This window comes from Alosa pseudoharengus, unplaced genomic scaffold, assembly GCF_046254945.1.
Source record: "Alosa pseudoharengus isolate Yale_2024_CS ecotype anadromous, Long Island Sound unplaced genomic scaffold, YU_APseudo_1.1 YU_APseudo_1.1_scf_3, whole genome shotgun sequence".
In the NCBI taxonomy this organism is placed as follows: domain Eukaryota; kingdom Metazoa; phylum Chordata; class Actinopteri; order Clupeiformes; family Clupeidae; genus Alosa; species Alosa pseudoharengus.
The window spans coordinates 26,538,816-26,610,904 of record NW_027468718.1 but is presented as its reverse complement, the minus strand read 5'-3'; the positions used below and the strand labels follow the sequence as shown (position 1 = coordinate 26,610,904).

Below are 72,089 nucleotides of genomic sequence, written 5' to 3'. Positions count from 1 at the left end.
TTTGGGGATGGGAATTGTCGTTGATTAGGTTCATGTCACATACAAATGGTAAGTTAAAAAAATGTAACGTTAGTTAAGTTACCTAACTTAATTGTATGTTAAATGAAGGCATTAGAAGAACACTTCGTTCATCTAATTGGTTGATTTGGTCCGTTGATAACCAACATTGGTGGGGATAGACAGATGATTTATCCAATCAGCTAACCAGTATTTCCGCCCCTTCCCAAAAGTTCTCCAACGGAAAGTTCCCAGATGGACATGCAGAGCAAATGCGAAGCATCCATCTGGCGGAGTCAGGTTATTGATATGGAATGGTGATTAAGAATTTTTCCGGATAGCTTGACTGCGGTGCTGATAGGGGGACAGTTGGTAAGTGTTCTTAACAGTCTTCTGCAATAAACTCCGGGTTCGCTAACTAAGCAAGCTACTGACGAGGTTTGGTGCTGTTTTGAACAATATTACTGGTTAAAAAATGCTATTTGGGAAATGTTTAGCTTACTGCCCTTAGCTAATCCGCTGTTTGCGATTTTGGGCTAACGTTATAGCATATACCAGGCCAAGCTCTGTAGTGGTTGGAAAATTACTGTCTCCACGGTTTGTTTGATTTGTAGTGCAGTTTGGCCATCTCGGTGTAGAGTAGAATTCCAGATATGGAATTTGCTCCAGTTTGGATATCTAGAAACAAATATGGTCTCTTAATTGATTCATCAAATGTAGCTGAAAAACTGCAGGGTACACAATTTTCAACTGTTTTCAACTTCTAGAAACAGGACATTGTTGTGACTCCCATGACTCTGATGAAGTGATTTTTCTAGAATACTTTTTTCATCCCAAATCTGAAAATACTTGACTACATCATCTTGTATGTCTTATACAACATGTATATTGCATGCACATAAAACTATTTCCAAAGGTCTCTGGTAGCAAATTAGAGGTGGTACCTATGTCCACATGCATATGTGTTCTTTTCCCTTTGGAGGGTTACATAGGGCTGCAAAACCAGACATGACATGACAGGGATGAGCTCATTTAAGGCAAACTGTCATTCACTGCCTTACCTCATTCATAATCTTTTAATGCATTGGCAGTTCTACCTCTCATGGTTGGCAACATCATCCCCGTTGTTCATTTCTTATACATGGTATTTCCAAGCATACTGCTCCCCTTGGGCAAGCGAACATGAAGCAGGCTGTTAAATCTGTGTTTATCGCAGACTGCATGGTGTCGTAGTCTCAAATAGAGAGGCTGAACACAATATGGAAATGAATAAAACATGGCTCTGGCTATACCCTGAATGCAGATATGGGGCTGTCGGTATCTGAAGAAGGAACAGGGCTGACATGTCAGGGATGGAGTCCTTCAAGACGCCAGTCTGCCAACCAAATCTCTGTCACAGGCCCAAAATAGTCTTTGATGTCAAGTTGTTCACATGCATGCTAAGTCGTCCACGTCTGAATGTGTTCTCTGGAGTTTTCATGCAAGCAAGGTAGGTCAGTGGGTTGGCGAAACTAAGAAAGGGGTATCATAGCCAAGCATGAAAAACTAATTTAAAAATGAGCACTACTGTATGTCATTCTCCTTTTTTGTGTGCAGCTCAGAATACTAATAGCTTATCCAATGGTTATACAAGGGCTTCGCCTGTGTAATCCTGTTGGGATATCATCAAAGGTGAGGTTCCAGCCTTGTTATGTCAGGCCAGCACACATACACGTTTTCCAGTCATCTGTTCGTGCATTGTTCTGTCCATAATGGCTCAATGTTGGCAAGATATCACCAACGTTGGTGAAAGGATCTTCATCACATTTTGCACAGTTAGTCATTAAAAATGCTTTATGGACTGGTTAGGTAATCAAGGTCACAGACTCAAAGGTCAAGGTCATAGACTCAAAGGTCAACATCAAATTTACATAATCTATCTAGTGGCTTGATAGATCTTCATCAAATATTGCATCGTTATTCACTACAAAGATGCACTGATTAGGTACTCTCTACATTGTGGGGTCAAAAGTCAAGATCACATGGCATCCTACATGTAATGCAGTGCTTATGTGATAACTCACAGTCCTCTCTACACATGGTACATAGGTCACAACATGTACATCAGAACATTTTGGAGTTGTTAGGAAGTCGATTTTGTTTCTTTTGGGAGCTATAGGCTAACAGGTCTAACCCACTTCCAGTGAATTGTGCTAAGCTAGACTAACGGTGTAAGTGTCCTCTTTTCTAAGGATAAAACAGAAAATAAGCTAATTTCCCAAAAGTTGTCGTGTTCCTCTAAAAGCAAGAGAATAATGAGATAATGATGCATGCTAATGTCAGCCTCAAGGGCAGAGAAAACAGACTGTAGAGGTTATATTTCTAGTGCTCGTTTTGGCTTATCAGAAAACTGCATGAGGTTAAGGAAATCCTCTATCTTGTCCAGTGGCCCTGCAAGAAAACAAACCATGTCCGTCCTCCCACCACAAGCTGGCACTCATTAATTAATGAATTTACGATCTTGTAAAAAAACGAGTGGATTTTTGTTAACAGAGTTATTCATCCATGTAGCATTAATACATGATACATTTAAACTGTTTTTTCAAATGTTTGCTTTCCCAATGACAGCTGCATATCTATGCAAAGACAGTATGATGGATTGCATTCATAACATGTGTCTGTTCCTCATGTATGTTTGGTTCATGAGGGGGCCAGAATCCTAACCGTCTAATACTGTGTCACTGCATTGTATGTTTTTCATTTGTGACTCCATAACTTGAAGGGAGTTGGGTAAGGAGAGGTCAAACAGCTGATCATGTGTGGGTGCAGCGAAATGAGTGAAATCTTCATATCCACATATATGCAACTCTGTTTTTGAGCTCCATCTTTTCACCAAAATGAGAAAGAAGCAGATGGTACAACTTAGGAATCAGGTCATTACCAATATCTTTATGTTCACAGAGAGGCCCAGGCACTACCATTTAGGGCCCCATCTCGGCGATTGTAAACGCATGGTCACTCGCAAACAGTGTTGGGAGTAATGCGTTACAAAAGTAATTACTGTAATATATTGCTGTTTGCGGTAACGCGGTAATGTAAGGCATTACAAAAAAAAATTGGTTAATATTTGACTCGGTACAAACTTCATTAACGCGCGTTACAATGCATTTTAACCAACACATTAAGCAGTGTTTTGTTTTGTTACATATTCGCAAACACCACCGCGAGAACAACAGAGAAAAAATCCGTGCAAAATAGTAGAACGTTATCTCCTGATACTGGTTGAAGATGACTGTGGCTGCAGCGGACTCTATTTGCGGGATGGACATAAGCCTAGGCTACGCTCAGAGACAAGGATATGAAGAACATAATAGTTAGTGCACTTTGTGCGAAACCGAAAGATCTCACTATGCCTCGCGAAATAGCACAAGTCATTTAATGAAACATCTAAAGTGGTGCCACACTAATCTTTTTGATTCTTGATTAAACACAAACTTCTAGTGCATGTCAGCTTTGAGCTGTGAACTTGAATTCACAATTGAACTTGAAGAGAATAAAGGGATAGAAATGCAGAAAAAAGATTGTGTAGCCTGGCAGTGCCACCGCTTCCACTATGCTGCACGCACTTTGCGTAGGGCACCAAAGGACAGAGGGGGCACCCACATGTAACCAATGAATAGTAGCTTTACTGCAAACTGCATTTCAGTCTTCATCAATAACGTTTACAATGTCAGAATGCATTTACACCATGGTACATGCAAGTTTGATACTTTTTGGGTTCTCTCAATCTCCACTACGTAGTGCTAGAATGGAATTGGTGGGTCTTCAATAATTCGTTTTCCAAGCATTTACATGAAGCACATGATGCCGAGTTGACAAAAAAATAATCCATTCAGATAGCTAGATAATTTTATATAAATCCTGTGCTAACAGTAATCCTCCTACCCCCGCTACCACAGCTGTGGATAGTGTGGCATGCTCACGCTTTATGTTTCCTTCTTGCAAACTAGACCTATAGCACTGTACGTCTTCAAAAAATAACAACTTGCCAGATATGCCTTCATATCTTTGGGCTTCATTCAGCATTTTGTTCTTCCACTGGAAATGACTCTTCTATATTTGCTGCCTGCTGCATTCTGTTTGTATTGTTTAGAAAAGGTTTGACGTCTTGAGTTAATGCATTAAACATTGTTTGCTGGTAACCAGCCACAAATAGCCTACAGATTCTTGCGTGCGTACATTCTCTATTCTCTCCAAAATGTGCCCGTTCTATAGGCTGGCCAAGTGCATAATTCTGCGGCATAAAGCAGATGTAGCTATGTGTTTATTGTACAGAAAAATAAAAAATAACCTGTCAAGCAGTCAATTGACTAGATTGCAGTCAATAAGTAGGGCAAATTACGAAACCAAAACGTGGGTCATAGTTGTCTAAGCCTCTGCTGTGAGGCCAAACCCATGAACAAAGACGCATTGATATCTGAAATAGAGTTTAATGTCGGGGCTGCGTATGGGAGGGTTCCCGCAAACTTCAGAATGCTGAGAGGACTTGGGCTATTTTATTTCTTTGTTCCAACTTCCAAGTGGCCTAGGGTACGTTAGTCATGAATAAATGATGTCAAATGTTACTCATTCTTGACAAAAGGCAAAAGAGTTGCGTGCGTGCGGACATTTTAATAATGTCAGTCTCGGGCTCGGTCAGGGCTCGGGCTGATTTCTGTGGGGCTCGGGTCTTGTCGGGCCTAAATTTAAAGGCCGATTATAGCTCTACTTCACTGAGCAACAGTGGGTGGAGACCTTTAGATTCACAAGTCAGGGTTTGAAGAATTATGACGAATGATAGACCTGGCTGTTGCCCCAAGTACTCGTTGTCGGATGCCTATCCCAACAAACAATCCATCGCATCTATCTATCCATAAATTGCAGGAATGTCTGTCTGTCTGTCTGCGTGTCGTTGGTCCGTTCGATTTCAAACTTGGCAGGTGTCTTGCTACTGGCATGAGTAGTGCTACTGGCATGAGTAAGTGCAGTGCATAGTTTGACATTGTTTGGATAAGAAAAGCTAAATATATCGTTATATATCGGTAAAAGAAACACACGTTGGCTTTCTCCGCTCTACCATAGCCACCCTCTCAGAATTGCGCGCAGGACCAGGATAAGCGGAGATTTGGCAGCACCAAATCACGGTTAAAATGCAAGATATTTGATTATCATCTCTGATCTCAACAATAAAGACTTCCTGTATGTTTACTTGCATAAAATGATTACGCGGATTTTGCAACAACAGGCCAACAAACACGGGTATGTAGTTCTATTCAAAATTACATGAAAAGTTTGTGCAATAAACTGATGCTTTGAATAGCCCAGGCTACATTGGACGTGAGACTTTGAATAAACAAACTACATTTCCGACTGCAAGGTCCCAAATTGATACAAGCGATGGGCTAATGGTCCCGAATTTAACGTTTCAGAAGACGTGCCACACAGCTAGACAACAAGTGGCAGACAGAGAAACGTCACTTATGCTACCAAACACTGCTTTTGAGTCACATCGTTGCAAATGTCAAACGATCACAAAATGGCTTGTCTTCACTATCAGGAAAGTTATGCAATAAGCTAGGCCTATAGCCTTAACTCAAAACATTTGTTATTCCATTCCGATCTGTAGAAATCACATGCAGTCATGCCTAAATTCTTCTTAGGCTACTGCACATTAATTATAGGCTAATATATTATGATATTCAGTATACATTATTGAATGCTTAGCTGGAATGATGTTTTTCCCTATCATCCTATTGTTAAAGCAGGCATACCTGCGGGCATGTATCGGGCAACAGGTTTTCTACAGGAACGGCATGTTTGAACGGGCACTGCACTAGTTGTATAAACTTGCGATGTGTGCCAATTGAGTTGTTGGCGAAAACGTTAGCGTCAGCAAAACAGCTGTGCGTGTATTCAGTTTTATTCTACGGAAACAAGCAAGAGAACACATCAAGTTGCCTAATGTTATAGGGAAGCGCCAGAGATTGCTGAGATTCTCTGAAGGTTACGTCACACGATGCGAATAAACCGTTTCCATCAACTTTATTCGCATTATACCTTATGCGCATCGAGAGTTAATCCACCCCCCTCTAGCGAATCAAATATCTCTACTGGCTCAATTATCACACCACTGTTTTGATTTGCGTAGTTGCGTTAACCCAACACTGACAATAATGTAGACAGCAAATTTCGATTTCGATTTTCGTTATCAGTGTAGTCAAGCTTTAAGACATACCCAAGTAGCCTAAATCGAAGTAATGTTTAATTATGCATGATTTATTTTGTTATTGAATTCGTAGGCTGGGATTACTCTCGGCAAGTCTCCTGCTTTTTCAGAAGGGGGGCGGCAGGCAGAGCGATGTACAGTGGCAGAGCGACGCACAGTGGCTGAAAGTGGTACTAAAGCTTCACGCAGCTTCACGGCCTCGTAATGCGCGAATGAAGTGGTCATTTGAAAGCGATGCCCACTGTAGATACCAGGCTCATAATTCACTTTTATTTGCAAAACAAAATGCAACATGTTATTGCATACTTTCCAAAGCAATGAAGGCTGCTGAAAACAACTTAACATTGTGCATATTATTGTTAATATTGTGCTATCAATGTAACTCAACAAACAGGCTTGTAAACAAGAGCTGGCAAAAAGGCATTATGAGAACGTAAAGATCAATGCTCTTAAAGTGACAGTGCACCATTTATAAGAAAACAGCATGAATGTTTAAAAACACACAGTAATGGTCTGTAAATAATAGGCCTTTTATTTTACTTTAGGTGTTTGAGCAATCATTTAAATGTCACTCACTCAAAACCACTCACTTAGGGCACCAAAATGGTCAGTAGGCCACCATCTTGACATGTCTTTATTAAAGGAACCGTATGTAAGAAATGTATTTCAATTAATCATAAATGGCCCTGATATGTAACTAGATATTAAGAAATCATGTTTTTTCAAATACTTATATCACTGACAACAGTAGTCTGGCCAGGATATTGTCATTTAAAAAGTGGAGTTGCAGCCCTCAACTGATGTTGATGTTGTCATGTTGTGTTTTGGCCTGATGCGCCACCCTCCACCTATCAACTAATCACAAAGTCACTAGTGTTTCGGCATCCGTGTTGCCAGCTCTGCCAGTCAGAGGGGAGGGGAAGGGGATACATCGCTCTAAAGTAGTTTGAAAGTGATTGCAGTACCAGTTTTGGCCACAATCTTACATACAGTTTCTTTAAGCTTTGATTTACAATATAGTAGGCTCTCTATTGATTTTAATGAGCAGGCCTAGGCCTTAGAGTTACAGTATTTATATCACAATTTACCAGACTTTGACCTTTTGTCGGGTTTTAACAAAATTCTGACTATGATTGAGCGTAATAAACTGCATTTAGAATGGCAAATCCACATTTCCAGATATTTGGTGAAAGTAACTTAAAAGTGATGCAATAGTAGTGTAATGCCTTACAATTCAGAGACAGTAATATTATAATGTAACAAATTACTTTGAAATGACAGTAATAAGTAATGCATAATTACATTTCGATTTTGAAGTAACTTGCCCAACACTGCTCGCAAATAGCTTAGGGGTTTGTCCAGTCCACATTGGGGGTTGTTTTGTTATCAAACGTCAGATGCCTGGCGCAACAAGGTGGTTCTTATGTTTCTTAATCAGTCATGGGTGTGTTTTGGGCATAACATCCTTTAAACCAATGAAAATTACATCTGTCATTCTCTTTAACAGCAAGCAGCGTAACTTCAAACAGCACATCAGTGTTTTGATAGTCAGCGGCACATTTGAAGGAATCTGCTTGCACACGATACTGTATGGAACAGGTATTCCACTAAACCATGTTTTACTAAAACCTAGCAGAGTATAGCCTACAAGCATCTGCACTCGTCTATTATTTGAACACATTGGCAAAGTGAAACTAACAACAACAAAACAATTATACACAGTTAATTACTTTCACTATTGACTGACAATGGATTACCATCGAAAACCACAACACTTACCCCAATAATATTCAAATGACTGAATAAAAAACCTAATGAGATTTAACCTGCAGAGGAGTTGCTGCTAACATCTTGTGACAGTGTGTCTTCAGCTGTGCTTCATATGTGTCTTTGACTATAGACCAGGTTTTTCTTGGTCAGTGGCGTAATGCTTGTTAGATAGAGTAAGATAGCGATTTTTAGATTATGCACCAAGACCACACCAGAGAATGTCTAATAAGGGGAGAACTGCCACTCTCGGAAAACTTCCGGTTTCTGAACTGGTTGCAGTTTCTTCTGTGGTTCCACATGAGGGCGCTCGTCCACGAGTGCAGAATGCATGGAGGTCTATGAAGCTGTACCCCTCAAAATCCACTTTTCTCGGGATATAATTTTTTTTCAATGTATTCGAAAGGGGAGGCAAAGAAAATACACTTGGTTGAGTATTATATTTTTTAAAGTCACTTAATTGTTCTAAAAAGCCTTTCAAACGTGTCAATGACGTCACTAATTAGCACAATGCTAGCGTGTTATGGGCAACAACGACCCAACCTGTAAGAAAACAAAAGGAAGTACTCGTTCATTCAACTTTTGAACTATAACCCATGTTGAAGTTATACAAACTACAATCAAATCTGAGATTTGTCAACGACAATCAGGTGAAAGAGACAAATTTAGCCGTCTAGCTCCATTGACTCCCATTCATTCTGCACTCATGGCAATCGCCCCCAGTGGAAATCTGGTGGAACTGCAACCAAAATTCAGTACAATGGGACTTAAAGGAACACGCCACCCAAAATCAGTAGTAATATATGTTCTTACCTTAACTTTCACGAGTTGAGTCATACCTCTCCCGCGCCGGTAGGTGCTCTCAAACGATCTGTCTCGCGGCGCGAATGTGTTAGCATGTTGCTATGCTAGCGGGCTCTGCCGTGGCCGTAGAGAGAGGAACATAGCAGTAACCAAACACCTCCACGGTTTCCCTATTTAAATACAGTTGCACGAGTAGTTGATAAAAATGTGTACGTCACACAACATGAAACGTGGCGATTTTCCAAGCGAATAAACAGGAGAACTACAATGTGTGGCGCAATAGCACTTGGGAGTACTTTGACCTAGCGTGGTAATATTATTAACACCTAATTGTAGATCCTATCCACCACAGAGTTTAGAATCCATGCTGGATCGATCCTCAGCCTCTCCCTCCCCTCTGAGCGAGAGAGAGGCACACACACTAGAGATGCGCTGATGGGCTATTATTTCAACCATAACTGCATAGCGAAACTTATCATCCATCAGCCATCCATCAGCACCAAAGTTTGTTGACCAATTTTCAAAACTGCACCCGCCCACCATCCGTTGGTTTTTTTAATGTAGGCTAGCCTATATGGGTGATGCAGCGCTGCTGACGTGAGGCTAGAAAGCCCTTGCCTGTTCTAGAAAGACTGATCTAATGCAGCAAATATATTAAAAGGCTAAAGTTGTACATTGGCTAGGCCTATCCCCAGAATATCAGCAGCAAACTCAGTCTCTGTCGCGCAAAACAGTCTCCAAATAAAACACACATCGGCCTGTTGCCTATTCTGCCATGCAGCTTGTGACAATATATCGTCCAAAATGCTTGATTGCATTGCATTCTCCACATTTTTAGCTAAATTTTCATGTACCACATCAGCATTTTTGTTCAGTGAATCTTTTGTAAATTGCTTTATAATTACCGTCGGGCCTAGGCCTATTGCCTGGCTTGCCTCAGCTTCGGTCACGTCCTTTTACAATTTTATCATTGTAATAAAAAACGCAATTTGCCACATAATTTCAGCATGCTCCTGGCCTACTAATTAATGCCTATTGTACTTTATTTTTTGCAAAAAAAAAAAAGAAATCCTTGATAAAATAACAAGTCATTCACATTATAGGCTACTTTACACACTGTTATGTCAGGTTGACTGACAAGCCTGTTCTGAAGACTCCCATTCATTTTGACTGCACGAGCGCGTCTTTTTCAGACAGACATCGCAATTCATTTTATAGCAGCCATCGGACAAATATGACGCCTCGATATTAAAGAAACTCCGACTCCATTCATTCTGAAAGTCCACCGCACAACAGTGCAACGTGCATGTTCACATTTTTAGTAACAACCGCCAAACTGGCTTGCTTGCCTTACACATCTAAGTTTTCCGACTATTTTTCTTACCTTCTTTTTCCGCTGTGGATGTTATTGAGTTTGTAGAAGTTTTAGCTCTTACGTTCTGAACATCTCGTACTGCCTTTGCCCGATGTCATTTCTGAGTCATATCACTCTCTGTCTCTCTTTTAAATGCCTATTCCCTGAATGGTAGGCTACAATTATGTGTTTTATATATAGGCTAATATCTAAACAAAATAACCCAGGCAGTCTCATCTAGGATATAACACAGGTTGAAGTCAACGTCAAGTTGGTTCTATTTAGGGAGGTGAATGTGTGTAAACATCTGTAGATGACTCAGAAATGACATCGGAAGACAAGGAGTGAATAGTGAGTGGCAAGAGGCAAGCCGAAGTCTGCTGACAAGGGCCCGACGGTAATTGTAAAGCAATTTACAAAAGATTCACTGAACAAAAATGCTGATGTGGTACATGAAAATTTAGCTAAAAATGTGGAGAATGCAATGCAATCAAGCATTTTGGACGATATATTGTCACAAGCTGCATGGCAGAATAGGCAACAGGCCGATGTGCGTTTTATTTGGAGACTGTTTTGCGCGACAGAGACTGAGTTTGCTGCTGATATTCTGGGGATAGGCCTAGCCAATGTACAACTTTAGCCTTTTAATATATTTGCTGCATTAGATCAGTCTTTCTAGAACAGGCAAGGGCTTTCTAGCCTCACGTCAGCAGCGCTGCATCACCCATATAGGCTAGCCTACATTAAAACAACCAACGGATGGTGGGCGGGTGCAGTTTTGAAAATTGGTCAACAAACTTTGGTGCTGATGGATGGCTGATGGATGGTAAGTTTTGCTATGCAGTTATGGTTGAAATAATAGCCCATCAGCGCATCTCTAGTGTGTGTGCCTCTCTCTCGCTCAGAGGGGAGGGAGAGGCTGAGGATCGATCCAGCATGGATTCTAAACTCTGTGGTGGATAGGATCTACAATTAGGTGTTAATAATATTACCACGCTAGGTCGAAGTACTCCCAAGTGCTATTACGCCACACATTGTAGTTCTCCTGTTTATTCGCTTGGAAAATGGCCACGTTTCATGTTGTGTGACGTACACATTTTTATCAACTACTCGTGCAACTGTATTTAAGTAGGGAAACCGTGGAGGTGTTTGGTTACTGCTATGTTCCTCTCTCTACGGCCACGGCAGAGCCCGCTAGCATAGCAACATGCTAACACATTCGCGCCGCGCGACAGAGCGTTTGAGAGCACCTACCGAGTATGATAAGGGATCAGATTCCAAAAAAAATTCAGTGGAAATGCATGGATTCCAGTTTCTTCCAGTAGCAGCAACTGGAATCCATGCATTTCCACGGAATTATTTTTGGAATCTGATCCCTTATCATACCTGTTCATTCTTACTCGTCACTCGACTTATCGTGACTAAATTCAAGATGGCTGCAAACGCTAAACTTCGTGAAGATACTGTCTGTATAAATCGTCTTGTAAGTAAACTACCAGTGCTTTTTAAAAGTTCTCAATGTCTCGTTTTAAATGTCAGGGCCTTCGGTAGTCTACCAATGAAGTGTGGAGATACATTGAGCCTCGTAAATGGTGTAAAACAGTGATTTATTTGCATGGCTAGCCCGATGCCGAAGCACCACAACTGAAAAAGCTGTTGGTAGCATCGGCTAACTAGCGCCAGATTTTGGAGTGCAGGGGACAAGCCGAGATGGGCTATGAGACATACGTTCACACTCGGTATCATGTTTCAACACACTTTAGGTCAATATCACACCGGAATTCTCCTTTACTACTGATTTTGGGTGGCGTGTTCCTTTAATGAGTGGCCAGGCTCTCCGTAGACGGGCTCTGACAACACCTTAGGTTGTTAATTGGCAAAAAAAACTCAAGTTATAGCTCGGCTAGGTGATTTGACTGGACTATTGTGATCCTTCTCCAAGTTTACATGCACAGAACAGCAATCACTTTATTGACCGAAGTATGCATGTTTTACTCTGCTTGGCTAGATGGCGATTTGTCCCCCGTCCTCATAAACAGCAAAACATTTCATCAGCTTCATTAGCTTGCTATATAGCAAACTTTGCATCATCAGTGTAACTAGTTAGATAAATAGTTCACATAACTTGTCAAACATTTTCGTATGGACATTTTGGGAAAAGTTCATTCATTTATGACAGAAGGTGCAACTTATGAGTATGTAGCATTGTGGCATAAGCTTAGATAGTAGCCACCATCCAATTTGAGACCGTTTGACCTTTTATGCAGGAGTTAGCCGAGCTTCGATTACATTATGGCCGGGTGTTTTAGTCCGGCTAAAAGAACTTTGATTCTGTCCGTTTTCAGTCGAACTAACACGTGTACATGCATAAATGTTGGTCGCACTAACGAAATAATTCATTTTTTTTCGAGTGTCATGTAAACGTACTGAGTGTAAACTCTCCTACCTCCTTAAGTCTTGACAGTCCTCCAACAGTGGATGCAGTGCAGGTAAGAGTGCCGGTGAGCTTGATTAAGCGGTTGTATCCTCTCTCCTCCTGCTTATTACTGAGTGGCAGCTGTCTCACCTTGCTTCCTCTCTGTGGGTGGTACAGCTGGTGAGTCCCACTCATTTCAAGGTCTCGACAACTTCAACAATCCAGAGATGTTCCCGGGGATATGCTTGTCCTGATAGTGCGGCCTTTAGGACTCAAATAGCTATAGAGATGCCCTTGGCCATGTAGGACACCCATGGCAACTCACAGTACTAACGACGCTAGTTTATTCACTTTGCTAACCTTTTGAGGGTTAAGCATACGTATCCCACCACTACTGTATGTTACAGACTGAATCGTTTCCATTTTTTGCTTGTTCTTAAAGACCATGTTGTATTTCTTCCCCCAGAAGGTCACAGAGTCATTGTCACCTCCACGGTCATCCTTTCCCCGTGGTGATCGCAATGCTGAGGACACGTCCTGTTGGTGTGACAATCATGGTCCTCAGAGAGCGTAGCCTATACACATCTCCCTAGAACCCGGCCGGCAACAACTGGGGTTGTTCAAATTAATTTAGCCCTTGAGCTAGTAAATATTTACTGTCAGGAGGTGAGAATTTTTCATGTGTGTCGCTCATGGCGTGTGTGTGATTCTGTCTATGGTGCAACGTGTTGCGAAAGTCAAGCAAGGTTGGCCCAGAATGGGAGGAAGATGAAGGGGACAAAGGTCACCATTAAACATTTACAGTGTTGTCTAAGTGGAGACAGTGGAGAATGGGAAATGACTCACACACACAGGTATTGGATAAAGACTGCTGAGGTTGAACTCTCCAACAGTGTGGCTCTGGAGAAACACTGACCTTAGTAACATTTTACAGTAGATAAATATTGCTTTAGAGAACTACTGCCATAGCCCTTTATGGTAAATATCACATGCATGTAGCTGGTATTTATATAATGTTAGCTGTTTAAAATTTACAAGGACTAAACAAAGACAATGTGAATTTTTTATTTGATTTGATATTGCTGACACATAGGCCACTTGTGCCACAACATGACACACATGAGTAAGCTTTGGACAATATAAAAAGAAGTGGCTTCCCAATAAAGGCAATCTGTCTCATTTTTACCTCTCAGGTCTAGTTCTTACTATAGACGGGCTCAGCCATGACCTCGGCTCATGATATCATACGCTCACTTGATTTAGAAAAAGAAACATTTAATCAATTCACACAGAGCATGACACTCTGAAGCATGGTCTAACAGGGGATTTTATGAAATGAACGTCTCCCCGCTGATTACACTGAGAACGCAACTAATCAAACTAGCCATGTTCCACCCTGTTGAAGCTGTCTGTAATTCAACAGAATGAGCCCTGATTGTTATACCTGAGTGGTTATTTTTGCCAGTTAATTTGCTACGAGCAGGCACCTGCTGAATTTCATTCTACACCAGACGCCACAGGTTGCATAGAGAGAAGGCAACAACTGTGAGCTTCAGGCAATAACGAATGGCTTTTTCTTGTCATGATAAGCCCTTGTATGGTATTAGAGGGGAGACACACACCCCGAGCACTCCTCGCTCCGTCAGGCATTTCAGATTCATCAGCAGCACAGCGGGAGGACAGGCATTGCGCAGCCATAATTACAAAAGGATTCAGACATTGCTGTCATAGCTCATGGATTGGAGTATATAAAAACAACTCAAAACAAACAAACAAATAGAAGAGAAAACAAAATAAACATGATATAACCAAGATTGCCTTCTCGGTGACACAGCTGTCAATACATGAGAGTAAGTGAGAGGTCCTAAAATAATAATGGTAACACTTTACTTTAGGTTTCTACATAAGAGTGACATGACACTGTCATAACCCTAATCCTAACTTGTCATTACAAAACCGAATGACACTTGACAGAAGTGAGTGACTTGTTTACAATGTTTATGATATGTTCATGACAGTGTCATGTCCAGTAATTTCACTCTTCTGTGTTCATTAATGATTAATACATTTGATTCAACTATGCTTAAAAATGAATAAATGCTATCCAGAATATGGGTGTTTTGACCATATTGCGCAAGTTATGCTTACTAAAACAAGAGGCAACGTAAAACAGATGTGTATCAAATGTGAACTATCATCAGATTTCTGGGGATTATCTAGGGATGAGAGAGCAATGTGGGACATATTAACATTTAACATAATGCTTCCAACTACAAGAGAGTAAAAACGTTTTGCATAAGCTTTCTCTTAGTCCTGATTTCAGAAACTTGACCATTTCTAATACCAATATAGCTGCAAGCAGCAATGTGGGGGCCTAGCAGAGCGCTAGAAGGAATGGCGTTGCCATGGCATGAGCAAGCAGTCACAGCAAGTTTGATGGCAATTGGATAAATAATGGCTGAGAAATAAGCTCATTTACTTTGTTACAGTGCCCCTAGAGGCCAAATTACACCAGTGTCCTTGTGCATTCTCACAATCAGCTACCATGTCCCTCTACCAAGTTTGGACTTCATACACCAAAGAGTTGCTGAGATGTGAGCTCTCTTTCTTTATTACAGCACCCCTACAGGCCAAATGAGACCACTTTCCTTGCATGTCCTCACAATCAGCTACTAAGTCCCTGTATCAAGTTTGGATATCATACATCAAAGCGTTGCTGAGATACAAGCTCACTTCCTGTATTGCAGCGCCCCCTATAGAGGCCGCATGATGCCAATTTCGTAGTGCGTCCTTACAATAAGATACCAAGTCCCTGTACCAAGTTTGGACTTCAAACGTTAAAGCATAGCCGAGATGTTAGCCCACTTCCTGTTAGGCGGCATCATAGCCATGTGTGATTGGCTGTCACGGGCAAATAAACGTAAAATTAAAAAATCTGACAAGTATCGTTTGTGCGGCTTGGTCTGAAGATCATCTCCGCCAAGTTCCATGAAAATCGGATGAAATTTGTAACCACTGAAACTTTTTTGTAGAGTTTGGACTAAATCCAATGTGGCGGAGGTCCAATATGGCGGAAAGTGACGGGATAGGGGTCGATGAACTCAGTATGGTCCAAGGATTAAGACGCTACCTAAATTTTGAAAATCAGACAAAAGAGTCAAGGATCACGCGCATGAACGCATGTCCAGCATTGAACTGGTGGTGGCGCTAGAGCGTTCAATGTAAATGCATAAAAATTGCTGTGAGTGATTGGGACAGTGTCCTGACTAATGGTATTGAGTTTTGTTATGTTAACTCAAAGCGTCACTGAGATGTTAATCCACTTCCTATTTGGCGGCTTGTCGCCATATTTGATTGGCTGTCACTGGCAAACAAAAATGAAATTAAAAAATCTGGCAAGTATTGTTTGTGCGGCTCGGGCAGAAGATCATCTCCGCCAAGTTCTGTGAAAATCGGATTAAATTTGTGACCGCTGAAACTTTTAGTAGAGTTTGGACTAAATCCAATATGACGGATGTCCAATATGGCGGAAAGTGACGTAATTGGAGTCATTGAACTCAGGTCGCTTCGCTGCTAGGAACCCAATAATAGGAAAAGCTAGTAACTCAATGGGTGCGTTCGCAGCTTCGCTGCTAGGCCCCCAATTATATTGCCAACTTCTAATGAAACAGATTTGACTAAATGCATAATATGATGTATGGAGAATAAGTGGTTGAGGCTTTAAAGGAGAATTCCAGTGTGATATTGATCTAAAGTGTGTTGAAAAATGATACCGAGTGTGAACGTATTTCTCATAGCCCACCTCGGCTTGTCCCCTGCACTCCAAAATCCGGCGCTAGTTAGCCGATGCTACCAACAGCTTTTTCAATGGTGGTGCTTCGGCATCGGGCTAGCCATGCAAATAAATCACTGTTTTACACCATTTACGAGGCTCAATGTATCTCCACACTTCATCACTTTCAGATTCCAAAAATAATTCCGTGGAAATGCATGGATTCCAGTTTCTTCCAGTAGCAGCAACTGGAATCCATGCATTTCCACTGAATTATTTTTGGAATCTGATCCCTTATCATACCTGTTCATTCTTACTCGTCGCTCGACTTATCGTGACTAAATTCAAGATGGCTGCAAACTCTAAACTTCGTGAAGATACTGTCTGTATAAATCGTCTTGTAAGTAAACTACCAGTGCTTTTTCAAAGTTCTCAATGTCTCGTTTTAAATGTCAGGGCCCTCGGAAGTCTACCAATGAAGTGTGGAGATACATTGAGGCTCGTAAATGGTGTAAAACAGTGATTTATTTTCATGGCTAGCCCGATGCCGAAGCACCACAATTGAAAAAGCTGTTGGTAGCATCGGCTAACTAGCGCCAGATTTTGGAGTGCAGGGGACAAGCCGAGATGGGCTATGAGACATACGTTCACACTCGGTATCATGTTTCAACACACTTTAGGTCAATATCACACCGGAATTCTCCTTTAATATGTGTTGAACTTAAAAGTCCAAAAGATCACTTGGTAGAATTCTATTGCGCTGTCGGAAACAAGAGACCACAGCTTATAAAACAGAATTAGTGAGAGCCCAAAACATTCTAACTGAAAAAAGTAAATGGTTGTGGAAAATTGTTTAGACCTTTTGCCAAATTAGTTCTTGAAAGGAAACATAAGATCCCACTGATCTACAAAAACATGTTTCTTTTCTTGAAACATTGACAACGATAGAAGACAGGGATGTGTCTCTTAGTTGAGTTGATGTGATTTTAACAAATTCATCCACCTGAAATAGCTGTGATTACACAGAGCAAAGCATTATAAAAATGCCTTAAGAGATGAACATGCTATAGATGTACAATTCAATTTCACATCTACCTCCCTTTCTATCACAATCCCTCATACAGGGCTATCTTTAATGGTCTATAGCAGTGTTTCTCAAAGTGTGGTCCGAGGACCACTGGTGATCCGCAAGCTATTCCAAGTGGTCCGCAAGCAGACGTGATAAAATATATAGATGAGTTGTTTGCAATATTGAACCAACTTGTATGTAAATCCAAACAGTTCTACAACACTGCCTATGTAAGCTATGCCAGTTTAAATCATGAATCATCTGACACAATAAGCAAGGTGCAAAGACAATAAGCAAGGTGGTTCATTGAGTAGGCCTATTGTGTAATATACTGTTGAAGTAGGTCTACTCTTTTTTTTTTAAGCTAGGTGGTCCGTGAGGTTTTTTTTTTTATTGGTTATGTGGTCCTTGGTCTGAAAAAGTTTGTGAAACACTGGTCTATAGTTTCCTCTGGTCTTGAAACATTATTCCATAGCACAAACAGGTGAGTGAATCACCCAACTCATCATGACTCATCTACTGTCATTGTTCAACAAAGTTAATAGTTTTGAAAACACTCAAATCTCAACACTGAGTTACTGCCCTATGCCCTCTACTGGTATGGAATAGGTACTACCAGCCCAGAAGGTGGAGGAGAGGATGCTTTGTCTCCTTTTTTCTCCCCCAGACCTGACTGGATCCTGCCAAGACCAATAAACTCAGCGCAGCGTCACAGCAGAGAGTTATATATATTGTGTCCTCTTCCTGTCAGCTCTCCAACTCAGCGATCTTTTTACAAGGGCTTGATGTGTATTGTTTTTTGTTGTTGTTGCTGTTGTTCTTGGACCTTACAGCAGAAAAAGGGAGGTCATTCAAGCCTAAAAGGAATTTTAATGATACATTGCATAGTATTCTCTCCAATGACTTTTGAATGCTTGCTGTTAACTGCCTTTGTTAATTGGTGATTAACTCCATGGAACAATTGAGCATCTGGCTGTCATAAAGTCATCCCTGTGTGTGTGTGTGTGTGTGTTTGTGTAGGTGGGTCTTTTTACAGTTAGTTTGTAAGCAGTTCAAAACAAATGATGCATTCAGGATGGATGATTATGTGATATGCTTGCTTGTGGTTTAACCTGTCATACATGAAAAGACATCCCTGTTTGGGGGATTGGATATTATAAATGAACAAAGAATGCATGAATTGCATTGATGTGGTTGCCATCAGTCATGGAAAACTTCATCACACATACGTTACCTTAAAAAACATTGAACTTTAGTTCAGTAATGTATGAAACTGGCATGCAACCTCTCTATCTCCCTCCCTCCCTCTCTCTTTCTCTCTCTCTGTCTCCATATATATCTCTCTCCATTCCATACCCCCTCTTCCCCTTGTTTGTGTTTGTGTGTGATGTGTTTGAAGGTGACTGATGTTGGTGTTGGTCTCATTTCAGGCCGGGGGCACGGTGTGTGGCTCTTTGCAGGTGCAGGTGACACTTTTTGTCTGGTGGAGGCAGACAGAAGGCCGGTGTGGCGCTGCCCACTGCGTGTGGCGGGGGTGCGGAAGCTCGCTCCTGCCAACATGCTAGTGACATGTGAGTGGAGTGAGGTGGACTGGTGCCACACATGCCACTGCCAGGAATACGCCGCGCCAGGCAGCAGACCACAGGCGTCAAACTGCCGCTCCAATCTGTCACCTCCCGACGACAAGGGTCCGCATCACAGACACGAGAGGGACTCGAACGGGCGATGGTGCATGTGTTTATTTCATTTCAATGTCAGTTTGTTTGCACAAATGAGGAATGTGCTCAGTGTCTAGGAAGCCATCTCAGAGAGAGAACTATTACACAAATCATCTGGGTGTTGTCCTGTCAGTTTTGGCTCATTTGGTTGTAAACAGCATCAACTGATTGGGAAGTAATGTCACACAAACTCCAGCGCTAGATGCAACACCCAGGTTGTGGAAATATTTATGCTATTGTTAATATTTATGTTATTGACAGACAAACTGTTTTAAAATATGTAGTGTACATTTTCAGGGCAGTGTCTGAATATGGTCTACTAGGAACATGTACATGTAGTTAATGCAGCAATGGAGAAAATGCATTAAAGTGTGACACCAATGGTGCCACCATTTCACCACTGTTTCAGAGGCTACCTTTGTGAGCCCCACTTCCTCATTACCACAGCAACAGCGCTGAGCCTCCCTCACCCTTACTGAGCGTTCTCCTCCATCCAGCCGGCCATTTGTCACACAACTGAAAACCAGTTTTCGGTTTGTCTGGATCCCAGCAGTGAAATTTAGCCCTGGATCTGCCCTGACTCTCCCACAAGGCAGCCAGAGTGCTGCTGGACACACTTCTGAGCGGCAGGACCACCACAACTGGGAAGACACCTGTCTCTCCGACAGAGGATGGTCAGCAGACAGCTAGTGAGCAGAGAGGCTGCTAGAAGAAGAGGAAGAAAGGAGAAAACAAGATGAAATAAAACTGCTGGGGGGAAATCTGAGGGAAATAAGTTAACTAATAAATAGATGAATAACATAACTGCTTTTGTGAGTCTTCAAGTACTCTGTATCCCCTGAGGAAAATGTATCTCTGTCCCTACCCTGTTTGTGTGAGAGAGTTATTCTTTTTTGTCTCCTACTCTCACTCAACATATCTGAATGCCTCTTGTTAGCAGCAAATGAGCAAATGATAGTGACTGCTGGTGCTAGTGTAGAGAAAGAACACTGGGGGTGGGATGGGTAAATTACAAGACAAAAACAGGTGGCATCACATCACATAACAACCTCCAGCCCTTTTAATAAGAATAATCCTGTCACAGCACCTCTCCTCTCCCCTTCTCACATTCTCCGTCTCTATCTGTCTCTCTGTCTTTCTCTCTCTTTATTTTCTCTTTATCTGTCTATTTCTCTCCCCTTTGTCCTTCCCCCGGCCCCACCTTCCCCTCCCCCCTAACTTCCAGTGGCAATATGCATCTGGGGAATATGAATTACCTGCTGGCAGGCGGCGTTCTGCTCGACCAGCAGCTGTCACGGGGGGCGGGATGGATGGAGGGGGACAGAGAGGGATGGGGCTGTCAGCTCCCCCAGGCCTCCCCTCTTTCTTCTGGAGGGCCTGGCCCTCCTCCTCCTCCTCCTACACACATATGAAGAAGAGCTTTCTCTCTCTCTGTCATGTCTCCCTGTTAAAACACGAGCACCAGTGGCCACCATGTAGAAGGCGTCATTGAGCCATCACTCATGCAGCTGATTATGCATAGATCACAAGCTGATGCAGCTTTGCTGCAAAGCTACGATTATACAATGGAATGATTTTAAACTGTGATTAAGCAGTTGATTGAAAAAGGTAGATACAAATATTTAAATAAAGCTAAAAGCATGCTGGTGCCTGTTTAAATCTGCTACAGAATGATGATTTAAACCCATTCCAGTCTGGCACTGTTTCTTTCACATTAAACGACTAATGAGTGTTAGTGTTAGTGATGCCATTCTACTTAATGAAGGGGAGTCCAAACTTGGAATTCGCCTCATTTTAGATCATTATACCAAAACATCTGAGTCAGTGGAACAACTTTAGTCAAGTCCTCGTTACTAACAGCTATTTTATATGTGGAAAGGCAATCATTTACATAATGACAAAGTGATATGACTGATGTTAATCCACGGATATGAGCCAACATTGAGTTGCTCTTTTAAATGCCAATGGCACTCACCATCACTCATACACATGTTAATCCATTTCAAGATCTACTCAGCCCACACAAGATATTGTTAATGGTGCACGTGAACTTTTACTCCCTGTGTAGAGTCCTTACACCCCCCTGTCTGTGGTGTGAGTGACCTAATTAATCGGCTCTGGTGCTAAATGTCATCGGAGGGAACAGAGGGCCTTGTACAGCTTCATTCCCCACGTAAATTATCAGGACTGCTGAAGTGGACACGTGCTGCCCTGACCAGATAGCTTCCATATATTAGATTTTCTCCCACTTAATCTGAGCTAACCATCTGTGCAGGGGGGGGGGGTTGCATGTGTGTTCATACCTCTCTGAGCAGAGCTGGGAAATGGGCCGCTGTCATAATCAGGAGGAGCTTCCAATTATTGCTTAATGTAGCACGGCGTTATGGCACAGCGTTTTTGTCCAGCAGCCTGGACCTCCTTTCCCCCCCAGACGAAGCCATATCAGCAGCACAGCACACCGTTGCCTGGTCACCCTCATTTGACGGATGACTGGCTCTCACTTGATAAAGGGCTTTATGGGAGTTTTACAAAGCTCAAAAGGCCAGTCCTCTCCCTATCTGTTACCACGCGTCTCGCCCGGTCCTCTTCAGACGGCCGTCTGAGTACAGACGAGACTGTGATTCAGCAGCAGACACCAGCTGTTTCTCTCGACGTGCCAAAGCCCAAATGTGACGTTTGGTACGCCCTGATTTGAGAGTCACCAAGTTGCTCGAGGCAACAAGGCACAGATTGCAAAGTGATTCATCATGTAGGGGATGTATCCGTGTTATCAAGAGCAAGAATATGTCCCACGACAACTTTCCCGAGTAGTGTCTGCCTCTCTTTCTCTGTCTTTGTCACTTCTTTTTGACTCCAGTGTCTTTCGGGGAGAACTGGAGAGAGTGGGGGTGCACTGAATGAAGGTGTGCAGCCATGCACGGATCCATTAGGCAAAAACCAATTTCACACAGAGCCAATTTCATAAATATTAAAAGTGAGCCCACCTTTTCTCTGTGCTTGAGTAGCTTTAGAGGGATACACAAAGCCATCAACAACAGACCCGGCTTAAGCCTTCTCTCCAACTGATGCATTCTATTAAGACTCCCAGCTGATTCTCCCTACCCTTGAGCTTAGCAACGCCTTCCTTAATTGATTGCAGCACACATTCAGCATGTATATGTTCTCTGTCTATAGCACACCTCTCATGCAGCTGTGGGAAATCTGGTGTGAAGTTTCAGGGACATAATGAGCATTAGTGACACCGCCAGCAATTATAACTTTGGCAGTGAGAAAGTTTCAATCTGGAGTGTGAAACAATCACTTAGCTCCCCTCAGAAAATGTTTTAGCAATACGGGATATTTGAGAACAGAATGAGATGACTTTTCTGACTCTGCCAATCCCACAGCATTCTGTCTGTCTTTCTTAAGGTCAGCCTGCGCAAACATATCTCTCTCACCACTCATCATCTCACACTTAGTGACATAAAAACAAGACCACACGCTCACTTCACACCAGAAACCTGCCCAATAACATCACATCACACGTTTGTCCAGGTCTTGATACCATACAAGCTCTCCCCTCCTCCCATGCCCCCCCCCCCACTCTCTCGCTTTCTTTTACTCTCTCTTTCTTTCCCTCTCTCTGTTTATCGTTGTGCGGTCTCCACAGGAGTGATCACAGAGGGGTTGGAGCAGACTCCCCAGGTTGTGGTCCATAAGGACAGATCAGTCTTCAGCAGGACTCCAATGAGGGTCTCCATTCAGCCTCCCTCTCTCCTCATCTTATTGCACATTTAAATCCACAGCCACACAAGAGCTCTCCCCCTGCATGGCCGGCCACCAGATGGAATGCGTCCTCCCTGAGTTTGTTTTTAAGTGGCCTTTAAATTCCACTGAACACAAATGGTGAGTTTCTGAGACTCCCAAGCTGCAGACTTGGACAGCAGCAGAGGTTTATTTCCAAATTCAGTCTCATCTGAAGTATTTTCCAACTCTTATTTTCTGTGCAGAGAGCTTGTTTGCTCATATAATCCATATAGTTTGTATTGCAGTTTCATGGGGTGCGGTTGAGTGTTATCGGAAGGGAGTTTATGACTAATGTCCATCAGCACAATGTTAAATGCCAAACAGAATGTAAAAAGCAGAACAGCATGAGGCTTGCATAGGACTACATTGTTATTGGTTTTATACTGTGACTGTACATAGCTTGATAATGAGGAAAGATCTGTGAATGCAAATACAAATGTGTGCATATGACCAGAACTGTATGTGAAAATACCACAATAACGTCAACAATAACAATAACTAGATGTACCACAGAGCGGTACAAAATATGACCGCCGCCCAGTCCAGCACATTTTTTCCACAAAAATAAATCACGCTGGAAGGCCTATATGATTCTAACTGTCTCACTAAATTGCATTATCCACACTCAATTCTCACTGGTATCTGCTAGACAACAAGTACCAAAACATGATAGATTTCACATGTAAAATTGATTTTATACAACCCCACCCCCATCTTGCCTGTTCATAATTCCGAGAAATTCTTGAATTGTGTGCATGTTTGCGTGCACACGTTTATGTTTATGTGGGTGGGTGTGTGTGTGCGTGCTTGTGAGTTTGTCTGCGTATGTGTGTTTGTGCATGTGCATGCATGCGTACATATGTCTACTGTGTGAGTATGTGTCATACGTATGATTACTGTGAATGTATGTGTGTGCGTGTGTATCTGTTTATGCACATGTGTGCACATGGAATGGGTTAACATGAATCCTGGAGGCAAACATACGGAAAAAATTGGTCATCCTAGGCCCTACGGTTCTCAAGATATTCACAGAAAACTGTGTCTGCCCTACCCTCCTTTCTGGGGGTCCAGTCCAGCGGGGGGGGGGGGGGCTACAGATCAAAACGAAAAACGATGGTTCCATGCTATCCATGTGGGGTTACATGCCAACTAAGTTTCGTGTACCCCGGTCTTTCAGTGTCCCAGGAATCCTTGTTGGTGTACGGTCACTAAATGTACACATACATTATTTTATTGTAAGGCCCCCCATGAACGAAAGTTCACAAAACTTGGCATGCATTCGGAAGGTGTCATAATGATCATACACTTTCAATTTCGTGCAGTTTTGACCATGTCAGCCAGAGATATTGTGATGAAAACACCAATTTTTTTGCTTTTTAATTTTTAACTAGGTGGCGCTATACATGAAATAAGTGGTAATGGGATGGGTTGACATGCCCCCTTAAGACCAACATACAAAAAAAAGGTGGACCTCCTAGGCCCTACGGTTCTCGAGATATTCACAGAAAACTGTCTCTGGCCACCTACAGGCCAGTTGGTGTATAGTAACATAAATTAATTTATTGTGTGGCCCCCCATGAACGGAATTCCACGAAACTTGGTGTGCATTCAGAGGGTGTCATAATGATTCTACACTTCCAATTTCGTGCAGTTTTGACTATGTTAGGTCACAGATACCTGCGATTACAACACCTCATTTTTACTTTTTTGTGTTTAACTAGGTGGCGCTATACATGAAATGAGTGGTTATGGAATGGGTTGACATGGCCCCTTGAGATCAACATACAAAAAAAAAATGGTCCTTCTAAACCCTACAGTTCTCGAGATATTCACAGAAAACTGTGTCTGCCCTACCCTCCTTTCGGCGGGTCTAGTCCAGCGGGGGGGCTACAGATCAAAACGAAAAACAACATGCTATCCATGTGGGGTTACATGCCCACCCAGTTTCGTGTACCCCGGTCTTTCAGTGTCCCGGGAATCCTTGATGGAAATTTGGACATGCGAAAAAGAAAAAAGAAAAAAAAAAATCTGACTAAACCTATATGACCACCGCTTCGCTGCGTGGCGGTCATAATAATGATAAACTGTTCTGTGTCTACATAAAAATGGCTCTGCATTACACTGAAAGATGCCTTAAGAAGACACGCTCCAGAGGTTGGGGTGTGTGTGGGTGTGCTTTGGGTGCTTTCATGCTCTTGAATGCTTGCAATCACTGCAGTCCCTAATTACAATCACCTAAACATAACGAGATCCTGTGTCTTGTGTCTGCATCTGTGTGAGTTGTACCTGACAAGAGAAGGACACTTGATGAGAAGAGAGGTATTGTTGAATCCATGACACCAGCACTGATTCATCCATTCTCTGGTTTGATCACTTAAGTTACAACCTTTTAGGAGCATCCATTTAGTGCAATGTAGCCTGAGAAACTGAAACACAATAAATCGATGAAAAGCGAGAAAGGAATCTCTCTCATGTCTTCTTAGCCTCTGATACTATGGCAACTGGTAGTGGTGGAGTGGGCTACACCCTTGATGCTCAACATCCTCCTTAGGTAATCTTTGAGATCCTGCCTGTTATGTTACAAAACAATGCATCCACAGACTGTATACTGCATTTGCTTTATGTGTTTTCCTCAGACTCAAAGCTGTCCCCCTGAAGATCTTTCAAAAAACACAGTGTAACTTCCACTGCTTCCCTTCATCGTGTGTCCAGAAAAGCCTGGGCATACAGTATCCCCACTGTAGCCCTCTGCTACTCCCATCTTTCAATACCTGGGAAATAGATCATCAGAACACAAATGCTGCATAACCCAGTGTCCTTCACAATAGAAGATGGTTCATTTTATACCAGAGGCACTATGCTTTCCCTTTCCATCTGGCTAATTGCAGTTTCTTCAACAATAAAGGAATCAAGGTGCAGTATAGCATAGTACACCCACAAAATCATATTTCACGTCAAGCACAATCATTTTTCCCATTGATACTCATAGGCTGCAAAGAGTAAAACTAAGCTTTTTTTTGTTTATGGGTGGCATCACAAAGAATACCCCATCAACACTAACTAAATGTGACTAAATGAAAGCTGCAATTACAGTCGCTATATTCAGTCGAAACCAACAACATGGCATTCTTTCACAGAGAATGTGTAGTCTGTGGTCGTTCTAGTAATACCAAAGGATTACTGTACTATGCAGAATACACCTTCAGCTGTCCTTTTCAAAGCATTATAATCTCTTGTGTTGAGCATGGCGCTCCATAGCCATGGCCTTCAGCGCATTCTCATTCTGGGAAGCAGCCCTTGAGATTTCAAGCACTAGAGAAAAAAACCTTTTTGCATTACCACAATTCCTTACTTCAGTGTTAAGACGACACTTGGCAATAAAATGTTTACTGCCACTTGTCTTTCTCAGCCAACATCGCAAACTCAGCTTCCCGCATAACTTGGACAGCTGTAAAAAAAAAAATAATTAAAAAAAAACTCACATTGCACATGAATATTTAAAAAATACACAAATAAATAAAAAGAAATATTTTATTCATATTTGTTTGAATGCCAAGAGCGAACACAAACTGAGTGATCACTGGTCAGACAGTAAATTATTCAGTGGAACCTGTTGTTTCTGTTTGGCAGTCTTTCATGGCAAGCTGAGAGGACGTGCCAAGTTATAGGGAAGTATGAGAGACCGGTCCATCTCCATTCAAATGTCACAAGACACTTTTTTGGCACATTTCTACTGACCTGTCTGGAACAGGATTATTCTCACAAATATGGACATATTAAACATTTTGAAGACATTCTGGTGTAAGTCATGTTTTGCTTCCCCAGCCCACTGTCTTCTCTTCTGTCAGTACTGTAGGTGTTTTTGGTGATGAACAGAAACTTTTCATTCCAGAGAGGTATAGGGCCTAATAATACTCAAAATAGTAATATGACATCATCATGTCAGCTATCGTTTCAGAGGACTCCAGGAGTCATGAAACTTTAATTTGCTCAACCAGTCGGCCATGAAGACCATTGTAAGTCATGTGGTACATTGATGAAAGACCCCTGTGTAACCAACCACTGTTCATTAACTCAACACAATTGAATCTAGCGTTGGAATCCTGTTGCATACAGCTCTGACTGATCTGATCCTCACCTGTAATGCTAGATTAGAGTGTAAAACAAGCACAATTATGTATTAACTACAGCTGTGGGCGGTAATTTAGTAGGTGACATTCTCACAGTCTCTGATGATCTCCACTTTGGATTTAATGACTCAAAAATAAAGGGTAATGATCAAGAAGGCATGGAACATTACATACTGTAACATTCCTGGCTTTGTTCTGAAATCATGCTGAGTAGGTGGATAACAATGATGAAAGTACTGTGCAAGCATTCTCTCTCTCTCTCTGTCTCTCGCTCGCTCTTTCTCTCTGAAACCCACATTGAAAATAAACGGCTGTAAAAATATACTGCTCAAAAAAATTAAGGGAACACAATCATACACTCTGAGTAAAACTTTTGAGGCGAGTGTTTTATTTTGCAAGAACTGTCAGACATTCTGTGAATGTAGTTTGAGAATGGAGAAAAGGGTGGAAGGTTTCAAAAAATGTGTTTTAACTATTGTGGAAAACTGTAAGTGTTCCCTTACATTTTTTGAGCAGTATATTTCCTAACAGGTGTCACTTACACACCTGCGCACATCTCTGGCGGAGTTCATTTATCTGCTGCTGGTGTCCTGTTGGTGGCGTTGGGACGCGGCTGGCTGCTTAGCACTCTGACACGCTCTGCCAGAGAGCTCCACATTCAGCTGCCAGTCAGTCAGGCCTGAGAGGAGCGACAGGCCTGGGTCACGTAGTGCTGTCTTGGCCATTGGGGGGTCAAGCACCATCCCTGTGGTTTGGCCACAGCCATTGATAATTCATCAGGTGCGGCTTGAGGGAGGCCAATGTAAACGGGGAATCTGATTTTCTCATTTCTGGAAGGGTGAGTAAACAAGAGAGGAGAGGGGAGAGCAGAAGAGTGTTAGCAGAGGAAGTCCCAGTGACGGAGGCTGGCTGTATGGCAGAGGGCCCCACTGGGTCACTGCAGAGGTGCTTTAAGGGTTTCCCCTCTGGACCTTTTTCACTTTATAGTGGGTCTCTGAGTGAGCAGATACCATACTTGCTCCTTATACTTAGCTCCTCATACTTAGCTCCTCGTATTTAGCTTCTCATACTTAGCTCCTCATATTTAGCTTCTCATATTTAGCTTCGCATACTTAGCTCCTCATATTTAGCTTATCATACTTAGCTCCTCATATTTAGCTTCTCATACTTAGCTTCTCATACTTAGTTTTGCATACTTAGCTCCTGTTTTTTTCTCTGTCCTAGTCATCAGAAGGATCACCAGATACTGAACCAAACAGAGTTCTCCTCTGCTCCTCATGGCTGGCTGACACTGACTTTCAGTAAGAGCTGAGAGTCTGGTACAAGTGAGTGGGGGTGTTGCTTGTGGCAGGCAGCAGCCATGTGATGGTCCATTTACACCATATCACTGCTACCACATTTGAGTCCTTTTATATTTGATTTGCTAATCACATGTTTGCGCACACAAAAAGAAAGCAGATAAAAGTATAGAAGTCTATGCATGCACACACACACACACACACATACAGTACACACACACAAGACAAGAAATAGCAGAAATACACTGCTGTGCAGACGTGACATGTGCACATGTGATGCACAGATGAACAGCCATTTTCCTTTGTAACCACTTTGTGCTGCATTGACTCCAGGCAGCATTGTAGCAGAAAAGAGAAAAGCTGGGTTAGTTTGTAGGACACAAAAGGTCTTATATAGCTCTCAAGATACACCCTGGTTCTGAGTTAATGAGGCTATTTGCAAATGTGGGTCAATACTAATCAAACCAACTCCTTTATTAGAAAAAACATCACGTCTGTTCTCCGGGATCTAAATATGCAAGCAACTGATAACTCAGAGCCTTTGTAGTCCTAGCCATAATTAATATTCTCTTTTTTATGAGGTGAACGATTTACATTTCTTTATGCAACTGAGCTCTCTAAAATGGACACTCTGGGAGACAACCAAAGGGACCAGACAATGAACCATAATGACCTGGAAGTTAAATTAGCATTGGCTTCACATACACACAGAAGAAAAGAAAGAGAGAGGGAGGGCACAGAGAAACAGAGTGAGAGAGGAAGGAACAGAGAGAAAGTCAAATAAAAGAGTCCATTCATGTATTCCAAGAGCGGTGGAGGAGTTGGCAAGAGTGGAAACAGCAAGAGAAAAAAAGGCAGATCACAGACTGAACTCTAAACAAGGCCATGACCAGTGGGCACGTTCAGTGCTGAATGCTGATGGAGAGAGAGAGCCCTCTGCAATGGCCACAGAGAGGAAACAGTAGCTAGTCAAAAGTGAGAACCAGCGAAATAAAAAAAATGACAAGAGCGAAAAAAGAAAAAAAAAAGACATCTGCAACATTGATTAGCTTTTTCTCAAACAGCTGTATTCTTTAATCCTTGTAGTGAGAAGAATGTATATTTGAGCACAGCACATATGTACTTATAGTAGGATTTAAATATGTAGGCCACAGTGAGACAGTTGAGGAAAGGTTCATGGGATAAGTGGTCTCATCATAACAGAATCAAACAGAATCAGTAACAGATCATCCGGAGACCTGGCATCCATAAATCAGTGTCAGAGTTCCTCTTGAAAAAAATATCCAAAATACACGTAGGCCTACTGCACGTACTGCAATCATAGCCCACAGGAATGAACCCTTGGACAATTGCTCAATAGCCCCTCACGCTGGATCAAGAGTTTTGTTTAGGTTTATGCTGGAAAAGCTATTGGTTGGGGACTTCACATACAGTAGTTGCATGTACTGTCACATGCAAATGCTAATGATACCAAACAATCTATCTAGCCTCATAACAACTGGGTAAATAGAACCGCCATACGAATAGCATAGAACACGGATATAACAAAGAATCTGGCCTCGTAACAACTGGGTAAATAGAACCGCCATACGAATAGCATATTACACTGATATAACAAAGAATCTGGCCTCGTAACAACTGGGTAAATAGAACCGCCATACGAATAGCATATACCACTGATATAACAAAGAATCTAGCCTCGTAACAACTGGGTGTAACAGAACCACCAAACAGATAGCACAGAACACTGATATACTAAAGAATCTAGCCTCGTAACAAATGGGTAAATAGGATAGCAGAACACTGATATAACATTGAAACAAAAAGTGTCCTTGAGAGGCTAATTAACTGGGCTCTCTGATGAAAATATTCCCTTTCCACAAGACCCAGGAGGGAATACTGAAGCCAGTCAGATCCACAGACCTTTGCAGCGTGATGAAAAAATATAATACAATATACAATTTTACCACAGCCGTATTAACATCAACATGAATATGAATCAGAGAAAATGTGGATTTTCCTCACTGTGTTAAAATGAGTCCTTTCTATAGTATGTTGAACGTACTCAAACCACTGAAAAATGATGGGATTCTCACCAAACTATTCTTACAAACAAGATTAGTTAAGGAATACATTAATAGCATAACCTCAACACATCAAACATAAAGATTATTCCTGAGGACATAAAATGATAACTACAGAAGCTCCACACACTCAGATGTCTGTGTTCTATTCTTCTATTAGACATTCTTTGGAGCCATGCTGGAGTTGGCCAACATAGCTGTTCATTTTTGATTGCCATTTTGTGGTTGAAGTAGCCTCTTGATTCTCCTCAGGGAAATAAAGGTTTCTCACAAAATGTGATGTCTCTCTCGATAAGGGTTTTCATCCTGACCACACTCTCCATGATAAAAGAAAGGCCAGAAATTTGGCAGCTGTCAAGTACTTGAAGCTTTTGAACAAAAAAAGGGCACATTGACTACTTCTGATCAAAATAAGACACATTGCTACAACAGGTGAGAGATGAAATCTGAGAGTAATATTAAGAGACAACTGTTTGTTGCCTTGGACCTCCTGTTTCTCCACCAAAAAAATCTGATCTGTTTGCCCTTTCAGGAGTCGAATGCTGGGTTATCAGATATTCACCAGAGTGTGTTTCCTGTAAGGCCCGCTCGCTGAGACTCAGACTTATGTTCTATGCACTCTGAGCCAGTCAGTATGGGGAGGACTATGAGCAGAGCGCCAAAGGTCTCTCCTTCCCTCCTCTTTGGAGAAGACTACCACAAGACAAGGAAAAAGCTGCACGAGGAAAATACTAAAGAGATGATCCGTTTCTGCCGTTGTTGCAACTGCCATTGCTCAATTCGAAAGTTGTTTGAGGACTTAACAATGCTTAGCATCATACCGTATCTGACAATATACTGTACATCTCAACATACTGTTGAAAACAGAGTTCTATTTTTGGCGTAGCCAATCCAGCGAAACACACGGTCTCGCCGCACTAACACCTCCACACGACTCATTACAGGGGAAACCTGTTGGGCACCAGTGAAGCATGACTAATCAGCAAATGTGCAGGAGCAGCTGGCAGAATGCAGAGCCCAAACAAACGCTCCCCTTTGCTCCCTCTGATTGCCTTTAATTAGCCACAGGGTTTCCTCCCCTCACAACACACTCCGCTCCGTACCGTGCAGCAGCAACACTCACCCTCTCTCACACACCCGCCTGAAGGGTGGGCCATGTAGAACTCCACGACTTACATATACAGGGTCTGTAATCAGATAAACCGCCATGAACATATTAACTCCAATTTAGCCGCAAGAAGGCTGCAGAGTGGTGAAGTCTTCACGCGGAAAAAAAGCTGTTCAGAGTCAGCAAATGAGCTGTCTTAGGCCTGCGACTTGGGAGTGTTTACCTGATTTGCAGTGACTCCATTATTCACTTAGCCACAGGTTTAAATCTACTCCCATTAATGAATCAGTTCATCTTTGGTGCCATTTACCCTCTATTGATTGTGTAAGATGTGCTTCTAAGAGATGCAAGTGGCTCAATGCTCCTGAAGCCAGGAGAGAGGACTACTTAATTCCCACAATCCATCAAGCAATTAATGGAAAGTTACAGCGAGCTGGTGGAGAGACTGACTGGGCCGCTGACATCAAGCCATAGGTCAGAGATCTGCGGAACTTCATGACTATTCATGAACAAATAACGTTAATCTACTAGAGTACATGACAAAGTAGCTATTTACTACTAAAATACCATTCTTAACACAGCAATGGAAACTTCATATGGTATATACTGTATATATATGCATGAGGCCTGGGGAAGCCATTGTAGTGGAAATCTTCCAACATTCACTTTAATCATCACCCCAGCCTTTGATCATGCCAAACCCTTTGTCAACCAACTGCTCTTGTGACCTTTGTCAATCAAATGCTCACATGACCAATTGTTAATTATACGCTCATGAGAACCACATGAGGACACATGACGACAATTAATAATTTGATGTTTAGTCCTTTCCTCTTGACACAATCAAAGAGGAAGGGCTACGCTTTAAATGCAGAGGGAAGATGCAGCTCTGGAGGTTCAGTTGGCAGCAGCCCCCAAATAACCCCCCAAATAACCAGATTTTATAAGGCACTTGCTAAGGAAGCCATCATCCCCAAATAACCAGATTTTATGAGGCACTTGCTAAGGAAGCCATCATCCCCAAATAACCAGATTTTATTAGGCACTTGCTAAGAATTTCTTAATAAATGGCAAAAACTGTTCAGATGAGTGAGGATGATTATTAGACAAGTACCGTCCATGCCTATATTAAAAAAAGAAAACCTGCATGTCCAAAAAGGAGGAATGGCAAATCAAGTGTGTGTGTGTGTGTGTGTTTGTGTGTATGTGGAGAGAAGGTAGGCTTTTTGCTCCATCCTAATAAAGGATTTTTTGGAACAGCAAATGGAAAGCCATTAGCCATAATTAAGTGACAGGGGCAGACCCAGGTGAACGCCACAGATTAGCAGGCAGGCTCATTACAGGGAGATGGCCGGCTTCATCTGGCCACTCTGCCGTGTGGTGATCCGAGCCCAGCCGAGCCGGGGGGCCATCTGTCTGATGGGGCCAGCTTTGCCCTGGGCCAGAGAGCGCAGAGTCACGCTGACCAGCTGGACCTCACGAGCACCACACATCTCTTCATCCTCAGAGTGGTCTGAGCTCACCACTGGTGCCCCCACGCTCTACACACACACACTCACCACTGGTGCCCCCACACTCTACACACACACACCACTGGTGCCCCCACACTCTACACACACACTCACCACTGGCGTCCTCAAGCTCTACACACACACACACACTCACCACTGGTGCCCCCACGCTCTACACACACACTCATAACTGGTGCACTCACACTCTAAACACACACACACTCACCACTGGTGCCCCCACGCTCTAAACACACACACACACACACTCACCACTGGTGCCCCCACGCTCTAAACACACACACACACACACTCACCACTGGTGCCCCCACACTCTAAACACACACACACACACTCACCACTGGTGCCCCCACGCTCTAAACACACACTCACCACTGGTGCCCCCACGCTCTACACACACACTGGGACGAGGTCATTTTACATTTTCAAAGTTTGGGAGTTGATATATTTATGATGTGAAGGTGAAAAGAGATGTTGCTGTTCAGTGGTAGAATCAATCATCACCCACACATCACACACACACATACTGTACATCACAAGATCTGACAGGTTTTTTAATTTTTTAAATAGAGGGTTTTTATTGATGGTTTACTTTCAAGATACGTTTGAAGGAATTGTGGTAATTACTGTTTAATATAAGACTTATTATAAGACTAAATATAAGACTTCCGTTAGATTTGCATTGCATATGAAATGGTTGTAAACATCATAGAGGCGTGAATAGGAGCTCTAAGATATTGAAAGATCCAAAAGATCCTCAACTCTCCCTGCACACCCACATTCCATCCCACTCATCCACCCACTTATTCACACATACAAGCACACACTCTCACACTCGCTTTCTCTCTCTCTCTCTCTTTCTCTGTCTCTCTCTCTAACACACACACAAACACACACACACAATGATCAACAATAGCAAAAATAAAATAAAAAAAACCTAGACTATTGTGTTTTGTGATGTTGGCCAGCATCTAAACTCTATTTATCCTCAGTGCAGAGTAAAGATCTGTTTCTGGAAACTGTCTTCTGTAAGTAAAAATGCTGGGAGAACTGGCCAATAAATGAACAGAACAAAATGAAGCCAACAATGCCAACAACCCTGGCAAGCCAGCAGCCGTTTGCATAAGGACATACGTTAAGTTAACAACACCATAAATAATATGTGGTTACTTAGAAAAATGACTGATCCAGGGTGGGATGGTATTGCCCCATAACCCTCAATCCAGATTGTAGAAAAATAACACTTAAGTTGGAGCTCCTGATCCAAATGATCCTGGAGTAAAATGAGCTCCTGAGTAGCCTGCCGGGTGGTGGTGGCACTTTTTGGTAGCAGCAGCATCTAACTGTGCCTGGTGGTGTTGCGCTCTCGGTAGTGGAAGAGGCTGGTGGTGTCCAGGTCACTGGAGTACTTCACCGCTTCGGCAAACAGCTTGACCACCTGTGAAGCCAAATGAACATATAAAAAAGAAGAAACTGCAGAGTGGAGCGGTGAGTGTTGCTCACACCTCTGACACGAGCGGCACTGGAGTGACCGCACGACAGACCTGGAAGTTGGTGATGAGGGGCACCCCGTGGTCCACAGCCATGCGGCGGATTATGAAGTTGTCCTTGATGAAACGTGTGTTGTTGTTGGGGAGGTTCACCACCAGGTCAATGTCACCCTCATTGATGAGCCTGAAACAAACAATGGAGAGGTCAATTTACCTTTAACAAATGAAGATGAGATAACAATATCCCCCTCACAAAAAGCATGATAACTTTTTGGAGTTTGTACCAGAACTCTATCAGTAAACACTTGGCCTGCCAACTAAACTCTTGATGCCATCATTCCTGTAATTGAGACCCTGTCAGATTGTTTGAGGCATTAGCGAGAAGGCCAAAGCAAACCAGAACAGCATGTCTGCAGCAGTGGCAAAACAAAGATGTACAGTATAGGGGGGCCTAAATCCTCTATCAGCAAACAGGGCTCTGGTGCCTTTGTTGATCAGACAACTCTCCATTTTCAGGGCTGGATAGAGACGTGCCCAGGCAAGTTATTGCCACTCAGATCTCACAACTAAGATATGAACATATTTGTTCATATTGATCTCACAACTAAGATATGAACATATTTGTTCATATTTCAAGTTTAGCTTGGTGGTGTAATTTATCAAAGTCAATATATTCCTGAGCTGTTGACTAATCCAGGAGGGAACTCACCTGTTGATGCTGGGGAGAGTGCTATTGTTCTCATCTTGTGTTGGCCAGGCCACTGGAGTGGTGGGCACATCGTTGGCATTGAGCCAGGCGGAGGTGCCCTCAGTGGCATAGAGCTGAGGAATGAGAGGCCATATAAGCTCATCTTAATAGAGTCACGTAAAATACATTAATGTCATTTAAGGGCTCAACAGGGCCTGACTGCAAATATTACTCACTGTTTAATGTTTATTTCAGGGGTAGGGTAGGGTGTATATGAACATATTCAGTCAATGGCAAACAATACACTGATCAAAAAAAGGATGAGACCACGTGTCACTGTGTGTGCACGTGTGTGATTAAGAGGATTCTGATCACTTAAGTGATCAGATGCCTCCTTACCTTGAAACCGTCCTCGTTCAGCTGGTGTGCGGTGGACAGGAAGTTGGGTCTGAAAGAATGCTGTGAGAGTGGGAAGATAAGCGTTAGAGAGAGAGAAAGAGAGAGAGAAAGAGAGAGAGAGGGCGAGGTGAGAGAGAGAGGTGAGAGAGAGAGAGAGGTGAGAGAGAGAGAGTGAGAGAGAGGTGAGAGAGAGAGAGAGAGAGAGAGAGGTGAGTGAGAGAGAGAGAGAGAGGGAGAGGTGAGAGAGAGAGAGGTGAGAGAGTGAGAGAGAGGTGAGAGAGAGAGAGAGAGAGAGAGAGAGAGAGAGAGAGAGGTGAGTGAGAGAGAGAGAGAGAGAGAGAGAGAGAGGTGAGAGAGAGGGAGAGGTGAGTGAGAGAGAGAGAGAGAGAGAGAGGTGAGAGAGAGAGGGAGAGGTGAGTGAGAGAGAGAGAGAGAGAGAGAGAGAGAGAGAGAGAGAGAGAGAGAGAGCTGGGGAGGGGAGGGCCTGAGGGACAGGTCTGGGACGGAGAGCGGCTGCATGTCTGCCCTCCTGGTCTCAGCAGCCCTGGGATCAATAGCCAGAGCTGGGTGTTCACGGCAGCTTTACCGCAGCTGTGTAATTACCACTGAGAGGCATAATGGGACACCCCAACCCTACGGCATAGCCATTACACCGAGTATGTGTGTGTGTGTGTGTGTGTGTGTGTGTGTGTTTAGGGAGTGCTTGTTTCCAATTGGAATTTCATGCTGTCTTGTGCACCTGAAAGTCGATTAGAGAAAAAGTGTGGTGTTACAAGCACACAATGACCCCCCAACCGGATAATGGATTTCCACACTGACACGTTGATTGGAAATGGCATAGGGAGGGGGGGGGGGGTAATGTTTTGGTGACAGCATAACATGTGAAACATAAAGGGTTCCGCATAAGCAAAAGTGTTTTAAGAGTAGCACTTTACTTGCCCAGAGTCTTTTCACTCTGGGTAAAAATGTTCAACAAATTGACTTCTTCCTGTAGCATTCAGGTGAATCCTCGTTACAGCCCACTAGAGAAAAACAAAGCCTACAGGCTTTAACAAATGACAAGTCTCTGTGTGCCTAGAGCATTCTAAATCTCAGCCAATAAGGAGGCAGATGAACTGGTTTGACAATTGACATGCACAGGCTACAGTATCTTTGAGAATTACAGCTATATGTCTCCTTTCCCAAGTCCCCCTGTACACACACACACACACACACACACACACACACACACACACACACACAAACACACACTCAGTATGTTAAACAGTATTCACCTGCTGTAGATGAGCACCATCAATTACCTTAGCTAACGCTCCAAACAAATTAAAGTGCAAAACATATCCATGCTCAGTCACAGGCTGACGAAGGATGGAAACACATTTCATACTACAGGTGCTTGAAGCAGGTAATGAAGTACGTTATGAGATGCACGCATCAATAACAATGAGGAGCATGTGCTTCTTCATGCGAGTAAACACGAGCAAATCACACTGCATGCAGATTGCTTAAAGGTTAACCAAGTGAGAAATAACAAGGCATAGTGTTTATACTATGTGTGATGTGCATGGGTAGGTGGGTACAGTGTATAATTTCGTCATGAATAAATACAAATCCTTCACTGCAGAAGATTCAGTAGAAGATACTCAGGCTATTCAGGAGTAGCTGTAAAATCTGTCTGAGCATCAGTGTGTGCCAACAGGATGCGCTTTAACTAGCGTCTACTCCACAACTCTGGCCCTGATTGAACTGAACCCATCAGAACTGGACCCATCAGCCCTGGCAGCTTAACATCCGCTTAAGCCTCAGGGTCTCCAACGCTGCACTTGAAGCTAGCTGAACGCTCCTGTCTCGCCAGTGCTGAACATGAGTAATGTAGGGCTAGTGTACAAAAGTGGGGGAAGAACTCCTGTCAGCTTCCATCTGCTCTAGAAAGCATGAACAATCTGGGTGAGGGGAATGTCATAACAGTGTGTGTGTGTGAGAGAGATACAGAGATAGAGATAACGCGAGACAGAGAAAGAGAAAAAGAGAGAGAGAAAGAGAGAGAGAGAGAGAGAAAGAGAGAGAGAGAAAAAGAGAGTGAAAAAGAGAGAAAAAAAGAGAGAAAGAGAGAGAGAAATATAGAGCCGATAGGCACTGCAGATCTCTAGCTCGTGCCTCACTGATGGTTCAGCACATGTCAGCCTGATCTAAAAGGCCAGTCTGTTTCAGTGTACTCTCTCTGTGAGCTCTAAAAGGTCTGCTCCACTGATGCTCCTACTCCAGGGCTCATCCTCCACACCTCCGACTCTAAGACCCAGGCAGACTGAACAGGCCCGGGTGAGTTCAACACAGCCGCTACTGAAGGTCAATGTCTCCATGCACTATTAAGATGTTCTTTTCTCATCTCCACAGGTAGAATCAACCATTATTCATCTAAAAAGTTGAAAAGACACATACTGCGCTACATGCTACATGCTAGCCAAAGGAAAAGAACACCGCACTGCGTACCTGGATGCCTATGAGGATGCCCTTCTGTGGGAGCTTGAATCCAGTGGAGAGCATGGCCTTCAGGAAAGCGGAGTAGATGTTTGGTCCGAAGCAAGCCACCTGTGCAGATCCACAAGAGGAAGCTTCTTTACTGTTTAATACTTTATGACAGACAGTATCAATGAAAAGATATGGGTAAGGTTCAATGTCAGTGTGCATGAAAAGCAGAGGGCTAGAAGTATCCATTTTCCATATCCATTGAAAAGTTATTTTTTTCTTTTTCAGATAAGTGGAAGTAAAAGCCTACAGAAGTGAACTTGTTTTCAGGACACAGACCTGTCTACAAGCGCCAGAGAAAAAAAAGAGCATAAAACAGATAAAAAAATAAACATTACAGGGGCAAAACACGATGCTTCCTCCTCACTGTTTGTCCTCCAGGCTTGTTTCTATGGTTTTCAGGTTGCCAGGGAGAGCAGGTGGGGGAAATGGTGTGGAAATGCAAAAAAAAAAAACTGCCTTTGTGTTTTTCTTTTTTTCTCCCATGCTCATAGTCTTATAAGTATAAGAATATATACTCTTTTGATCCCGTGAGGGAAATTTGGTCTCTGCATTTATCCCAATCCGTGAATTAGTGAAACACACTCAGCACACAGTGAACACACAAGGCCTTTTCACACAGAGATCACGCTAAATTTGCAGGAAGAGGGGACGTCTTTTTCCCGTCTTTTTGTGTCTGAAAGCGAGGAATTTGCCGGCCTGCTGATCTGTTCACATGATGCAGCATTTTGGGGAGCCAGGAGGCAGGATCAGCGATAGTAAATTAAATTGTGACGTGCAACAGGGGGCGTGTAGAGTGATAGTCGTAGGCCTTATGTGCGTGAGCTTTTAGATACAGCAGGTGTGTGATTTCAAAAACCATGGCGGGAGAACCGACTGCACTCCACTGGTTAGCTTGCATTTGCTGTTGCTGTTAGAATGTTAAATTCTTGCGATAGATGTCTTCAGACAATAAAATGTAATTTGGAAGGGAAATTGAAGAGAAGAGTTGCCCCTTGCCTTGGCCGTACAATGTAGCCTACTGTGCGTACAATTTATTCATGAAACCGTTCAATATTACAACAATAAAAATAGCTTGTGTACTGTCTTAATTGAAACATGCTTCGCGCACAAATGATAGCCTAGGGCAAAGAGAATGGACATCTCAACATAAGGATACATTAGAAGATGATGATTAGTGTAAACTTTGTCACACGACGTGATAAGCAGTTCTTTAAAAATGCAACGTTCCATTCAGTCATAAATCATTCAAGCGTAGGCCTAGTGCTCGTCATGAAAAGAAAACAGCAGCTTAATATTTTTCAGGTGTTTTAACAGTAGGCCTAGGCGCACTGTTAGGAGTTATGCCGAAGGCAGTGAGATTATTAGGCATTGCATCCTGTCACTCAACATCGCAGTTCGGGTTGATAAGATTCAGTTAATGCGAGTATGGATCGTCTCAAAGTTTGGGACAACCAAACAGCAGTGTAGGCAAAGCAAATCCTAATTGTTAGGTTACCATAGCTGTCTTTTCTCTAGGCCTGGGCCTATCGGAAATCGCGACATAAGCACATTGGTTTCTTTTTTCTTTTCTTTCTTGTTTGCGTGTTGGGTAGTGAAGTGATAATGCATTTAAAGCAGTACATCATGTAAGCCAGAGCCGATATGGCCAGAACTGCTGCTCTGTAAAGGTATTTCTGTCCCACCCAAATTTGCTGAACTACTTGCGAAGTAGCCTATTCATCACAGACATCACATGTATCACACGAAAGAGCTTTTTCTCAGCCTTTAAACGATGTTAGTGGTTAGTTGTTGTGGTAAACGGTTCGTGAGAAAAGTAACTTTAATTTAATCATATTTTTTTGCGCCCGTCTCCCTACCCATTCATCTTGGTGGAATACTTTGCGAACTTTCCCTCAACACATGACAAACCATATATCAGAATAAACAGCAGACCTTACCGAACATAAAGGTGTAAAGTATTCCCCTGCACAGTTAGCCATTCCAGAGTAATCAGGTTTTAAATTTGCAGCAATGTCTTTCTTTATTCATGTCTCCAACTTTGCGGTTTCAATTGTTTCAATAAGTCTACATGATTTTATAACAGGCCAAATACAAAATAAATGTTACAAATATCGCCTAGATAAGCATTACAATCAGAGGATATACATATAGGGCAGACAGACGCTCATGAGTTCATGCTTTTGGATTTTAAGATAGCCTATGGCAGCTGATTGCATTCCAAGCTACAGTCAACTCTAGCAGGCATTGAATGACTGGAGACTTTGTGAATTTATAGATTGACATAATGTGCTGTCTCTGCGATTGCTGCTTTTGATCAGTTAGATTTATTTGCATTCTCCTGTAGTGGGCTGGACATAGCATTGAAATGCCCGCCCAGATTCCCCTTTCCGCCTTGACCCATTCACACTGGTGGCGGAACGAAAAAACTCGGCAAAATGTCTAGGGGGCTTGGTAGTAAATTTGGCGAGACACTTTGTCCCGCCGTTCCGCCTCGGTCTATGTGAAAGGGACAGTCGTTCCGCGATTCTGGTACATAAAATCGCGGCGATTTTGCCAGTGTGAAAGGGCCTACAGTGAGGTGAAGCACACACTAATCCCGGCGCAGTGAGCTGCCTGCTACAACAGCGGCGCTCGGGGGGCAGTGAGGGGTTAGGTGCCTTGCTCAAGGGCATTTCAGCCGAGCCTACTGGTCGGGGTTCCGAACTGGCAACCCTCCGGTTATAAGTCCGAAGCGCTAACCAGTAGGCCACAGGGAGACAGGAGGACACAAACACCTGCTTCAACTGATGTTTCTCTCTCTTGATGTGGGAGAGAGAAAGAGAGGAAGGCCACTGGCGAGTTCCTCCTACCTCTCCCTCGCGGTGGTGCCCAGGGGGATTGGGCAGGGAACTGCGGAGCTCCTGAGCCCTGCTGGAGCGACACTCACACCCCCTCACACACGCCACAGCGTCAGCTCATTTAGCTAATGAGTTATTAACAGCGTGTTTGCTATTTATGATGATGCTTCATTCATATACACCAGAGAGATGAGCTTGTGACTGTATGCAGATATTCATCTCAAACTTATGTATACTGTAGTTAATGGGAGTCTTTTGCATGGCATTCATGGAGTGTGCTTTTTGAGTAGGGAGTGCATGTGTGTGTCACAGAAAGATAGTGTGTGTGTGTGTGTGTGAGAGAGATTGATTGAGAGAGAGAAAAAAAAGAGTCTGTGTGTGTGTTTGGGTGTGTGTGTGTGTAAGCGTGTGTGAGTGATTGAGAGTGAGAGAGAGAGAGAGAAAGTGTGTGTGTGCGTGTGCGTGTTTGGGGATGTACTGGACCTCTCCAGTGGAGGCCATCTCACAGCGCAGGACAGGGTCAGCATCCCTGAGGCGGGGCCAGGAGAACATGGGAGCCTGGATAGGAGAGAGAAAAAAAAGAAAGGAAACAGAGAGAGAGAGAGAGAGAGAGAGAGAGAGAGAGAGAGAGAGAGAGAGAGCGAGAAAAAAAATGATTAATATGGGTTATTTGAAGACTTTATCTGGATAAAGTCAGGAAGATCAGTGAAGTCTTTCCAGGACAGGGGATGCGATCTTCACACTGTGAGCGACTTGTTTGGAGAGAATAATAATTGAGCGGAATATGTCCAGTTGAAACTCGGCTTTCATAAGATACCTGTGAGGCATGTGAGACCCTGAACATAACCCAGTTTGACAAAGAAATCTCTATCACACCGCTGCCACCTACAGGAAAGATCCCCAGAATCAAGACAAGACGCTCGGCAAACTAGAAGGAAGTTTCACAGCCCTGATATCTTACTCTCTAGATTAACAAGGAAAGAGACGCGGAGGACACAAACACCTGCTTCAACTGATGTTTGCAAAACTAGCCGGGCACCCCAGAGAGAGAGAGAGAGAGAGAGAGAGAGAGAGAGAGCAGAGACAGACGGCGCGGGGAGTCGAGAGAGAGTCCAAAAACAAAGACGCACAGAAAAAGCTGAAATGAGAGAAGAAAAGGGAAAGGAGAAGGAAGGCGTCTGATGAGTTATATCAGCGCTGATGCCTTATCAGGCTGTTTGATATTCCGCATTGTTAGGAGCGGGCCATCACTCCACTGCAGCGTGAAGGAGAGAGAGAGAGAGACATGGGAGAGAGAGAGAGAGAGAGAGAGAGAGAGAGAGACACGGGAGAGAGATGGAAGACTGCCAGGGTGGTAGAGAGAGCAGCGTCTTCCTCTTCTCACTGCGCAGCGGTTCAACAGGGCCGGGGTGTCCAGGGAAACGTATTGAAATATGAATCCCATCACTCCACCCATCAGGGCTAATTAGCCGAGACTGTTTGCTGTCTGTGATGTAGCAGTAGTCCACATGAAGCGTAGCAGCTTGTGAACATCAGAGGTTTCACAGGGTTTCCATTTGTACCGTCATTAATCCATTTTCCCAAAAAACACAGATTAAGATGGCACAGGGAATTGTTTCAGACCTGGAGATGAATTTGTCTAATTTTTAACTTGAAGCAACAATGAAGGCTCCATGTTGATTGGAATAAAATGCTGTTTAATATTATTGCAAGATGGTAAGTGACAGAAAAGCACCTCAGGCACTGCTGCTAAATCATACATGCATGTGCACTCATGTCATACTCTGAAACCACAGAGCCTGCTAACTGCGTAATATCACTCTCTGCCCATTTCAGAAGCGCGCTACCTGTGCGGAGGGAAGTTATTGTGGGAGATTAGAGCCGTGGGGGAGGTGGGGACCCTTGATGCCAAGCCTGAGGCAGAGTGGGGGGAGTGGGACGCATCCTTGAAGCGATGCAATCAGGGCTGGATGAGGCGGGCAAGCGGCAGCATGCTAATGCGCCAGCAGAGGCCAGTCAGCTGGGGGAGTAAACACAAGCACTCCTGATTAATCCACTGGCTGAGCCGCGGGTGGAGAGGAGTTTTTATTTTCCATTTCTGTTTCCTTTATTCACGTCCTTTCCTTTCTTTTTCCTTTATCTCCTCCTGACAATGTGTGAGAGTCTTGGGGGGGGGGGGGGGGGTGCAACTTGACAGGATAGACTGATTATGACCTCTGCCCAGTTACCGTTTCCAACCCAGAGCGCGCTGCGATGGCCAACCGTGTGTGGCTCCACTCGGACGGATACAGATGCATTATTAACGCTCCTTGCCTCTGGAAATGCCCACTGCAGCCGGCAGACAGAGCCGAGTGGTTGGACGCAGCCGTTCATACGGTCCTCTATAGGAAGATGATGAAGATGATGGCTGCCATGGTAACCGGGGCCTGCTGGGGGCCCCTGGGGGTCAGAGCATTACATAACGCGGGGGAAAAATAGCGGCGCAACGAGCAAGCGCTTGACTAGGAACAATCATATTGGACGCTTCCAGCAGGCTGGCTATAGAAAAGTCAGTGCACAAAATCTATGCACCTGCAGTTTCAAACGAGGCACAGGTGTGTGTGCATGTGTGTGTGTAAGAGAGAGAAAGTTACAGAGTGTGTGTATGTGAGTGGTGCAGGCTAAAAATGGACCATCCCCAGTGAGCATGAAATGGCGACGTGTGAATGGAAGTAACGAGCATCTTCGATCAAGCGAACATGTGACCACTCGGTGCCCTCTGAGCCGTTGCATCACAGAGAGAAGAACGCACGAGACAACATCCTGTTGGAGAAGCTCTACGCCACAGATCTAACGCAACTCAACACCAGGGGGCCTCCAGCTACTAGGAGCGCATTGACCAAGTTGTCTCAGGGTGGAACTAAACCAATTAAGTTTCAGCTTGAGCCTCCCCTCCATAAGAAAACCTAACATAACTATGGCCCCTATGTAATGAATCACATCTATTGATTTCTTTAGTAGTCATGACGGGGGGTGGGCAATAAAAATGCACCATTACAGGTTATCCTTCCACACTACAAATAGAAAACAGAATAGAAAACAAATAGTACACACTAGGCTTTGAAACAGAATCCTCCTACAATTGGAAGGAGCTGGTTGTCAATATCCCTGCACTACTATAGAATGGTGGTTATTGTTTGTTCAAACATCAAACATAACTGATATTTCTTTCATCTCAACTGCGTCCTTCATATAAGAATTACAATTAGCATCTTGTGTAAGGCTCTCTGTTGTAGGTAATGAATATTTGTAAATTAAATTATTATTCTGCTTTCAACTTTTACTAAAACTACTTTAAACAAAAGTATGTGAAATGCAATTAACCTGAGCTGATCAGACATTGTCCAAAGGTAATTAGATTATCACTTACTACTGTAAGTAGTCAGAAACACTCCATTTCCAAAAGCAAATTACACAGTACTTAAGTTTTTCTTCTGTTTATGTCTGGATGAGCACTGATTCCACATGTTTTCTCGTTCCAAAAACAAAGCCTCCAAACCACCTAAGGCTGACTGCGCCTGTGCCCGCCAGAAAAGATGGCAGATCCATGTGCATTTTTTGGGTGGAGATGCGGTGTGCTCAGTGTTTTGCTGCATAGTGCTTAGTATTCCCCGCCACATCTCAGCTGGGTATTTAAAAGTTGGAGAGTGGCAGGAGATGGGGATTATTCCTGCATGATTGCCTGCTCATCACAGACATTGTGCGGCAACTCCTTTGTAATTATACAGGAAATGACTTTAGGAGAGGAGAGACACTGCTCCAGCGCCGAGCGGCTCAGCGACCCCATGTTCCAGATCCTTCTCCGTCAGGCCGTGATTGAGCCACTGTCTCCCATCCGATGTGGGTGATGTACGCGGCAGTTCATTTCACACAAGCGGCGCACAGGGACGCGCCACGCTCACTCATCCGTAATGACTACTGGAGTTGCCGACCAAACACCTAGGCGTGTGTGAGGGCATGTGTGTGTGTGTGTGGTCTCCATTATTACAGAGAATATTACAGACATGAATGGGTTAGTTTCCACAGAACACCACCAGAAATGTACCCTATATTAACACATTTTCAATCCACAGGCTACACAAATACAGTAACTATGGTACACTAACTGCAGAGGGACAATAGCAAAGGAATGCTTTCTAAAAGCATACAAAAGACTACATTACACAGCATATGAAATAGGCATATTATATGCAGCTACTACTGACTGAATCTGATATCCGTTTATGGACATACACGCACATGGACACATACACACCTTGATACCAACATAGTCCACAGGTATGATGGGGTTCTCCAGGGAAGGCAGGCGGGACTCATCAAGAGGCTCGCCCACCATGACGCGCGTGGCCACGTTGATGAAGTCGACGCCGATGGTCTTGGACACAAAGGGGAAGGAGCGCGAGGCTCGCAGGTTGCATTCAATAACCTAATAAACAAACAAACAAATAAACAGACAAACAAAGAAATCTGAGAGCACTTTAGCTAGCCTGAGAAAATGACCCCCCTTGCATACAAAAAAAGACACAATTCCCACTGATCTCAAATCATCAGAAAATCTGCTTAAAATTCAATCAAGACCAATCATCCTCAACTCAAAACTGAAAGAAAAAAAGTTTTAATCAAGATTTAAGAATCTAACACCAATCAAGCCAGCAAGCCAGCAAGCCTGAAACACTTTATTTTAACCAGGAGGGAGCTTTTCCTGGATGGAAATAAGTGCACACTTACTCTTTCATGGCACACAGCATTCTCTGATGTCAGAGCATATGGCATTTGTAAAGCTGACTATGCAGGCCGAGAGGCCCTCTGCAAAGTGTATCAAAATAGTATTTCCACCCGAGCACTACAGGCGGATGGAGCCATCCATCAGTAATGACCGGGGTGGATATTCAATCTACATTTCAGTGTCATAACTTACCATGACATCATTGCCTTTCACCAGAAATTGAGTGTTAAACGGCCCTGAAATTTCAAATGCCTTGGCAATTTTCCGGGTAGCAGTCTTAATCTGAAAATTACCAGAGAAAATATATATATTAAGAGAAGGAGACCACTCGCCGGAAGCCATAATTCAGCATGACACCACTGCTTATGCTCAGCACTCCCACTGACGCCATCGACATCTCTCAGGATTATGGATATGCTGCCACACCAGAGAAACTGGGTGAGGAGATGGCAATCTCATGAGAAACAGATGGGGCGAAATGTTTACTGGAGCCCAGGAAAAGAGACGTCAGACCTCCCTTTGCCCAGCCCAACTCCACAAGCTAACCGGGCCCAAGCACACACCTACCCTCTTCTCAGGGCTTTGGAAAGGCTTATCTTCTTATATGTTCGGCCTATATGTGTAAAAGAGCTGCAAAATATGACATCATTGGACAATAGCACAATTATATCATGGCCTGGCACTTGTGTGGCTTAAAAACGCTGATTCAGTGCGAGGGTATGCAACATGGCTGTCCCTGCTTGAGGTGCATGAGCTGAGGTTTGTGATGAGAGGAGAGATGAGAGGAGGCAGTACGAGTCTGAAGGGACGTCACACACCTTCTCCAGGGCCCCCTGGCTGATGCTCTGAGTGGGCAGCATCAGGGTGGCATCTCCTGAGTGGACACCTGCGTCCTCCACGTGCTCCGTGATGGCATGGACCAGCACCTGTATACAAACACACACACACACACCACACACACACACACACACACAAACACACACACACACAATATGACCTTATATCAGCTTGTGTCTCAATTAGCATACAAGCGACAGGCAGTGTTTCCCCTTTAAACTCCTGAAACAAAACACAGAGCGTGGTGCAGACAGGAGCAGCAGCGATCCATGGCGCTCAATGTCATTAGCAGCCTTGAACACCACTCATTAGCCCAGTGCCATGAATATGGATAAGGGACACGGCGCGGGCCGACCCTGACTATGCGATATTAATCATGACGGGGAGAGAGGAGACGACTACGGCGGGAGAATTACACAAATAGCACAAAAACAAGAGCCAGTCCGCAAACAAGTCTCGGCGACAGCAACTTTGGAAGGACCTTGCTGAATGCGCTGCCTCAGGCTTGGTTCAAATGCTAACGTGAAAGGTTTAAAAAACAGAGAGGGAGAATTTTAAAAAACAAGTATACTTGAGATGACTCACTCCAGACACACGGGACTGAGTAGAATACAAGAGAGAGAAAGTTTAGTTGAGTGGGCTTTGGTCGTTCTTTCCTGGGTCCAGACCAGATTTGGTTCACAGGCACAACATGTAAATCAGTATATTTACAACCTTGTTGGGTGTCGACACACATATGCTGGCACCCTTGGCTTTTGAAAATGAATTGAAAATGTAAATGAAAGTAAGTGCTCAGCAGACAAAATAAACCATATAATATCAAATACATTGTGTCAAAATTTTGTTAAAATTATGGGGTAAGGTGATTCTTTTGTTATGGTCCAAGGATTCAGGAGTGCGCACAATCAAGCCATATTCAGTCTGCAAATACTAAAAGCAACTACAACTGCAATGCCTAATGAGCTCATTACAATAAGGTGGTTTACCTTTGAGCAGGGCCACTGAGCTGGTCTCAGTGTGATTCAAACACTATAATACAGCTGATTCTCTTTTTTATGCATATGTAACAAAAAGTGTCATCTTCCATCAGATACCACATATTCAAAATCAAGTGTTCCAGACTCTGCTTTCAAAAGATTCCAATTTTAATGGGCTCGGTTTGATGGGTCTTTATCTGATAATTCTCCAATTGCTATAATCATTTTACAGCTCTAAAGCGGTCTGTGAAGCGACAAGGTGAGAATACACTTTCCTCTGCGGCTTTCTTGTGAGAATATAAATGGCAGAAATGCATGCTCTCCTGCATCAGTGTGCAGGAGATGATGATGAGGCTTCACTACTGCCAGATGAGTACTCCATTCTTCATGTTGTTTAAAGTGAATGGGATCAGCACAGGTAACAGCATTTAAGAGATACTGATTGGACATAAAAAGGTACAAGATCACCAACGCTCTGCCAAGCTAATACCAATAAGGTGGGGTGACAGATCTGGGGTCACATCCAACACACTAGTTACATTGTTATTTTGTAAAATATAAATGGCTGTCAAAGCACTTTCAGCTGGTTTGTATGAAATTGGTCCAGAACTGAAGATCAATTGATGGATAGACACACCAATTTGTCACACATATCAATGGAGGCTGGCAGGGCCCACTCACCTTCCCAGTTTTGGCCACAGCGTCCACCTCCACCTCTCTGGCTCCACTGATGAACTTGGTGATGACCACAGGGTGCTCCTGCAGGGACAGGAGGGAGAGAGGGACAGAACAATTATCAACACTGGCAGGACATCAAGCACAACACACACCTATGTAAGTGGTAGCTGTTGCCTACTGGCTAGGGAACCAGACTTGTGGCTGAAAGGTGGCTGGTTTGACCCCTGACTAGTAGGAAAAGTGTGGGCAAGGGGAGTGGTTGAACATGGCTCTCCAACATCCACATCCACGGCTGTGGTGCCCTTAAGCAAAGCATCTAAGCCCTAAGTACTCCCCGGGCTCCAGGTTTGTGTGTGTTCACTAAGCACAGATGGGTAAAATGCAGAAAAAGAATTTCCGTCGGGATCAATGACGGCATTTCTTTACCTATATTATAAGAATACTCTCTATAAACAACAAAACTACAACTATTTGCTTTAAATGTTGGTGGATGCCAAAATAAGTAGCTTTGTTGGTCTCCACACATGATGGATGTGGATACAGACACAAGATTAAAACCTTGTCTTTGTCCACAAAGCGCTTTGACAAGGAACTATGTCAAAAGCATTAAAAAATTTAATATACTCAAATCGTGTATTGTCTCAAGGTCCCAAAACAGGGTGAGAGGTTTTTTTGCCCAGACATTGCTGGGAACCATATAAATAAATAAAAAAAGGATCGATCCATCTTGTTTTTCTACAGAGAGGTCCAATTCAGGTCAGCAACAAGAAGAGCTAGTTCCAGGCCAAGGGGCACTGGCAGGGGATGTGTGGAGGGGTCAGGCTTATTAAAGCCCTCTCTAAGGGCACTGGGGCCGCGGAGAGCCGGGACCAGGAGGGGTGGTGCGGTGTGGTGTGGGGTGGGGGCGGGTGGAGGTCTGGAGAGGCCGTCTGTTGTGCCCTCAGGCTGGGGCACGGTGGATGTGCCAGGTGCGGTGGAGCCACGCGGTGAGGGTGCAGAGCTGGGGGGGGGGGAGAGTAAACAATGCAAGCATGCCCTGGAGCCAGCACACAGACAGGAGTGCCAGCTAATGCTAATTGGCCACATATACACACACCGCAGAGTGTGTGTATGCCTCTATGTGTGTGTGTTTGTGGGGGGCCGGTCAGGTGTGGTGCTCATGTATGTCTATGTGTGTGCATGCCTATGTGTGTATGTCTGGCTGTGTCCCAGAGGTCCAATCTACTCTGTGGTTCTAACTTTTGATACACTGAATAATGTACACTGTACTGGTATGTGCTTAATGTTTATTCATATGTGGATTTGACACAGACTTCTAAAGTGAGGAGGAGTGCAACACAAGCTAATAGCTAGAGGCAAGTTTTACTTTTCACATTACATCACAGTTTTTTAGGTGTGTAACAGTATATGAACTTGCAAGAAAATGCTAGAAGTTCACATCTATGTTTCAGACTTAATTATAGTGAATGTTTTAAAAGGGAAAATACAACAGCGGAATATTAAGCCAAAATAATTGGAGCTGTGGGTAGACTAACAAAATAGTCTACGCACATGCACATTCTTTTCTGTTTTGTGTATTGGTTGTATTGGTTCAAGATTGTATGGACAGTGACACACAAAACTGATGCTGGATGGTCTCTGATGTCTTTCCCAGACGTGCACCTCACCTGTGACACCTGAGCAGCCTCCTCCAGGAACCTCTTCATCTCCTCCTCTCCGTAGGCCACGTTCATAGCAGAGCCACTGAGTGAGATGGTGAGGGATGAGAGAGGGTAATCAGACAGTAGAATCTGATACTAAAGCTGAAGGCTAAATCTAGAGGGTTCCAAGTTCTCCTGTGTCTGGTGAAGAGTGGAACTCATTTACATAATTCAATCACGTAAAACTTGTCTGAAAAGAGACAAGGTCACAGAGCAATAGACTAACAGAGTAAGCAGAACGGTCCAACAGAAGAGCGTGTGTGTGTGTGTGTTTGTGCGCGCAAGTGTGTGTGTGTGTGTGTGTGGTGGTGGTGGTGGTGGTGGTGGTGGTGGTGGGGGGGGGGGGCTGAATGCAGCATTATTTGGGTCAGCTATTCCTGCAGGCTCTGCACAAATGAGTTTGGTTTCCGAGCGCTCCGTCCTTAAAAAAGACCATTCGGGGCTAAAAGGGACGCTGACCACTTGGCCTCCACCTGTTCTGCTAAGGAGCCCTGGGGTCGGGTGACGCAGAGCGCAGCAGACTAGTGCCCTCCAGTCACACCCCCCGCCCCCCACTCCAGCCCACACTAACACCACCCTAACTCCACCCACCCAAAGGGGACACAACAGGAGCAAAGGACCTACTTCCCCCTAACCCCTTCACTGGAGTGACCTCTGACTTCCCCTTTGCGTTTTTAGAAGGCCTCCCCCACACATAGCTCACAACATCCAAGAGGCGTCCCATACCTACCAGCTGCGACAGAACATTTGAGAAATGACCTCACTTATGGCATACATAAATGTCAGCTGACCCTAAACACAGTTCTCTTTGGAGCATACTGAGCAGCTGAGGAACACCAGGATGGAAGATTCTACCAGAGAGAGACATCAGTGGAGCTCCCCCCGGGCTTCCTGCGTTCACCGTCTCATGACAGTGTGCTGGTGAAGTGACCTGCGATCTGGGGAGAAGTTGTGACTGGACTTGCTGTGAGAAAAGTGGCCTCTCTAGGAGGTGGTTCTTCCTGAAGCACTGCCCCCAGGCACAGCGCGGCAGAGCTGCATGACCTGCCACAACGCTGGAGGTTCAGATGAGCACAGGGGGCCAATGCTACCAGCCACCGCAGCTCAGCACAGCTCAGCGCAGCTCAGCTCAGCTCAGTGCAGCGCAGCACAGCTCTCTACGGAGCGGCCTGTGATCAGGGTGCAGAAAGTCATCTGCACTGCCCAAGGTGCCGGCTTACTAATCCATACTAATATATAAAACTAATATTTTTGGATGACATCCACTAAGTAACTCTTGCGAAAGTTTTTGTCATTCTGGTACAAAGGAGTGATTTTTTTTTCATCTGTTGTCTGAGTCTGAATGTTCATTTCCTTCGCCTTAACGATCCCACTGAGTTTAAAAAATATAAGGTATAAAAGGTGCTGATGCTGTTAGCAAATAGAGAAATAATTAATCCCTAACAAATAAACTCAACTCAAACTAAAAGGGTCTCTTCCACACTAAAAAAGCCAAATTATCACTACAACACCAGAGGATGGATAATTACCGTCCAAACCTGGCAAATGGTGTAACTGCAGGGCTTTGCACACAGCTCTGGACATGAGGCAGTATGGCTCTCGGAGCACGAGTCAGCTAAACTCGGTGGTCAGATTATGTTACATGGTGACGTCCAGGGTTTCAGGTTGCGCTTAGCCTCTGGACCTTATGGAGCTCTTGCCATTACACAACCACAGGCTTGTGCCAAGTGCAGCCATAACCAGTGTTTTCATTCATTCATTATAACAGAGCTCAGCAGACTGCCATGGATTGGAGACTTTTTTTTATCTTTACGTGTATTGCTAGGATAATGCCTGCAAATGCCTGCGCTTCTGGGATTGTCTCGGGTAGGCACAGCATTGTGAGGGGAACCAACAGAATTGACAGCGACATCCACCACAAACACTTGGGTCCCCTGGGGAAAGCAGGGCACATCTGCGGCTTGACTCTGAGCCAGCGTAGTGATGAGAGGAGAGGAGAGGAGAGGAGAGGAGAGGAGAGGAGAGGAGAGGAGAGGAGCGTCTCTGAGGCCAGGCCACTGTTGATGAGCTGCATCTCCTCCACTAGGAAGATTACAGAAGATAGCAGCAGTGCTATTAAACAGGCAGACAAGCAGAGCTCCATTCTCTTTGGACTTTTTTTTGGATTTGCCACCTCACACTCAGGCACTTTAAACTGCGATTGGTCTTGTAGGTAAGATTAGTTAGTTAGTTAGTTAGTTAGTTAGAAACATTGATACATTCATTTGCATTTGTAAGTGAGTTAGCACCCATTTGATACACATTGAACACATGCATTAACATGCAGAGACATTGAGGACAGATAGATAGTATTGCACAACACCTCACCTCAGCACATAAGATGGCCGCAGCAGGCATGGGTAGCCAACCTTATTAGCAAAGGCGAAGGCATCCTCCTGCAAATTAGACATAAAATCTGCAATGAGTCAATGCATTTTGGATAGTCCCTTTTCCCACAGCATATGTTTACATTACCAGGCCCAGCTAGAAACATCACACTCACCCCCACTCTTTAGGGAGTCCCGTCGTCCTCAGACTCAAACATATTGCAACACGAGTTTGAAGTTTGAGGATGGAGCACAGACAATCCAATTCACTGACTATGTGTGTCAGTGTGTGTGTCTCGCGGGGCCTCTGTGTGTGTGTGTGTGTGTGTGTGTGTGTGTGTGTGTGTGTGTGTGTGCGTGTGTGTGTGTGTGTGTGTGTGTGTGCATGTGCGTGTGTGCATTTGTGTGTGTGTGTGTGAGAGAGTGTATAACACAACGTCATCCAGCACTCCTCATAACAAGCGTCCATCCCCTGCGGTCCTCATCAGACACATTTCGGCGTGCGAGCGGAGCGCACAGCCCACAAGTACACTGTAGCTCCAGGCTCACTGTGAGCCAGCTGGGCCTGCAACAGGAAGGCCGGAGCACAAACCATCAGCGGGAGACTGATAAACACCGCGCGCACAAACACTCGCACGCACGCGGCTTGCACGTGCGGCGCGCACGGGCCAGACACACGCAATTAAAGACGACAACAAAGCAGCTGGAGCGGTGCTGAGAGCACTGAAGGCTGAGAGAGCAGAGCCTGACTCATCCACAAGGCTGCTTTGATGAGTCCCCCCCGCCACCACCACCACCCCCCCCACATTGACTTGCTTTAGCCATTCTCCTTCATTCCAGTTTTATAAAATGGGCTTCTCTGTCTGACTGGTATGCGAAAACACGCACTTCTAACCCGTGGACCATATTGTCATGTGTCTGGCGTCAGCTGGATTGCTTCAGCTAACGGTCTATATTAAGATGCAGATTGTGTGGTAATCTCCATGGAAAGAGAGAGAGAGAGAGAGTGCAAGCTAGAGAAAAGGAGGAAAAGAAGGCAAAAGGGAGGAAGAATAAGGGAGCTGCGTGCGTGGGGAGCGTGTCAGGATGGACTCTGGCCTCTCCGCACTCACGTCCCACACACCTACTACACCTGCCTCTGGCACTAGCTCAATTCCCTCCCTACGCAGCAGCAAACAAACAAACAAATAAATAAAAACAAATAAATAAACAAAACAAAAATAAAATGAGGAACAACTAAGGCTGACGGGTGAGAGTGTGTCAACTTCCAGACAACACGTCCCCACACTTGTGATGTTTGGGGGGAGGCTGAGAGCACTTGAGCGCCGGGGGAGTTTGTGCCGTGGCTGTGGCTGAGCTTAAGAGCCGCTGGAGCCTGGGGACAGGAGAGGCGCTGCTGTGCCCCGAATCCAAATGAGACAGAGAAGCTTCTAGAAAACTCTACCCCTCGCGCAGGGCACTCAGGTGACAGGAAAACAAAACGCACCTCCGTGTTTACAAATGGGCACAACATCTTTTGACTGGATCAGACGGAAATGCACGCCAAAAACAACAAATGGCAGCAGCTGGTGACAAAGTGAAAAACAGAACGCAGTCCACCATGGGAAACAGGGGAACATAAAAGAACCATTCTGTAGTGCTGCCAACACTGCACTGCACTGAGAACAGACCAGGGCCCAAGCTAGCCTATAAAACAGAGCATTAAGTGCAGAAGCTGAGTAGACTTACAGGCAAGTTAAACTAAATGTGTCCCTACCTAAACTGTATCTGGATCAGTGTAAGTGCGTGTTGGTGGTGTGTCTTACCAGTGAGCTGAGGGCTCTCCAGGGAGCCTGGTGCACCCCGAGCTCATCAAGGATGGTGGAGAAGATGGAGCGCTCCTCAGCGCGGTCGATCTGGAGCGGGTTGGTGCCCAGGATCTTTATCCCGTTCAGGTGGAGCGGCATGGCCAGATTGTTGGGGATCTGACCGCCCACAGACACAATGCAGCCAGTGCAGCCCTGCAGAAACCAGCGCAACATGAAGAGAGCATGTCAGCCACGCCTTATCGTGGTCTAGGTTTGACAAGAGACAATAATCCACCCAAAAAAAACAAAAGCCATGTCTAGAACAATACATGTTCCTGCTAAACTGTTAAGGTTGGCTGCTGAGGTACACAACAAAATCTAAAGTGCTGAATTCAAAACAACATGCTTAAGAATTAGGACTTTCAGGTGTTCAGAAACTGATGCACGATTCAAACTTCAGTTCCTGTGTCCAGCCTATGCTGACCAGGTGGCCTTTGCCATCGTTCGCCTTGTCCATGTACTCTGATACACAACCAGGGCCTGTTGGCCTCAGAGCATCTGATGCCAGTCATGGCACCGTGTACTGGTCAGATCGGAGGGCACACGCTCTGCCCTGCTGTGCCCCCTCTCCCCTCGGAGCCCGCGCCCGCATCCCTACTCGTGTTTCTATGGAAATGCCAAATGTGACCACTTCATTACTCATGCAGTGCCCCCTCCAGGTACGCTGAGCTCCTCTAATGCAAAGTTAATTACTACAACTTGGCGTCTGGGAATTGGCTCGCGACATCATGCCTCTACACGGCTTATTTGTTTACCAAGAGGGGAGGGGGAATAATCACATCATGATCCAATAGCCACTTACGCAGGCTGGTCATTTGTGGAAGATAAAAAGTCCATAGATATTAGAGGCGTTGAGTGCAGGGGGTTGTTGGTGAAAAATTACCAGGTTGAATACTTAATCTTTTGAATCGAACCTGACATCAGGGTCTATGAAGTCCGTAGAGAAGAGAGAGAGGAATGGGAAATCTTTACAGAAGATAAAGGGCTTCCAGGGTGAGACAGGAATTTGCCTGATTTTCATGATAAACATCTACAAGATGTGCAAATTTGAAATACAAACTATGTGGCTGGCCAGTGTCTCTTGAGAAAATATGTGCCACTTGCAAATGCTACAAGTACAAATAACAAAACTGTTCTACTCTACACACCAAGCAGTCATCACATTATTTTGCTCAAACTAAATGTTACACAGCGGTCTTCTATGTCACATGAAACATGGATACCTTCCCTCCCAGTGCAGAGCTGCTGGTGTTACGTAAGAGTTATGTAAAGGGCTCTGAGGTTGGGAAGAGTGACTGCCGAGGGGGGAGCATTACTGGAAAGCCTTCATATGATCTGAGCCACGGGAGCAAATCCAGGGAATGGGAGTGGGAAGAAGAGACCCTCTTAGTCAGACTTATTGTGCACGTCTCATACTTCTTCAATTCTACAAAAAAATAAAAATATTTTTTGGGGGTTGTTAAACCTGTTCTACAGTATTAAACTATTAAAAACAAAGAAAAAACGGATAAATATCAAACTTACTACATTAAATGTTACAGCTAATGCTGTGCAAGAGGTCTTCATGATGCAAGTCGGAGAAAGAGTACCCTCATCTCTGGCAACCCTCAAAGTCTACATCATAAACTTACATCCCCTACCAGCTTCTTAATCGACTCTTTCATTGCTAGCAAGACGCTGATTTCATGTTTTGGTCTGGTGGATAGAGAACACTTAGGAGGGTGAACCTCTACTGCCTAATCAGTTCAAGTCTACAGTATGTGAGGAAAGCCCTGCTAAAGCCCTTACTGGTGCAGTAGTCCACCGTTCCAGTTTACTGCGGGGGGGAGGGGACGGGGGTGGTGGTGGTGAGTAGAGGGGTGGGGTGGTGGGGGGTTGGGGGGGGGGGTTAGGGGGTTATGGGAGGGAAGTGTGTGTGTGTGCCTGCAGGTGGGTGTGCGTGCGTGCGTATGTGTGTGTGTGTGTGTGTGTGTGTGTGTGTAGAAAGTGACCCCTCACCTCCTGCTGTGTGATGTCCAGGATGCGCTCCAGGGTCAGCTCCTCGAAGTACAGCCGGTCACACTCGTCAAAGTCCGTGCTGACCGTCTCTGGGTTATGGTTCACCACCACCGTGCGCCGGCCCATCTGCCGCAGGGCGCGGATGCTTGACACGGCGCACCAGTCGAACTCCACACTGCTGCCTGCAGGAGGGCAGGGGAGGGGTTGCAGGAGGTTGCATAAATATCTGATAAAGAGTCCTTAGGAACACTCTGCTTTGGATACTTTAGTTCCTTTTCTTTTATTTCCTCTAAAAACTACTTTTATGCCTCATTGTTTATCTCTTTGGAAAGAATGCCTAGTTGGATACACTGGAATGAATGTTTAATTGGAAACAGCATAAAATCCAAAGACAGACTCTTACCAATATGATAAGGACCACATCCCAGCACCATAACACCCTGGTCAGTGAATTCCAAATCATGCTCCTATTCATGGACAAAAAGGTTCAGATGGGAAAAAGACCCAAAAAACTAAGAGAATAATAAACATTATAGCATAAAGATCTGATCTAATGCAGAGGCAGGAGTACCTGGCCATGATAAGTGCAGTATAGATAGTTGGTGACCGCTGGGTATTCTGCAGCCAGGGTGTCAATCTGGGTGGAACAAAACAAGTTTATTAATATAAGCACTGGCAGCTTTTAGCTGACCTCTGGCTCCATGCCAACCCAGTGTCCGGACACTCTCACCTGTTTGACCCAGGGACGGATATTCTGGCTCAGCCGGAGTGCCCGGGCCTCGTCCTCGGAGGTGCCCAGGGCACTGCCCACTTGGCGGTCGGAGAAGCCGTCCTGCTTGGCCTTGAGGAGGATCTCGGGAGGCACGGAGAAGCTGCGGATCGAAGGCAACACAGAGCCAAGCGATCAATGACACCAGGCCCCAGTGACGGAGCGCTCCGACTGAAGTTGTGCCAGGACTTAAGAGAGAACTTCCCCATACACCCCACCCTCTCCACACACACTCTCACACACACACACACACACACTCACACACTCACACACTCACACACTCACACACACACACACACACACACACACACACACACACACACACACACACAACTCTAAGTCCCGTCCCTGATGCATCTGAGCGCATTCATGCCCGGGGATTTGCTCCCACCGCTGGCTGGGTATTAAATAGGGAGGGAGGAATGAATGGGTTTAATTAAGATGTCGTGTGGCGTGGCGGCACGCGGCGCTACGCTGCGCTGTGCTCGGAGCTCAGGCTGCATGGCTGGCCGTCTCCCACTAAGCCCAGACGCAGAGGCCAGGGTCCTGCTTAGGCCGGCCTGTCGGCACAGGAGCAGGAAATTAGGTGCAGCGCAATCGATGAGGCATCAATAAATGAAGTGCTCAAAATCCCCCGGCCACACCTCTCCAACACAGGCTCTTTCAAGTCCGTTTCAAGCCATTAAAATTTCAAGGCCTGGGGGGGAAGCGCTTCGAATTTTTTAAAGCGAGAAAAAAAAGGTAAAGGCGATCATTCTGTGGTGATTTCTATCGTTTTATCACTCAATTATTTAAGACCTCACACCGTGAGGTTATCGGAAATGTCAAGTGATCTTCACCCCAATGCACCCACTGGCCTTAAAGAGCAAAACATTAACAGTCTTACGGAGCAGCAGAAAGTAAAATACTTGGCCAAAGGAGATAGTGAAAAGTGCTTAAGGAGCAACCTATGCTATTTAATTCTACTGCTAAAAAATGGAAAGAGAAAGGAGGAAATTGATCTCAACTCTATGTCCAACAGAAAGCACCAAATTGATCTCAACTCTCCTGTCCAACAGAAAGCACCAAATATCCTTCCTAAAAGCCAATCTCCCAGTAGACCAGACATATTGAATTCAAATTCTGCTGGCATATTTCTCCATCTACAGTGCTAAAACTTCTGCTAAGACAATAAAACTGTCAAACAATAAACTGGCTGTCTGCCATTGTGTTCTTAGCCAGAAAATCACAACCAAACCACAGAAATACTAAGATTAAAGCAGTTAAGAGTTTTCAGGCAGTGAGAGTTTCAAGAACAGACAATTTACTTTCACAGCATGCCAACCGGACTTTTCCAGATAACTCATCTCAGAGTGTTTCCTCAAAGCCTGAGGAATCACAGGTTGCCCAGACAAGGACAAGGGAACCATTACATACAATCAATAACAACTAGGTGAAAATCCACTGAACATAACCTGTTAAGGCAGAGCACGTTTGCTCACAGACATTCTCACAGCTCCATCTAGTGTCTATGACTTGACATTGCATGCCCTCTGCGAATGAGGGCTTAAGTCATACCTGCCAACAATCACTTTTTTCCCGGTTTACTCCCACATTTCAAGGTCATCTCTCGGCGCCCTACCGTTTTGTATTTCACCCGGAAAACTCCCGTAATTTGCATGACCATCAAACTTCATTTTAAAACCATGGATCGATTAATTATTTCGGTTAGTCTGACATTTCCCAGTTTTTGGAGATTTTAAGTTTTGGAGGTAGGCTGCAGGCAGCAGGTGGATACATAACTGGCATGCATATCTCGGTATTTTGGTATACATATTTCGGTAAGGTAGAAGCAATGACCGAAATGCAGTGTTTCAAAGAGTGTATGAAACAAGTTAAATAAGCAAAAAGCAAGCACTGATCCTGTGCAAAAACTATATGTGTGTGTGTGTGTGTGTGTGTGTGTGTGTGTGTGTGTGTGTGTGTGTGTGTATTTCTCCAGAAACGGCTCAAATTTTGTTACTGAATGGCAGGGATACAAAATAACAACGGTAAGGTTCCTTTATGAAGACTGCTTGTGTGTGTGTGTGTGTGTGTGTACATGTGAAAGTCATGTTAGTTAGTGTGTTCACACTGTCTCACCTGTTGTAGTGGCCCAGGTGTTGCTCCAGCTCAGTGATGCGTCGGAGCTTGTGCAGGAACCACTTGTCGATGGCGGTCAGTTGGTGGATCTGGTCCACGCCCATCCCGCTGTGGAGCGCCTGCAAGGCATCGAGTGCAGGGGAAACACAAATCAGCACTTCCTGCCCCCCTGATTCACCAGATGGGCGATAAAGCTGGGATACTCTGCGGAGCCACTCGGTGAACGGGGGACGTGTTCTATTAGGGCCGTCTTTAAGCAGGGGAAATAATGCGGCCTGAACGCAAGAGCCAGGCTCGCTCCTTCTCTTGAATACCAAACGGGCGAGCCAATGAGCTGTGACCCAATGAGTTTCAGCACGGCCACCATCAGAGCGCTGGGGCCCCCTGTCGGCCTCTCGACCAATCAGCGAGTGGCACTCGACAGCCATCCGCTTGATAGGAGACATAACCAGCTTGGAATGAAATTACGCACCCAGGGAGCAACATGAAATTACAGTGGCGCCACAGCAAGGCCAACCTTGAGAGTTATTGATGTTCCACGGCCTGATGTGATTTGGGCTATTATTTCTTAATAAATCTGCCAGCATCAATAATCGTGTTCAACACTCATGATACATTCTGTTTTAAAAAGGAGGCATGATGAGTTTTTTTGCTGAGCGCCAGCAGTGAAGGAGATTGAAAAAAATACTAAGAATGAAATGAATAAAAAAAACGCACCATCATAGGTCACATGAATGAATGATTAGGAATACTTGCAACTAATTACAACACAGACTGTGTAAACAATGACAGTGAGGATTTTGTGAAGGATGCAGCAGAGATGGCACAAACCAACTTTTTAAAAAAACTGTCCTTGGAATAGAAAAGAAAAAAAAAATCCCCATCAACTATCAACGGTCTGATCTGTTTGACCCTGTGACCCCCCACCCCCTCGCCATCACTCCTACGCCGTACCTTGGCCAGGGAGAAGATGCGGGTGCTGGAGGGCACGGCCAGCTCCTGCTGCAGGTCCTGCTCGTCGGCCCAGGCCCTCTTGAGTGGCAGGTGGGGCACAAAGCCATCCACGGAGGGGTGGCACATGCGCAGGGCCTTCTGCATGCTCTCCTCAAAGGTGCGGCCCACCGCCATCACCTGGGGTCCCGCGGGGCAGGGGGGGAGGAGGGAGAACATGGGAACAGAGGAGGAGGTCAGGCTGAATGACAAGACAGCTGCATACGCTTACACTCACACACACACACACACACACACACACACACACACACACACACACGCGCACGCGCACGCGAGACTGCAGATGAAAGGTGTGCCCTTGAGGGGATTGATGTGAATGCATTCATTGTGGCGAAGGACGTATGTCCTTCTGAAAAGACGTTTCTGATGACAGTTCAATGGGTATAGGAATACCTTAAAGATGCAGTGTGGAGACTTTGTTGTCAAAATGACATACTGTATGATTCTACATAAACAGGTGTGATGTCTTTCTGAAGGCCTGAAAAAAACATAATGCATCACAAAAGTATGCACTTGCTATCCATCTTATTTCGATCTCTTAGGAACGTGAGTGTATACACTGAATACAGGGAGAAAATACCTTTTGAATTCAGAATGCCATCAATACAGTACAGTTGCACAAACCTACATGTCTTGGAGAAAAGGAGCCATTCCAGTTCATTGAAATACTGTAATTCACTAACTTGCTGTTTAATTAAGTCTATTTGAGCATCTGATAATCAGCAAGACGCTATGTGTGTGTGTGTGTGTGTGTGTAACAGTAGAAGAGTAACATCTGTGGCCCACCTCGCCCACACTCTTCATGGCGCTGCCGATCTCCCGGGACATGCCCTGGAAGCGGTCCAGGTCCCAGCGGGGGATCTTGGTGACGATGTAGTCCAGGCTGGGCTCGAAGCAGGCCGTGGTCTTCTCCGACACAGCATTCTTGATGTCCGGCAGAGGGATGCCCAGGGCCAGTTTGGCGGCCACAAAAGCCAGAGGGTAGCTGAGGAGAGGGGCGGAGGGAGAGTAAGCAGTGGACATAACTATCTGTGTTCATCCACATTAAGTCATTGTCACTGAGAGGTGGACTGTTAAAGAAATGAAATGATAAAGCATGTCTGCTTAGCTTCTCATATTCTAATGAATAAATCAGGAATTCCTTAGGGGAAAGATGCAGTGCTAAACTATCTACAACAGTGCATCACTGCATGTGGTTAGACAATGCATCATCCAAAGCATCTACTCATAAAAACCTACCTCATTTTAAAGATAGGGGGGGGGGGAAAGAAAATGGAGGAAAGAAGGAAACTCTAATAAATAACTGTTGTTATGCAGTACACTGCTGACGACTTACCCAGTTGCCTTGGAGGCTAGCGCTGAGCTCCTGGAGAGCCTGGCGTTGACCTCGATGATGCAGTACTCCAGAGAGGAGGGGTGAAGGGCGTACTGGATGTTGCACTCTCCCACGATGCCCAGGTGCCGCACCACCTTGAGGGCCGTCTCTCTCAGCATGTGGTACTCCTCGTTGGACAGGGTCTGGCTGGGCGCCACCACGATGGAGTCACCTGCAAGGACAAGAGAGGCTTCTTTTATCCTTTTTGATAAAAAAAAAAGGTCTGCAGTCCAGCTGTACACAAATAATGAATAATGAATTCAAAGGATGCGTGCATTGGACATACTGTGAGCAGAAGTAAGTAATACTGGGTGGGGTGGCGCCAGTTAGTGGTGTAACGGCTTCTACACACAGTTGCGTTCCGTCAACGCATGCCACGCGTGGGTGTTCCAGACGGTAGCTATGCAAATGACTTGAAGTATAACCGTAATTTGATTGGTTGGTGCCGTCCATCGATTGGCTTGATTGGCTGGTGCCGTCTGTCGGTGCAGCAACAGCTGAACTTCTCAATGCGAGCGACGGGAGAAACGCGACGCAACGGACCCACAATTCAGTTCGGCAACGGATGACGTGAGCCCATGTAAAGTGAATGGGATGCGTCTCCAGCACTGCAACGCACGCAACTGTGTGTAGAAGCTGTAATGGTGTAATTGGTCCAGTGGCCTGAGTTTGGTACCTGTATGGATGCCAAGCGGGTCAAAGTTCTCCATGTTGCAGACGGTGACGCAGTTGTTGGAGATGTCCCTGACCACCTCATACTCCACCTCCTTCCAGCCCAGAAGGGACTTCTCCACCAGGATCTGACTGCTCATCGCCAGAGCCTGCACACAGCGCACCTCACGTCAACAGAGTTCGCTCTCAACATCCACACGCAAACACACTGGATCAGAGAGAGCGGTCCTGCTGCCACAGAGGCACCACTGCGAAGAGTTCACTCTTAAGAGCTGGGAACTGATTCTCTGCTCACCTTCCGTGCCGTCTGCTCCAACTTGTCCTTGTTGGCACAAAGGCCGGAGCCCAGACCCCCGAGTGCGTAGGCAGAGCGGAGCATGACAGGGTAGCCAATCTTATCCGCAGCCTTCAGGGCATCTGCCACCTACAGGACACAGTCTGCCATTACAACACAGTCGTTCCACTGTAAGAAAGCTTGTTATTACAGCATAGCAGACATGAGGAGGTGTCCCACCGTCTCCACAGCGATGCTGGGTGCTATCTTCTCATTTATCTCCATAAGCTTGTCTGAGAAGAGCTGCCGGTCCTCAGTGGCCATGATGGACTCCACAGGTGTCCCTAACACCTTCACGCCGTACTTTTGCAGGACTCCGCTGTTGTACAGCTCCACACCTGCGTAGCCAGCAGAAAATATAACATACCACATTACCTTTACTGGTACCTAACTGCTGTACAGCATCTTTCCCTTAAAAAAAAAACATTCGATTTGGTGAAAGGTTTTTTGATATTTGAGCACAGTGGATAAACTTCTGGAGGAACACAAGGAAAATGTAGCCGAATTCAATGCAAAGTGTAAAGGATTACAGTCAATGACAGCATATCAGATAATCACTACAGATAAAACTGTCACACAAAAGAATGCAAACACAATACATCCAAAGTCCAACCGGTGAACAAAATCATAACACAAGAATTGAGAACCTCTGTGAGGCCATCAGTAGATATGCGTCTAGTTGACTTTTTCACTTCAGGGTTGCCATTAACATTGATAATTTCATACAGTGACAGCACTATAATGAAATGATGTCTGAATACATCAGGCTAATGTGTTCTGTGCACTTGTCCCCTGAGCAGCAGGCTGCGCCCTCGGGGTGACTCACCGCAGTTCAGAGCTGTCTGGCCCCCCATGGAGAGCAGGATGCCGTCTGGCCGCTCCGTCTTGATGACTTCGGTGACAAACTGTGGGGTGACGGGCAGGAAGTAGACAGAGTCAGCCTGCTTGGTGCCAACCTCGTTGGTCTGCACAGAGGCAATGTTGGGGTTCATCAGCACCGTCTTGAGGTTCTCTTCCTGCAAGACAAAACATTCATATCAGTGACTTGTACACCAATGCATCATATGCTATATGGTCTATATTTGTATTTAAGACAGTTGTCTAGAAATGGAAGTAACATGGAAACAGCAACTGACAATGGATTGCCTTCTAAGACACACTTTTTCATGAAATAATGCTAGAGTACTACTGTAACAATGCTTAGACTGTTACCTTCAGGGCCTTGATAGCCTGGGATCCAGAGTAGTCAAACTCGCCCGCCTGGCCGATGGAGAGGCCCCCAGAGCCCAGCACCAGCACCTTAGACACCTGGGAGGGGGGCGCACACACACGCTCAGAGACACAGACACACACACAGCCATGTGCAGCTCCCCTCTCGGGGATGTTCACGTGTTCACCCATCTCACCTTAGCTCTCGGAGGAATGTCTGGTTTCGGAGGCATCACAGACACTATGCTGGCCCCCTTCCCCTTCTTAATGAGCGATATGAAGGTGTCGAACAGGAACTAGAGCATGAAGAACATATCATAAATATGAATTCAGAAGTGTCCTTGGTATGTTGTTAGGGTAACACTAATACACAAGTGCACAATAGGGCTCCTATGGATGTATTATCACCCGGAGAGAAGAAATACTCTTTTCTGATTGGCTGGTGGGGTGGCTATTAATTCTGAATAACGGGACACCTATGAAGTAGATCTGGTAAAAAAGGTTTACCGGTAATCATCGATCCATATCAATGCTTATGAATGGTAACAACCATATAATGATATGATAAGCTGGATAACGGCCTTCTAGGTGTCCTGTTATACGGAATTAATGGACTTGGGCGGAGGCAACTTTCTTTGCCTCTCACCCTCGTATAACAGGACACCTCGGCGGTCGTTATCCCTTACTTAATATGTCTGCATCTCAATGTAGCATAACATAAATCTGCAATAACACTTCACCTGGACACTGCGCTAGCTGAATAACATAATTGTTTTACTGCATTATTGTATTATGAAAGGATACGATGACAGTTTGAAATTGCAGAACATTTGTATTACTTATAAGAACAAGCTATTAGTTATAAGAATAAGTTTGTGTTGTGAACAACATATAATTCAATTTGGGTAATCTGGAATCACACCTCTGTGTCAGTAGGGCCTCCCTTTGCTTCTGGGTGGAACTGTGCTGTGAAGACCGGCTTGGAGTTATGCATGATACCCTGGAGGATAGAGAGAGGGTGAGGAGGAGAAACAGACAGACAAAACATGTATAACCCAATATTACTCAATGAAACCCAATGAAACAGAAATTAAAAGGTTAGAACAAAGACAGCTAAACTCTACCTCATTGGTCCCGTCATTGGCATTGATGAATAGAGGGCTCCAGCCTTGTGGCAATGACTGGCTGTCGATTCCGTACCCATGGTTCTGTGCAGTGATAAAGGCTTGGTTTGTCATCACATTCAGTACTGGCTGGTTCTGTCCCCTTTCAAGGCATACAGAGAAAGGAAGAAAAAAAAAGAAAGTGGATATTGTAAAGAACAAGTGTTATATGTGCTATTACAGGTAGGAAAAGATTACAACTCTGCTCATTTAACGAGTTACAGTACATGCTAATGTTGTACCTGTTGCCCATAGGCAGCTTGTAGGAATGAGCTCCTGCCGCAAGAGCAGTAATCTGGTTCCCCATGCAGATGCCAAACACAGGCTGGGGCCGATCACTATTTAGCACCTAAACAAGGACAAAACAATTCTCTCAAATTTCCCGTTAAACAGCAACGAGGATACAACACAGGAGTTGTGTACAAAAACACTGGTGGTATTGCTCTAGTACTCATAAGTCTTAAGATCAAACCTGATGCGTCTCCACCATCACATCAAATTCAATCAGTCAGTTCTTTTGTCTTACTAAAGTAAATCACAATAGGTTTGAATGTCAGTGGTAAGTGATATGCTTTGGCCTAAATTGGTGGCCTGAAGTCGGCCAAACTGGTGCAGCAAAAGACGAAGGACACAGTTTTCCCTCCACTTCCATGTATACAGACAGTACCTTGCGGACATTCTCAATTAGGGGCCCAGCTAGTGAAGGGTCCCCCGGGCCATTGGAAATAAACAGACCATCATAGTCCAGGCTCATCAGGTCTTGGTCCCATGGTACCAGATGTACTTCTGCTCCCCGCTGCACAGGAGTAGACAAGTCACTTATCACATGGAAGCTGGGAGAGATCTCTGGTTTCACTGACAGCTTTTGATGAACAGGTATGCCAAACTCAGGATAGATGAAGAATAATTACACTGCATATATCTGTACATGCTGTTCATGCTACATTGCCATATTTATTCTGCTCTTATAAGGTTACTGCTAATACACTGCACATATTTATACTTAATTTATATGACTGTAAACCACCTTCTGTAAACCAACTGTATACTACTGTTTACACTGCACTATATATCTTGGCCTGTCTATACTTTTTGTATCACATTTCTGCTAGAGGCAAACTGCATTTTGTTGTCTTTGTAGTTATACTCTGCACAATGACAATAAAGTTGAATCTAATCTAATCTAATACTGAATCAAAACTACAACTGAGGGACCATTTCAAAACATCACATTTGTATTATTTCAACTTAAACACAAGATACCATACTGCAAGTCATGTGATGCCATCTCTTTCTTCCATATAATTTACCTTGACAAGAAGTCTGATTATGTTGTGTTTGATCCCACAATCAACTGCTACCACTTTGATTGGGTTTCCTTTCCCAAATATCTGTGCTTCCTTAACAGAAAGAAGTGAAAATCATTTTTACACACACCCAAAACAGTATTGATATAAAAGTAAAAGGAATATAGGACCATTGGCGTTTACTTTTGTAGAGACTTCTGCAATTAGATTACGTTGGTTCGGGTCTGTAAACTCAACAGGCTCCCCATCAAACTCAATCTTCCCCAAGACTGTTCCCTAAATATAATAAAAAGATAAATGACACATATTTTCCTATAGCCAACTGAAAACGTTATCCTTCATGTGAAAACCGTTCAGTTAAGATAATACTGTATGTGGGTCTGGCAGCCTACCTTATCCCGAATTATTTTAGTAAGCATCCTAGTATCCACACCATACAACGCAGGCACCTTAAAATTGGAAAATTAAATTTAAAATCTAATATGAAGTAAGGATTTACAAAGAAGCCCAAACATAATACACAGGAGGAAAGAACACTTTGAAAAATACCCCTTCTTCTTCCAACCATTGAGCCAAGGATTTGACTGAGTTCCAGTGGCTGTATTCATAACTATAGTCTTGCACCAACAGCCCAGACACCTGAGAAATAAAATACAGTCACAATCCTGAGGGGTTAGAGTCACCACTGAAGGTCTCGTGCAACATTGGCCCAGATGACTGGCAGCTAATATTGCAAAATCTTTCAGAGAAATTAATCTTAGAGGCAAACATGTAACAAAGTAAAGACATATTGGATGTGGCATTTACACAGCAGTTTAATCAGTGAACTTTAGGAAGTGCTCGAAACCCACATGAATTTGGTCGGATTCCAAATGCTTTCTCAATCCCAGCTCATCCAGCTCCTGTGTATTGGGAACGCCGTAGTTTCCCACAATCGGGTACGTGAGAGTTAAAATCTGGCCCCTGTAACTAGGATCAGTCAGAGCTTCGGGGTACCTGTGTGTAGAAATATGTTGAAGACGGGTGCTTTGAGTCATACAGTGAATCCAGCACGCAACATAAATGCCTCCCCAATAACATGGTGCATGTAACATAGTGCTAGCCTAGAAATCTAGACGCGCCCCTAGCGGCAACAAATTACATTTGCTGCCAGGGCTAGTCTAGCAACTCTCCGTTGGCTTGTGAGCTCCAGAAATCGAAACTTAATCAGGCATTGAAATCGTGTATAGAGTCGTTTGGTGGGCTTAACATAATGATTGATGGTTTGCAACGGTTTGGCTTGAATTCCCTGCTACTTGAAAACAAATATCCTATTGCGTCCTATTGCGTGCAGAGGGAATTTGAAAGACAACTGATTATCCCGCCCCTCGGACTGAGCACTGCGAACGGTGAGTGCCCAGACCCTACATTTTAATGTGGGTCTGGTTCGCCAGGCTAACATAGTGCCACACCACAAACCACATTGTAACCATAATGGATAATAGAATAATAGATTCAGCCAAAAAAATATAAGTTTCTGTTGTATTCAAGCCTTTTAAAGATGATGAAAACTGTGTATGCCTCACCCTACAAGTCCTGTGTTGAAGACAAGCTCGCCAGCCATGGAACGATTCTTTCCAAAGGACAAGCCCTTCATTCGAGTGCCATCCTCCAAAACAAGGTGAGCAGTCTGGGCCTGAGGATAAGGGTTCAGATAGGACAGTAGACATTAGTCCTTCAGTAGACATTAGTGCTAGTGCTTCTCAGTAATCAAAATAATTAGGACAGGAACATGACAAATGTAAATCGCATTCCCTCTTTTCAACCTATGGTGGAACTGACACTGATGTTGTTGTGAGGATTCACCTGACTTATGCCTTGCCATCATGAATAATTGTGAAGATTTGTGATACAACCTCATGTTTGCTTTAAGACAGATAGATAGATAGATAGATAGATAGATAGATCATGTGATAGGAATGTTGGCATTGCTATCTTCAGTCATAATATAGGATATTTTTCCCAATAAAATAAAAAATACTTCCTTCAACACATGGCGCAATTCAATGCAACTAGCCCTCTAACGTGAATAAACAGCCTCAGCAATAGTGTAGTATAATTCCACATCTGATACATAGGCTAAACAAGCTATGGTATGATTAAGTAGCCGAACTTATCCCACAGCGATTTACGGTTAACAAATGAGGCGTTTCACTCAGTATTTTGTGGACCTAGATAGTATACTCTCTGTGTTGGCATGAAACCAAACAAACCTGTGATTTCACAATTTTTGCTATGAAAACACAATAACAAACAGCCAATCAATCAAATGCTGACATGGCTACTCAATGTTTACATTATGCAAAGTAGCACATTATGCAAAGTAGCACGTCGAGGGTAGCAGCAGCAGCCAGCACTAGCAGGCAGGCACACCCACTAGCACGCTATGGTTTTTGAAAGCGGGAATTTGATATTCGGCCAAATAAATCAGACCATGAACGTATCAGAGAATGGAAAACTTATTAAATTCCTTTATCATTAAAGTTATTTTGGATAAGCTTAAACTTAGGTCTATTTTGAAAACATATTAAAATCAATGGTTACATTTGCTCACAAAGTTTAAGTTAGCAAATTTGGCTCAAGTAATTTTCTTTGCAAGAGGGCCAAAGTAAAATTGTAACTGACAGACTGCATGGTTGATAACGAGGCTGGATAAAATGTTCATTAGCTTTAATAATTAGCATTTTGTTTTACCTTTACACTGAACAGACGAGTAGACTTCCAGTTTACAAGACTCCTGCTTCTGCCACTTAGCCATCCTTGCTTCAGTAATGTTAACGTTACCCTGGCTACTGTACAAGCCGTTAATATATTTGTCATTATAAAATTACAAACAACGGGAGATGATGTTGTGGTAAAATCACCCAAAATAACTTTATCCTTTTTTTCAGTCACTATCAGAAGAGACTAAGTCGAAAGAACAACTATATATCCCGTTGTAAAAAAATGAATGAAAGTGCAGCGTCCTCGTGTCTTGCCTGGGAAACTGTCAGCTGCCGTAAGCTTTTGCCAGGCGTGCCGCGTGGAACGCCAAAGTGCAGAGTTGCACTCTGACCTAACCCACAACTGCAGGAATTCCATAAGCCCGTCACGCTGCCATCAAACTCATCGCTTACATCGCGCACTGATCGACGACTGGTTAATGCCTTTCAGTGACAGACATTCCGGTGTAAAGTTGAACCATGGTGTAGTGATAATTTATTTTGTATTATACAGCTAATGTTACAAACTCACTGACCTACCAATATCCATTATTCTTCTCCTATTTATAAGTAGGCCTAGGCTATTTTGCATTCACTGGAGTATTTAGAAACATTTGATCACACTACGTGTGCATGCGTTTGTGCACAAGAGTTCATGACACTGTAACATCAGAAGAGGCATGTAACCCAAGATGACCTTTTACTTATTTAAGCCTCATGCTAAACACAGAATTGGGGTTATACCTACATTTGATTTAAGAATCTTGGTCATCATGTGTCACCAAAATGTTGCTAGAATGTTTTGACACATTTTGGATTATTTTTTAAAAAGGTGGTATTATTTGGCAAATGCATTGGTTGATGTTCTCTTACAATATCCATGGTGACATGCATTGATAGCCTACTTCTACATCATGCCAGGGATGCCTTCATCTCCAAGAAAAGTCTGGAAATAAAAATCTACTGGTCAAAAACCTAAAGGTACTTAAACTATGTTAATTTAGTGCATGCAAACATGAAACGACACACTATGCAGGCACACACAAAACACTCTGTCCCCCATCTCTCACTCTCCATCTTGAATGGCCTAAACAATGCCCTTCAAAGACTTGTCTCCGACACAACCCAACCATCACACAATAGTGGGCAGTCATGGCCGGGGATTAGGGGAGCTGCAGGGGTTTGCTGATCATGGTGAGATTGCAGCAGACCAGAGTAGGCGCTCTGCTGGATTCAGCAGTCTGTGACCAGTGGCCAGTTGGGCGTGAGTAATGTGACCTGGGATGTGTCAGCAAAGAGAGCGGTCTTTAATGACGAACAATACAACATGATGCCCTGCAGTGACCCTAGCAACGTCCACAGACTTGACCCTATCTCTGTATCATAACGGTTCTGAGGTGAGGTGACCATGGTGGTGAGGTGTTGAGCAGGGATGTAGTGGAGGCTAAACGCCAAGTAAACGCAGTTCATCTAACTCTGAAATTTCAGAAATAGAGTTTATCCACCTCTCAAAAGAGTTTGTTCACCAATTTGAACTTTTAACATTAAGAAAGCACACTGTATTATCCACATTCACAATATGTACTTCTCATCAACACTCTAGGAACCATTTAATACCACTGGTATTGTTATAAAATATTGGACAATAACCTCCACCATCATCAATCATACTCGGAATGCCTTTCCCACCTCTTATTTTACCACTACACAACATGGTCTTGAGGCCGGAAAGTGAGACATATCACCCTAGGACGTTGCACACCCCCATTTTTGAGTCCGTAGGTAACAGCTGGCCATGTCTGAACTGGAGTCTAAAATAATGTTTAAAATCAAAGGGCTTTTGAGTGATTGAAGTAGGATGATGAAAACATAAAGTGCACTAAATGCACTAGCGGTTTAGGGTAAGCTTGAAGACCTTGTATGTTTTATCTTTGCTGTTTTTTATCAAATCTTATCCAATGCTCCCCTGGGTATGAAGAAGTGTGATGATATTTCAAAAGTAAAACAGTCAGATTAGAGGAAACTGAGCCAGGCTGTCTGGGCTGGGCTGTGCTGTGCTGAGGCTGCCTGAAGCTGAAGTCCTCTATGGAGTCAATGGTCATTTCATTACTGGTATAGTGTTTCATGCCCTGGTGTTAAAATCACAAATGGGTCATTCAAGGAAGACTTCTGTGCTTAAAGCTTATCATGAAAGAGTAACAGTGCACTCTAGTGGTTGTGTACTGCAAAACATGTTGTTAGGATAAATTTGAAGCAAACAGACTATCACCAGGAAACTTTTACATGCACATTCCACATTTTGTGTGGAAAAGGAAATGGTCCCTACTCCATGGGTCACTACACCATTGTAGAAATTGAAATCTTAATAACATTACATTTTCAGATGGGAAAACCTTTGGACTCCCACATAGATACACACACACAATCTACAATTTGTGTATGTTTGTACATCAAAATCTTCCACATTTGCCTGCATTTTGTGACTCGTCAACAGCTGAACACCATATGTAACAGTTTGAGGGTTTCTTCACTGTTCCTGGATCAGCGTCCTTATTGTTATAAGCACCTTTCCATGATGCTTGTCTGACTGGGAACAACACAGTGCTGCTAGCTATATGAGCCTGAAGATGGAAAATAGCACAGTCTCTTAAGAACATGGGAAGCCTTTGAAACACATAACTTTCTATTACGGCAACACACTGGATCCATCCACTGGGACTCCAGTGCTTAAAGAGATATGGAATGTTTCTATGTCATTTGAATGGCATTCACATTGTTTGGGATCATATGTGCAGCTTTTAGACATGTTTAACCATACAAAAAAGCCTAAAAATAATTAAGGCTATTTCTGTCAGGAAAACAAATGTTCCTGGGATAATATTGTCTTTCTCAGAGTCAAGCATCAATGCTGTTGACTACACCTTTTGTGTTCTCAAGAATTCAACATTAGAGATCTGAAGTTTTAACTTTATTTTCAGTTAACCTTGACTAATACATTTTTGTAAAATATATATATAAATAGATAGATAGATAGATAGATAGATAGATAGATGGTTAGAAGTATGTATTGGAGTAACTGGAGCACACAAACACACAATACATACAATTTTAAACCAAAGATGAAACATAACCTTCTCACTACACGTAGCAGTAAAAGCATTTAAGGTTTTTCAATATAATGAAATATGCAGAGTATACGC

The 72,089-nt window shown here is 44.0% G+C and overlaps 1 protein-coding gene across 1 annotated transcript; it reads right to left on the bottom strand.

The window, feature by feature from the left end:
• Positions 1–18,844: 18,844 nt before the first annotated feature.
• On the bottom strand, positions 18,845–69,007 carry cps1 (carbamoyl-phosphate synthase 1, mitochondrial). The gene is made up of 40 exons (XM_076262808.1): positions 68,882–69,007; positions 67,714–67,823; positions 67,000–67,144; positions 66,698–66,787; positions 66,541–66,597; positions 66,332–66,424; positions 66,152–66,241; positions 65,509–65,637; positions 65,084–65,190; positions 64,803–64,944; positions 64,601–64,678; positions 63,876–63,974; positions 63,682–63,777; positions 63,296–63,485; positions 62,650–62,807; positions 62,431–62,559; positions 62,140–62,284; positions 61,425–61,635; positions 60,875–61,073; positions 60,032–60,208; positions 59,078–59,196; positions 56,918–57,059; positions 56,759–56,824; positions 56,591–56,654; positions 56,188–56,369; positions 54,148–54,342; positions 52,344–52,411; positions 49,944–50,019; positions 48,280–48,357; positions 46,603–46,710; positions 45,977–46,066; positions 45,314–45,484; positions 41,503–41,577; positions 38,144–38,242; positions 35,654–35,713; positions 35,276–35,388; positions 34,621–34,750; positions 34,439–34,514; positions 27,042–27,065; positions 18,845–19,089 (listed from the first exon to the last, which is right to left on the bottom strand). The coding sequence occupies exons 1-40, from the start codon at positions 69,005–69,007 to the stop codon at positions 18,845–18,847; spliced, it is 4,752 nt and encodes a 1,583-aa protein (XP_076118923.1).
• Between the last annotated feature and the right edge of the window lie 3,082 nt (positions 69,008–72,089).

What these genes read in the sequence shown, in the direction of transcription:
- cps1 (XM_076262808.1), bottom strand. Translation starts at nt 69,007, where the DNA reads ATGACAAATATATTAACGGCTTGTACAGTAGCCAGGGTAACGTTAACA. An exon ending in CCAATGACGGGACCAATGAG is followed by an intron (nt 64,679 to 64,802) that starts GTAGAGTTTAGC and finishes TCTATCCTCCAG; the next exon opens with GGTATCATGCATAACTCCAA. An exon ending in CGGCCATCTTATGTGCTGAG is followed by an intron (nt 50,020 to 52,343) that starts GTGAGGTGTTGT and finishes CATCTCACTCAG; the next exon opens with TGGCTCTGCTATGAACGTGG.